At 36.3% G+C, this 72,089-nt stretch overlaps 3 protein-coding genes and 3 pseudogenes across 14 annotated transcripts; 4 read left to right on the top strand and 2 right to left on the bottom strand.

The window, feature by feature from the left end:
* Nucleotides 1-4,986: 4,986 nt before the first annotated feature.
* On the bottom strand, nt 4,987-10,921 carry LOC146884391 (uncharacterized; annotated as a pseudogene).
* A 16,736-nt stretch (nt 10,922-27,657) lies between these two features.
* On the top strand, nt 27,658-33,979 carry LOC114194543 (AUGMIN subunit 7-like). Of its 12 annotated transcripts, none has more exons than XM_085665770.1 (9): nt 27,658-27,876; nt 27,988-28,071; nt 28,152-28,204; nt 28,304-28,388; nt 28,574-28,660; nt 29,515-29,754; nt 30,310-30,467; nt 31,004-31,065; nt 33,592-33,979. In XM_085665770.1, exons 6-9 carry the CDS (start codon nt 29,660-29,662, stop codon nt 33,784-33,786), a joined length of 510 nt encoding a protein of 169 aa, XP_085521896.1. In that variant the 5' UTR covers nt 27,658-27,876; nt 27,988-28,071; nt 28,152-28,204; nt 28,304-28,388; nt 28,574-28,660; nt 29,515-29,659; the 3' UTR covers nt 33,787-33,979. The 12 variants fall into 12 exon arrangements, with proteins under 12 accessions (XP_085521896.1, XP_085521898.1, XP_085521897.1 ...); XM_085665772.1 differs by having other exon boundaries at nt 28,304-28,459; XM_085665771.1 differs by having other exon boundaries at nt 28,144-28,204.
* Nucleotides 33,980-42,813: 8,834 nt separating this feature from the next.
* On the bottom strand, nt 42,814-44,529 carry LOC146884390 (uncharacterized; annotated as a pseudogene).
* A 4,854-nt stretch (nt 44,530-49,383) lies between these two features.
* LOC146884389 (uncharacterized) lies at nt 49,384-49,926 on the top strand. Its single transcript, XM_085665966.1, has one exon. It carries the CDS (start codon nt 49,384-49,386, stop codon nt 49,924-49,926), a length of 543 nt encoding a protein of 180 aa, XP_085522092.1.
* Nucleotides 49,927-50,424: 498 nt separating this feature from the next.
* Nucleotides 50,425-51,945, top strand: LOC146884388 (uncharacterized). Its single transcript, XM_085665965.1, has one exon. The coding sequence runs from the start codon at nt 50,425-50,427 to the stop codon at nt 51,943-51,945; it is 1,521 nt and encodes a 506-aa protein (XP_085522091.1).
* An 8,467-nt stretch (nt 51,946-60,412) lies between these two features.
* LOC114194010 (serine/threonine-protein kinase-like protein At3g51990 pseudogene) lies at nt 60,413-62,256 on the top strand (annotated as a pseudogene).
* The last annotated feature ends 9,833 nt before the right edge of the window (nt 62,257-72,089 follow it).

The raw sequence follows: 72,089 nt of genomic DNA, 5'->3' as shown, positions 1-72,089 counted from the left end.
TTTGCTTTTTTCTTAATTATGTATATATTTTTTATTTTTTTTAATTATATATATTTTTTATTTTTTTTTAAATTATAAGTAATGTATTTTAAAAATTGATAGAAATTTAAATGGTGTCTTTTTAATTTTTTATAAAGCATAATAAATAATAAAATATAAAATTTAATATAATAAAGAGTAAAAATATTTAGGTTTAATTATTTTTTTGTCTCTGTTTTTGTCAAAAAATATCAAATTTCGACTAAAAAATCATAACCAAATTGAGACTAAATCAACTTGATGACCAACTTACATTTTTGGAAACAAAAATCAAAATAGTAATTAAAACAAATATTTATTAAAATATTTTTTATTTTATTTCTCATTGTCTTTTTAGGTTTTCACAAACTTGTACTCATCTTTCAACCTCATATGTTTTCTTTTGTTTTTGAAGAAAAAAAGAAGTTAGACACAAACTCATTACTTTTGCTCTCATTTATCATTTGTTATCTTCCTTCCTTAAAAAGAAGGTAAGTGTCTTGTCTCACTTGATAATGAACTATTAGTTTAATAGTTATTAATATTATTTTTTATTTCATGAACTTTGTATATTCATTTTTTAATGAATATAGAAGAAAAAATAATGTATTATGTGTTTTTTCAAACCGATTTTGTGACTTGATTATAATATATTTTTCTTTTAATAATTACGACTCTCAATTTCTCATTAGATTATGATAAATTGTTTTTTAATATTAATTTTTTTTTTAAAAGTATATTGATGAAGAATAAAATCATAGATTCATCCTTTAAAAGTGATAGAAGAGAAGTTTGTGAAGATGAAAACAAGATAGATTTTACTTCACATATTTTAAAGTATTGTACCAATGATCAAATTGTTCAGTTTGATGAGTTATTTTTTAAAGCATTATACTAATGATCCAATCTAATAATTAAATAGTTATATTATTTTGGCCCCTCCAAATTTTGTAGTCAAGATCTGCCACCGATTGTGTCATTATAGGTTTGGGTTCTTTAAAGGACTGAAGCCTATACTCATACGGTCAGGATATAGGCTTTGGTTATCCTTAAACTATTGTCTATAGTTGTGTATATATTTTTATTTTCAAACGTATCACGCATCATTATAGACTTTGTTTTTTTTACAAGTGAAACATATTAAGCGACATCAAAACGTATTTTTGCATCAGTGATAGTTCCTTGTTGCTTAGGACACGATATTATCTCAACGGACATATAAATATACTTCCTACTTTGATCCACAACACAGTGCATCCATGGAGAGATGTGGTGCTGCTACCTTAAACGAGTTAATTAGTTGGAACTTGGAATGGATCCATGCATGAATGGTTAGTAAAGTCAAAGGAATAATGTTGAAAATTTTCTCGTAATTCACGTTTTCGAGCCTCAATCCAACATTTTGATGATGGAAGTTTAGTATTGGATGTATGAAGAAGCCATTAATACGCATTTCTTGCTAACGTACAAACAAGAATCCGAGGGTTAAAATTTTTGTGCAGCTGTTTATTATAAATGTGTAGTGTACACAAACTCAATCACACGCACATCCCTTTCCTAACTGTCATACCAAAATGAAGCTTTTTCTTTAGTAATTCTCACTTGAACTCTTGTTTTATGTTAACAACAATTTTGTTAATGTTTGATTTCAAATACAGGAGGCACTTTCTTCTGGCGTAACATAGCAAACCAATACAAATATTGCATGTTTCTATAACACGTAATATATACTTGTCTTGCCTTTATTGGAGGATTTAAAATAAGCATTTCACTTCTAAGAACTTTATTTTCCAATTTATGACAACATGGTGTTAGTACCAAATATTTATATTTATTTGTTAATAAAATAAAGACCTTGTTTAACTATTTTTTTAGTGGGTTTCTAGTTCTAGCAAAAATTTCAAACTCAAACCTTTACTTAAGACATTTGAACTCTTAAAACTACGTTTGTAATTTCTCTTCCTTTGGTAGTGTCTTTAATTTTTATACTCTTAAAATTTGATCTCAATACCGTAGTGAAATTAAGAAAAACTCCAATACATCTTTGATTTTTTTTTTCATTTGAATCTTTGAAATTAATCTCATATATATCTATCTATATCTATATATATATATATATATATATATATATATATATATATAACAAAATAATTCTTTAAGAAAATATAATTAATCACTTTCAATATAGCTTCTTTCTGAACCACACGCTCAATTATTTGAAAAGATTTCTATCAGCAGCAGCACATGGTTTAGTTTTATATTTGGAAGAAGCTAAAAATATATCATTTAAAGAAAAACAAAATCGAAGTCCAAGTTAGGCCGAATTCAGAATTTCAGAAAGGCCCAAAATTAACAAAACGCATCCATATCCTAATTAGAACCAACATGAGGTACATCACGATGGCACACGAAAAACTATGCCGTTTCCAATTTGACTATGTTTTAAATGGTCAAAACTTTTGCTCGATTCTACATAACGGGGATATTAATTGATTTTCACTTGATTTAAAAGAGAATATGTTCTTAAAAAATTAAATCAAATATTTAATTTTTAAAATTGAAATTACATAAATTAAATTTATCATATATTTTTAATTCGTGGTTTTACATATAAACTCTAACATAGGTACAAGTTTTAATAGAATACTATTAATTTTTTTTTAAAATATTTGTTATTAAAAATAGGCTTACCTATATATTTATGAACTAATTCGATTTTAGTTTATTTAGACAAAATAGATGGATATGTTCACACTAATTCAATATTCAATCTTTAGGAGTAGTATTTCAAATAATACATACTTGGCTTAATTACTCGGATCATTTTGTTTCCAAAATTTTAAAATGGTACCCACTTTTAAGATTGTCTCAATTTAGTACCAAAATTCGTAATGTGCATCAATGTAGTACTTCCGTTAAGGTTTTGCAAACTCCGTAAAGTACCTTGTCACGTGTCATCCTCTGATTTTTTTTTATTTTTTTATTTTTTTTAACTTTTTGATTTTCTTAAAAAAAAATTTCTTAAAAAATTGCCACATGTCAAATCCTTAATGTGACACGTGGCATTGTCAATGACACGTGGCAAGTACCACTACGTGGCAAGGTACTTGTCAAGTGTCATTGTCTTGATTTCAATTTAGTCTCTACATGTGTCTATTTGTTTTTCAATTTAGTCTCTACATGTGTCTATTTGTTTCAATTTAGTACCTTTTATTTGTTTCAATTTAGTTTCTGTTATATTTGTTTGAATTTTGTTTAAATATTTTAAAAATAGAAAAATATTGTATCTCTTTTAAGACAAAATTTATTATTTATATAAATGTTATATTGATATTTGTTACTAAAAATGACTTATAAAATTAAGTATCGAAATTTATATTAAAATTAATGGTAAAAATCATGAATAACATATTTATATTTTGTTACATTAATATTTGTTATACTCATGAATAACAAAGTTTTGGTAAATTTGTTATTCATGACTTTTACTATTAACTTTAATATAAATTTTAATACTTAATTTTACAAGTCATTTTTAATAACAAATATAAATATAACATTTATATAAATAATAAATTTAGTCTTAAGGGAGACACAATATTTCTCTATTTTGTAAAAAATATTCGGACAAAATTGAAATAAATAGAGCGGGTACTAAATTGAAACAATTAAACATATATGGGTACTAAATTAAAATAAGTAGACATATATGAGAACTAAGTTGAAATCAAGACAATGACACTTGGCAGATACCTTGCCACGTGTCACTGACAATGCCACGTGTCACATAAAGAATTTGACACGTGACAATTTTTTTTATAAAAAAATTCAAAAAAAAAAAAAAAACCAGAGGCTGACACGTGACAAGGTACTTAACGGCGTTCGCAAAAACTTAACGGAGGGTACTACATTGATGCACATTACGAATTTGGGTACAAAATTGAGACAAACTTAAAAGTGGATACCATTTTGAAATTTGGAACCAAACTGGGTATGATCCGAGTAATTAAGTCTACATACTTTTAGTTAAAAGTTACTACATTTCAAACAATACCCAATTTTAGTTAGAGATTCTTATGTTTCAAACAATATTCACTTATTTAGCGAGAAGTGACTGTGTTTTAAACAATACTTAGTATTAGAAATCAATGTATTTTTAGTAAGACTTTGTTGTTTAACCAAGAGTGTTAAAGTCTAAAGAATACTCATATTCTATCTTGCCATGATAGCCTAGAGAAACTTGCACTACAAAAAAAGTGAACATTTGTGACGATTAAAATTACAAGTTTTAGCGGTTAAAAACCGCCACAAATGAAATTTTTAACGGTTTAAAAAATTGTCAGAATTACGCATGTCAAAAACAGTTTTTGACAAAAAAAAAAATAACCGTCGGTATTGCTATCAAAAAAGAAAAAAGAAATTTCTAGTAGTTAAAGACTGCTACAAAATTTACTTTTAATTTATGCTATTTTATTATATTTTGACGGTTAAAAACCACCATAAAATATATCATATTTTGACGGTCAAACCCTGCTACAAAATATATCATATTTTGACGGTTAAAAACTGCCACAAAATATAACGTATTTTGACAGTTAAAAACTATCACAAAATATATCTTATTTATACGGCTAAAAACCACTACAAAATATATCATATTTTGACAATTAAAAACCATAAATTGTTTTTAAAATATTTTTAAAAATTTTGATATTCTAAAAGTATTTGGTAATTGTTTTTCATTCATATGTTAACCAATATTTCATTTATCTATTTTATTTAAAAAAATTATTTACTCATTTATTACATAAAATACTATTCTCTACTTACTTATTTATTAAATTATTAAATACATGTGAAAGAATTTCCACATGGATAGGGTTAATGAAAGAAGCTTGGACAACATGCTCTTTACAAATATTTACCTGCCTAATCAAAATTATGTTCTCTTTTCTCCACAAAATGTGATCAAGATTTTTCATTAACTCTACCATTAACTACACCAAACAACACTACAAAATCCCATATACCTGTAGCCAGTAAGCAAGGAAATAGTATGTTGCAAAGCAAATTACAAATTATAAAGTGCAGAGTGAAGGATTGAAAAAATCCTAACATATGTAAGAGATATGTCAAATTAATCTAACTAAGTCTTGGAATATCATAACATATAGTTCAAACTTCATGAAAATTACTATCAAGTGATGATCCTCTACGCGATGTTGGCACTTCTTTGACACTCTCTTCATCCTGTGAAATTAAAATTTAAAATCATATCATGCTAGCATATTTAAAAAGAATACACAAGATATTAAATTATACACAAACTATAAAGCACTTACAATTACATTAGTCTCATTATCAAACATGACTCCCAACTCATGAGGAATATGCCCTTCCTTCATTTGGATGTATGCAAGCATGAAACTTTTTAATGTCTTTAAATTTTCTTCAAAAGTTGCTAACTTTTCCCTCAGACTAATAACTTCCTCTTTCAATTGAGAACTTTCAGCTGAACCAAAATTTGAGAAATTGTGCCTTGCATTACTAAATCTAGTCGTGGATTGAAATGCAACACTATGAAGACCTCCTAGTCCTAAGCAACGTACATGATCCTTTCCCAACACTTTACTAACACAATCATCAACTGAGATTTCATTAGAATTATCACTTTGACTCATTTCTTATGTCATTTTCTCCTGTAAATATAGTACACATGAATATTGATTTCTTTTGCATTTCATTCGCAAACTATAATAAAAGACAACTGCCATTATAATCCAACATACTCATTAGATCTTGAAAGAATTGTTTAAAATGAATACTTTTCGTGCAATAAGTTCTTCCAACATTAATCATTTTAGAACTTGTTTAAAGATTCAGTAAATAATTGTATAAACCTGCTTGTGATCTAACCATTGAATATTTTATCAAAAAAAGAGGTTTGTTGCATTCAAATTTATCTAATTCTCAATCATAGAATACAGTTGAAAAATTAGAATATTGTAGTAGTATATAAAAATCAAAGTGAAAATATACTGCAAAATTATACGAATTTATAAATACTTTAACTAAACTTACTGCAATAGACTTTGCCTCTTCATTGACATAAGATCCATTTCTTTTCTTATAAGTCTCAATATACAATGTAAGAGCAACTGGAGATGGCGCCCAACCAAGTGGCTCGACAGTAGATGACTGTTCCAGACTCCAGATCACAGAAGAAACCCTATAGCAGACCACCGACTTCTTCCAGGAAGCTACAGTGCTATAACTGTGGCGGGGAACATCTCAGGAGAGACTGTCCTAAACCCTCTGGCAGTTCAGGGGGAGCAGTAGCACTGGTAAGTGCTACGTTTGTGATCAAACTGGCCATTTTGCACGCTAGTGTCCTAATAAGAAACCAGCTGGAGCTGTGCTAGCTAAGAAACTAGTGGGAGATCGGCCCAGAGCACCAGGGCGTGTCTTTGCCTTGACGACCACTGAGGCAACACAGTCAGGTAACCTAGTGCAACATAGTCAGGTAACCTGGTGCAACTTTCGTGTTTGTTGTTTAATCATGAGGAAATCTTACCCTCACCTTTGTTTTCCTGGTATGTTCTCTTTTTCGAGGACGAAAAATTTTAAGGTGGGGGGAATGTAAGACCCGCGAAATTTAATTAATTAATAAATGCGGGTAGGAAGAATATTTATGGTAGTTAATTCTGATTTGTATGACATGGAAAAGTACTAGCTCAAGTGGTCGAGAGTACTTTAATTGTGTGAGAGGACTTGGATTTGAGTCTTATGTATGCTAATTGTGTGTATTTATTTGTTATTGTTTTAAATATATGTTAATCATGTAGTGGAATAATATAATACTTGAATTATATTAGTTAATAAGAAACATGAATTGGCTTGGTGGTTTAGCATTGATTTGGTATTGGCAAGGGGGGTGGGTTCAAACCTTGGAGAACTCAAATTAAACTTTATTTTTGCCAAACTTAGTTTTGGCTTGAATGTGAAGAGTTGAAGGAAAACCTAGATGCATGGGGTTGGCTGAAAAATGAACCATAAAGGAGTAATGAATGATAATAAACATTACCATTAAAACTTAAATTCGTTTTTGGTAATTACCTAGTCCTAAGGCACCTTTAAAAGGCAAAAATTAGGTTAGGAGAAGGGTTTTGCAAGGCTAAAATTGCACTCAGAAAATAGGGCACGAATTTTGTTAGAGTAGTGAGGTTTGAATGAGGTTTTTGGAGCCGGATTGAGAAGAACCAAGGGGAGTCCTTAGTGATCAAGGGAGAATTCTTCCGGTGTCAAAGCTTAAGCTGAGGAAACAAGGTTAGGGGAGCTTTTGCGCGTTAACTTTATTTTTAATTTGAATGGCATGCTAAATAGAGTAATTCATGCGTTGATTAATTTAATTCTGATTAGTATGCTGAATTTAGTATGATTATGTATGATTTGTATATTCCATTTTTAAAGTTTGTGATTCTGGGAAATTTTCAGAATTAGTCTGGTTGGTGGTGAACTGCCGCCCGACTATCTTTTCCTTGCTAGGCCAATTAGGGTTCCTACATAGGAACCACCTGCCAAAAATAGTGACACATAGTCTGTTTGACCAACTGTGACCAAGCCTTGCCCAGAGTTGACTGGTTGACCAGTCTTGACTTTTTAACAGCCCATTGAGAGACTGCCACGTGTCAGGGAAGTCTCTTTCCCTGGCTGTCTTGAGTGGTTCAGGCGAGATTATGGTGGAGGAAGCAGGAGGCGCAAGTGCAATGTGGTGGCTGCCATGGAAGCGATGTCGTCCACGACGGCGCGAGAGTGAACGGGGTCGACGCAGTTCTGACGTGAGCGCGACGAGGGCGCAGGTGCAGGCGCGAACTCGTGGTGGCTTCCATGGAGAACCCGTGGTGGTTTCCATGGCTTTGATGGAGGCGCGAGAACAACGCAACGGAGCTCGCGTTGGCTACTGCAAGACTCGCTAGTGCCGCAACAATGGTGGTTGTCGACGACGTGAATGAAAGAGCACGCTGTTCTGACGCGAGGAAGCATGGAGGAGCTCGAGTAGGTGCGATGGTGGCGCGATGTAGGCCCGAGAGTTGCAGAAGATGGAGGTGTGATGGAGACACGAGGAAGAAGACGCAGCGGCTGGAGTCACGACGGCGCGGGAGTGGCAGGTTTGAGATGTTGGAGCGCGATGGTGGCGGCGTTCCGGCGCGAGCGCGACGTGGTGGCTGCAGTCTGGCAGTAGCGCAACGGGTGGCTGCATTCTGGCGTGAGCTACAGTGGTCGGACGAGGTCGTGGCGGCAACGGAGGTGGCGGCTGCGGAATGGATTGGTGCGTAAGAGAGAGAAGAAGAAGATTAGGGTTAGGGTTTTGATTGTGTGAAAGAGAGAGAAAGAGAGAGAGTGATGAGGTGGCATGTTTTGATTGGTAATATGAGTTAGTGGAGGATTGATGATGTGGCAAACTGCGAGTGACTATTTTATTAAGTGAAGGATTGCCACGTGGCGAAATCTGATGGATTAGATCTTAAGTGACATTATGGATGCAGTTTAGTGAAAAGGAGGGGTGCAGAGCAGAAATTTAAAGTTAAATTACAAAAGGGGGTGTAAACCTGAAAACAGGGGGTGCAGCTAGCTCCAAAAATGTTTTATTTTAGAAATAGATATTCCAATTGGAAAAAGGGGTGTAAACATGAGAATTAGGGGTGCATTTAGTACCTGAACTATTTCTCTCTAAAATTCCTATTTTGGGACTTAATTTATGAATTAAAATATTCATTATTTGCACTCTTAAGGACCTAAATTAAATTATTGTTGCATTATTAAACTCAAGAATATCTAATAATATAATATGCAACAAAATAGAATTTTAAGCGCAAAAATAATATTAAATTCCCAAAATTTAATTATTGAATGTGAACCAAGGTTCGACTCATCATACCTTCCATGCGGTTTGGAAGCGGGCAACGCTTGGCAGTACGTGTCCCCCGCAAGGCGATTTTACTGCAACAGTATTGGTGTTGTTGATTCTGTAGGTGTGATCTACGAGGCTTTTGGTGATGCTTCAAAGGTGGGATTGCTGGTGTTCCTTGAATTGTGGCTCGGAATGTATCCTTTGAGTTGTGGCTTAGGATAGGGGTTAAAGCACGTGGTATTCCTTGAGTTCTAGCTCGAAATAGCATTTGTTGAGTTGTGGCTCGAAATGGCGGATGAACACGAGGAACCCTTGAGTTGTGGCTCGGGTTGGCGAGTGTTGTCGGTGTGAGTGTGCTGGTTGTGGCCAGTACGGATGGGTCCAGATAGATTGCCCTCCTCAGTAGTTGACTGACGAGTTTGGTAGTCTTGGGACGTTGTGAACTATGTTCGCATTTGGGAACTCCACCTGGCGTTACGGTGTATGATCCGTAGCAATGGTTCTCGCACGTGCTTTATCGGTTGTGGCCAATAGGTGTGACAGCAAGTCATCTTGAAGTATTCGCTAGAAGATGTAGAACACGAATAGCCTGGTTGTGGCCAGGTAGTATGAATTTAAAAGATGGAATTCATTGTGATGAATGTGTTGTCGATATATATATGTGATATATATATGTGTATGCCATTTTATATGCTTTATCCGTTAAGCTCACCCTATCTGCTTGTGATTGGCGATGATCGTGTATGCGGTACACGTGAGCAGATGATGTTGATGCAGGTGGTTCTGGTGAAGCTTAGCTGCGGAGAGAGGATAGCTTGGGAGTTTTATCTTTATTTATATTTTCTGTTATTGGAAATAAGTTGTAAACTCTTTTGAGACATTTTTTAGATTATTCCACTTTTGAAATTATGGATTTTGGTTTTATCGTTTGCATTTATAAAAGTATAAATTTTCCCGCATTTCTGGAAAATGAATTATCATAAATGCGATTTTATACTTCTATCCCTATTTTAATTATTTAAATTAGTAATATCTGATCGGGATGTTACATACAACTCTCCTCTACCCACAACACGTCCAAGGTTTACTTCTTAATAAATATGAGCATATAAGAACAATAAAACGCTCCATGAATTTTAATTAAACTCAACAATGAACAAATAATTACCATCTCGTGTTGTTTTGTAGACAAAAGCTTTGCACCACCAGTATGAGGAATTTTTTGCACTTTTCTAACTTCAATATTTCTCTTGCTTAATTTTTGAGACAAGAAAGTTATTAATTAAAATAAAAGACAAAAAAATAGTTATTCATAACAATCATTTGTGAAAACTACCTTATACTCTTCACTCAGATGATAATCAACAAATGAAGACCACTGATCTTTTTGAATACCATCAGGGACATTAGCAATTAATTGTTCTCTTGATAATGAACTATTATAAACACGGTTCCACAAATTCATCTTTTCATTTCTATACTTATTTGACATGCAAAGGAAACAATAACGTTCAACAGACCTTTCTGATGCCTGGAAATGAAATAAATTCTAAAAAAGAAAAAAGAAGTTAGTATATAAAATTGTAGAAAAAAAGAAGAAATGATGAATCTACAGACATGATAAGCAATAACAATCGAAATGAAAAAAGAACAAATGTCAATCTACATTCTAATTCGTGCAAATTGTTTCAAGGAAAGTTGTAATGGGTAAAAAGCATAAAAGAACTAAAATCAATCATAGAAATGCATTAGAGCTAAAAACAAATTCAAGAATAGCAAAGTTAACCACATATACTCAACATGTACCTTTCAAATGTTAAAACAATCATCCTTGTATGACTTTGGAACCTTTGGCCAACTATCAAAGTTAATGGGAACATTGATTGAATCTGTAGCAATACGACCACATGCTGAAGAAAGAAGTGAAGCTGCTTCTCCATAGGCTCGTAACTGTCTATCAAATGGCACAATTATATGTTCACCACGAGGCATCTCAAATACACCTAGCTTCATCAACTGATTTTTTTTTCTATATTTCCTTGTTCATCTATCAAATGGTGACATAATTAGTAAGAAATTTTAAAAAAAATATAAATTCTTATTTATAAGTAGAATAAAACTTAAAATTACCTATAAGATGTATAGTTCATACTCTACTCGACTCACGTCCTGCATATGGTTGTTGAGTAGTATCCACTAGAGGTGGAACATGTGGATGTGAGGTAGGAGCCATAGGAGGAGGAATATGTGGATGTGGAGTAGGAGCCATAAGAGGAGGAACATGTGGATGGGTCGACATAGAAGGAATATGTGGTTGTTGAGTAGGAGGTATAGGTGGAGGAATATATGGTTGTGGAGGTATAAGACACACAAGAGGAGGAACAGGTGGTTCTTGAGTAGATGCAGTTTTTTTAAGACGTTTGGTTTTAGGAGCCATGATTATTTAAACTAGAGTACAATTCTAAAGTATTGCAAATGAAGATGAACAAGAGAAATTATAATAAAGTAGCAAAGGATTTCTGTCATTTTGTTCAAACAGAGTCAATCAATATAGCTTGTTTGCAGTCTGGTTAATTTAACATGATAAAATTAAGCAACAATACACGATTCTATGAAAGAAAAATCTATTTTTCAACATATGCCATGTCATAATATTCAATCACAACCACTAATAAAAGAAAAAAGTCTCTCCATAAAGTGCCCAACCAACTTAGAAATTCATCAAATATTCATGACAAGTTAAATAAATCACCTTTCAAATTTCAATAGCATCAATTTCTACTTTTACCTTGTTCTTTCGGTAAATAAAACATCGTTTCCTATAAATTAACGAAGGTTATCTAAAACATCTTTAAAAAATGAAATTAACCAAAAACGCACACCCCAATTATCAACACGATAGCAGCACTTCCACAATAGGTGAATGAATAAAAAACAAAAGTAATCTATTTCATAGTCACTACTGTATAACGAATAGCCTAGACCCTTTCAAATTCCCAGAATTATAGTTGATTAAAATATATAATCAAAAGAAAAAAGAAAGAAAGAAAAGGTACCAATCTAAGAACCTAAACAACAAAAGAAGAGAAATATCTTACCATGATACTTTTACTAATTATTCAAACATACTTGTATCTCTTTGAAGGAAGGTTTCAACATGATTTGTAATAACAAATTCATTATCTATATCATCCCTTGCCAGTGTTATTGCCTCAGTTTCACTTGTAAATAAATTGTTCAAATCTTGCTTATGGTATGACTCACTTTCAAATATAATATCTTCACCAACTTCTCCCATATCATACAAATCCCTTGGCATCATGTGGACTACAACACTCCATCCCTTATTTACCTCATCATCAACATAATACACCATTTGTGCTTGTGAAGCTTCAATATATGGGTCATGCTCTTCAACTTCACCCGTATGAATAGATTGAGAAAATTTTACCAAAGTGAATTTCCAAGCATCCTTTCTAAATCCTCTAGAACGTGTAGTATCGGCCCACTTGCATATAAAGAGGACAACTCTAAGAAAACCATAATAGTTAAGCTCAATTATGTCTTCTAACTTCCCATAGTATGACAAATTTGCTAGCCTCAAATTTTCATCATTATTACTTGTAACACATGATGTGTTTGAAGTTAGAAAAACTCCACTATTTTGTGTTTGTAAACCTTCATCCTGCCCTACTGTTTTAAACTTGTACCCATTGATATTATATGTAGAATATCTTTTTGCAATTGGCATTGGGCCTCTTGCTAGATACTTTAATTCATCTAGAATTACATTTGTATTGTCTGGATTTGTAACCTATATCAGAAATCATATTAGTCATAAAACTAAATCATAAATTACACTATTTAAACTTACCCTTTGATGAAACCAATTTGCAAATTCTTTACTAACTATCTTTTCTAACTCTGCATTTGAAAGTCTTCAATTTCTTGTCTTTCTCTTAGTGAATATTTTGAATTCACTGCCATAAGAGAATATCATGTTAAATTGAATCCATGGAAAGTAATCACCACATACAAGATATCTAAATACTTACTCAACATAGGGTTGAACTTTTGAACAATTTAGTAACAAATATCGATGTGCTTGTATTTTCTCTAATAGTGTAAGAGTGAAAGTCGATGAACTTTCCACTAATCTGCCTATTTGAGGATAAATAATTTGAAGATTTCCCTTGAGTGAGTTTGGAATCTCAAGAATAAAATTTGTGATCCTACAATAATAAAATAACACTTCTTCCCACTTATGCCTCTGATTTGATGATGACCACTTTACCTTTAAGTACTTTAACTCAAAAGTTCAATTATTAAAACTAATTACCATGGTACCCCACCCATCATACAAAAACAAATATAGATAAGGACAAAAAAGAGGTGCATTTCCCTTGAAAAATTTATGTAATGTTAAAGTGTATGATAATATGAAAATTTGGATATGAAAATGAAAAATCTAAAATCTGGATAATATGTAATGTGAAAAATCTATAACATCAAGAAATAGTTTTAATTAAAAGTCAAGTAATAATTTTATGATAATATGAAAATGAAATGTTATAAAAAACATACTATAATAGTTAAGCTAATGTTACAAGGATTTGCAGATGAAGAAAAGCACCTACTACAGAAGCATTAATTAGCAATAATGATGTTAAAAGCTTTAGTTATGATGCAGAATCAACCCATCAACCAGTTGATAAGGGAAAACAAGGTTAGCATAATTAATTTTGCGAAAGGTAAGAATAAAGCATGATAATACATTTTTCTGTTTCATGATTAACAAACAGATAAGTGGTCCACATAAGATTACCCTTCTTTTGCTTTTCTCATTCACTACTTTAGTTTGTAACTGGCTGGGCCATGCTCAAGAAAATGATGTGAAAAGCTAGAAACTGTTATTGACTATTATGTATACAGTTTTTAATATTTTTATTAGGCAATTAAAAAGTGTTAAAGCACACTTCAAAACAAGATTATAACTTACTGACACAAGCCTCAATGTTCCTAATATTTAGAATTCTAACTTCAGAAATCCCTAATACAAGACCCAAGATAGTAAACGAAGAACATAGATAAATACCTCAACAATGTTCCAACGAGGTAACTGCTTCTTGAGCTTAATCGATTTCAATTCCAGATCAAACCTCTGCAACTTTTCCTTCCACCACGACAAAAATTTCCATTAAATCAAGAGACCTTATGCTAATGAAAATGGATAGAGAAAAGTAATAGTAGAATCAATTGGTTTAAGGTTCCAAAAATAGAGAAAGAGGAGCTAAAAGAAGAAAATATACCTTCAAAATGTGAATCTACGACAAAAAACATGAAGCTCGAATGATGTCGTTGGTTATCATCTTCAAAGGTAACCACGTTTCTGAACAGCAAAGTGAGAGAGCAACCCAATAGGGCGTCACGCGTTTAAAGTGAGACAACAAAGTGAGAGAGCAAAGTGAGACAGTTTAAAGTGAAACTGAGAGGGCTTTCACGCGTGAGTATAACGTTTGGTCTCAATATAAATTTAATTATATATTATGTTTTACTTTTTCTTCATTTATTACTTAAATGATTTTCTTTCTAGAAATCACAATAGATAGTCTCATAAAAGTAAATGAAATGAAAAGAATGATAAAATATATTTGTCAAAAATAAAGAATCTATGATTTCAAAAGCCTTTGATTGGCATGGGACTGTACCAGCGGCCATGATGTAAAGAATAATTAGTTTCCTTTAATTAATTAATTAAGCATGACTCCAACATTGCCCTCAAGAAGACGTAACTGTTGATATTGATATCTGTGTGTAAAATTTAATTTTATAAAATTAAAATAACATTAAAAATTGTGACGGTCAAATAAAACTAAGAGAAACAGTAAATATTTGTAGCATTTTATTTAACTGTCAGAAAAAAATCGCTAATATTTTTTTTTGTAGTGTTGATGAAGTGATAAGAACTAGAACTAGTCTTGGTTAATAGACAAACAAATATAAAAACATCAATTGTAACCTTTTTCTTAACTCTCAACACTCTTAGATTACATGTTCCTGAACTCTGAACCTTAAAGAAGAAGAGTCTTTTGAATTAAATTTGTGAAAATATTTTAATAGTGAGTTTGTCTACTTAAAATTGCACTTGACTTATTTAATCAAGTAAAAATACTATTAAAGTTGTGACAAATTTTAAATAGACAATTCAACCTCCTTTCTCGTGTATTATACTTATATTGTGCAAAACAAATTAAAGAATGAGATAGTTTTATCATCATCATGATATTGTAGAAATGACTTTTTATTGAATGAATAACAAAACGTTCGATGTAACTCAATACAAGGAAATAGATTGTGCCATTTTACCTTTAACTAACACACCTTTCTATTAAATACATCTATATATAATATATTGGTCCCCTAAAATTGGCTTCATTAACTAGATGTGTCAAAACTTAAAGTATAACTATGAAGAATAATAGAGGAAAACATCTCTAAATGATACATTATGAGAATAATTTGCTCCTTACGCTTGGCTAATTCATCTAGACTTAATATTTATGCACTTAATAGCTTAAAAGATATGCCTAAATAAACCAAAATAGTTAAAACTGGGAGAGGCAACACATTTGTAACGAAGGAAGCTAGCAATTGCTCCCTTAAAATGTAAAAATAATGACTTTTAAAGCCAAGAATCTTTCTTTGATCAATATCAATACATTTTTCACATAAATTATTTTCAACATTATCTCATCTAAATTGTATTGCCACAAATTAAACTCCTTGAATGGAAGTTGAAATAATACGTTTGCTCATTCTATTAATGAGTTTAATTGATGGTAGCACTTTTTCCACAATTTTTTTTCATTTGTAGTGATTTTGATTTCTTCTTAAATGTGATGTTTATTGTTGGGTCTTTTGAGAGAGGATCATCGTGAAGATACAACACTAATGAGACATGAGTTCAACCCACACATAAGGGATTGACACCACTCTTAACCCAAAACCTTAAAGCGATAGGTTTATGAATTTAATCCTTATATGGTGCTCAATTTTCTCATTTTTACTCAATGTAGGACTTAGACTCACACTTAGATTTCCAAAAATATTCTTGACTTAATATAAATTTTTTAACCATATAATTTTCTAGATGGATTTTTATCCTTAATGTTTTCATTAAATTAAACTCATTTCAATCAAAATTTGTGCCCTCTGGACAAAATTGATGATGACCAATAAAACATCATTTATTACTAAATGGAAGACTAGTATAAGTATTACATCTTGAAGCATCCCAAGATTGGGAAAGTAAAGAATGGTCCATAATAGACACGTTCACATTACGAACACTTTATTCTTTGAAGCATCATATGTTTCAACATATTTTCTTTCCAGTACTCTTTCAACTTTGCTACAAGGGGTTATATGTAGATGTCAATGTAATGACTTGGAATTCGTCTTCCAAGAATTAATTGCCAAATACTATAACTTTTTCTCAAAGATCCAAAGGTATCAAACCATCACTTGCTAAGATCAATTGTACATTTTGAAGATTTGAAGGAAAACTAGGATATTTTAGGTCAAAAGTCCTACAATCCTCTTAATCTTTATGATGCCTCATCAACCTATCATTATTTTCATTCTCAATATGACAAATTGTACTCTAACATGTCTTTTTAGACAAATAAATGTAAGATCCAGGAAAAATAAATAAATAAATGTTTATTTAATTAATGCAAGAGCAGGAACCTCTAAGCTAATTAATATGGAGAGAGAAAACAAAGAATAATACTAGCTCTAGTGGTTTAGAGTACTTGGTTATATTGAAAGGACTTGGGTTTGAATCATGTGTATGCCAATTGTGTGTTAATTTAATTGTTATTGTTCTGTATGCATATTTGTGCATGGAGAGTGATGATATAAATCAACGATGAGTTTGAATTATCATGAAACATGTATTGGTTTCGTGGTTGAGCTTATGCTTGATGGTTTGGAAGGATGTACGATTGAACCTTGGCTAGAGCAAAATCATAATATTTTATTTTTGCCTTGGTGACGAATTTGGGTAGGTAAAGAGCTAAAGTTAAGTTCTATGAACCTGGACACAGACAAAGGGATTAATTGGACTTAATTAGACATTAAGGACCAAATTAAATATTAGATTTAAATTAATTTCGTTTTTATTTTAATTAAATTAGTTTAGGGTTAGAAAAGTGAAGAGAACTTACTTATTTCCGTGTGGTTGCCAATAAGGGAGTTCAGAACCCTAAAGAGTTGAGTTAGAAGAGTGTAAAGGGCAGGGATGATTGAGGTGCCTTTCCCATCATTTTCGTTCTGAACTTCTTTGTGTTTATGGAATTTTCCAGAAACCGCTTGGTGGCGTTGAAGAACCGCCAGACGACACATGTGTTTTGTGCGTATTTTCTGGGTTTTCCCAGGAGCCACCTGGTGGCTATGAAGACCTGCCAAACAATACTTTTTATTTAGCTATTTTTTGTGTTTTAGTGGACTCTGTGATTTATATGGTTCTTGCCAAGTTTCTTATGTATTTCAGAATGGGTGATGGTGTAAAATTGATGAGGAATGTTACTGTAGTTATAAATTTGACAATGGAGTATGTGTATCAAAATGAGTGGTTCATGATATGGTTGGAAAGGGGTGCAAGCATGAGGTGCGGATTCTATCATGTGCTTTAGCCATTGTATGCGTCAATTGTTTGGGTATGTTTGTTGGACTTGTAATTTAATTTGTTGTTATGTGTAATTTGTAAAGTGGATATTGAATTGGAAAATAAATTAGGTTCGTAGATGGAGAAAAACTGGGTACTGCTCAGGTTTTATGCATTGCCTAGCGGTACGCATCCTGCCACTAGGCGACCTACTAGTGAAATGGTAGAGTTTGTATTTTAGATGCATAGGGTGGACTTTGGGTGTTCTAGGGATGCTACCTGGATTTTTGTAAAGGAGATTGATCTATTTGGCAATGGGCTTTGGGAAGGGGACAAATGCTAGACATGGGATTTTATATTGGGGCTAAACTTTGTTTAAAATGTGTTAAATGGAAGAAAATAGGGTAATACGAGTTGTGTTATTTTTATAGTGGTGTGGTAACAGTGTCCATTTGGAGCACTTTATGTTATGTGTAAATTGTGTGTTGGTTAGAAATCTAAATGCCATGCTTTACTTGGTAAAAGAGATTGTGTAACGAATTCATAATGTATATGATTGTGTTGGATTGTGATTTAGTCATGTTATTATGACTAAATAAGCATTTTTGGTCATGATGATTGCATGTGGAGTGCTTGGGTTCCTTAAAACCTGTCTTAATGTGCCAAAAAAACTAGTAGCAGTGACGCTACTGGTGTGGTCAACCTTCTGTTAAAAGTGTACCATTTATCTTAGTTTTCTTCTTTCATATTATGGTATCCAGAGCAAGAAATCTCCTTTAATGGAGTCATCGCATACCTGCGTTCTTAACCTCCTATAATCCTTCCTTTCATCCTATATTTGAGAAATTGAGTCAGTCTAATTTTCTTTTACGGCAGCAACAAGTGGAAATCCTTTCTTACTGAAGATTATCCTGCAACAAGCAGTGAAAATCCAGCGTACTGCACTTGGGAACAGAAAGATAAGGTTCTTCTATCTTGACTTTAATCGACTCTTTCTTCTTCAATCTTGTCTCGATTGATCAGTTGTGCTCATTCATATGAAGTCTGGAAACAACTTCATGAATACTTTCAAAAACAGACGCGTGTGAAAGGTGTATAGTTGCAAACAGAGCTTCACACTACATTACTTGAGCAGAAATCAATATGTGAGTTTCTTCTTCGCATTAAGTGCTTGGTTGACGCTCTCAGCACTTGCAATGATCATGTTGTACCTCGCGAACACCAAGATGCTATTCTTGAAGGATTACCAAAAGATTATGGTCATGTTATTTTGTTATCAAAAGCAAGTTTGATCCTTTTCCACTTCATGAAGTTGAGGCGTTACTTCTTGCGCATTAGTCATGGTTAGAAAAGTTTGAAAAGAATTTACTCGAATCTCTTTCGATTAACATTGCTTAAGACATATCTAGTTACAGTCCGACAAAGAATTTTTGCCCTCTAGTCTAGCATTTCAATAACAATTATTCTGCTAACAGAGGCGCTCCTAGCTATACTGGCCATTCTAATCGATCTGGTAATTTTGATCGAACAACCATGTCTATAATCACGGAAGTGTTGGTTTTAGTCGTGGCACTCCTGGCCGAGGAGGCAGCGGTAGAGGATGAGGTCATTATGCAAACTTCCAATGCCAAGTTTGCTTGAAATTTAGCCAAACTGCGGTTGTATGTCATTATCGATATGATTCTGACTATCAACCTAACTCAACTTTAAGCCTTCAAGGGCATGTGTTTCTTAACTCTTCAAACACATTAAATGTTTGACAGAATGTGTCACAAACCAAAAATTATGTTCTTAGTGCCATGCTCGTTAGCTTCGAGAATCAAAATCTGAACCTCACTACGTGGATCCTTGACTCTAGTGCTTCATTTCATGTTCCTGGAGAATCTCAAAATATTCAACAGTTGGAGTCCTTTGAAAATCCAAATCAGATATACATAGGAAATGGACAAGGTCTTTCTGTCCAGTCATCATGTTTCACAAAAATTTGTTCACCTTTGAATTCCAGTTTTCCTCTTGCTCTTAACAAATTGTTGCATGTTCCATCTGTTACCAAGAATTTGATTAGTGTTAGTAAATTTTGTAAACACAACCATGTCTTCTTTGAATTTCATCCTAATCATTGTGTTGTTAAATCACATGCCACTAATGAGGTCTTGCTTCATGGTTCCTTGGGTCCTGATATCCTCTATGTTTGTCTAGAGTTACAAACTTTCTAATCTGCTACTCAACCATCCTTCTTTGTTTACTCTATGTCTCTGAATACTGCTAACATTAAAAGTGTTGATCCAAGTTTTTCTATTGTAAATTTATGGTCATCTGAGCATGTTGCTCCTAGTTCTCAAACTTTGTGACACCTTAGATTGGGTCATCCATTTCAAATGTACTCAATATTGTTTTAAATGATTGTAATATTCTCATATCCAATAAAAAAATTGTTTGAGTTTTGTTTAGCTTGTTGTGTTGGCAAATCACATTGATTACCTTCTTCCTAATCTCAAATTGTTTATTTTGTTCCGCTTGAACTAGTCTATAGTGACCTATAAGGCCCTTCTAGTGTTGTGTCAACAAATGGTTTCTCTTATTACATAAGCTTTGTTTATGCTTTCTCTAAGTTTACTTGCATTTATTTTCTGCAAAATAAGTTTGAAACCTTTATTGTCTTTCAACAATTTAAGGACATGGTTGAACTATAGCTTAATACCAAACTGAAGAGTATTCAAACAGATTGGGGGGTGAGTTTAGACCTCTTTCTTCATACAATCAGACTCATAGTATTGTTCATAGGCTAATTTTTCCTCATACACATAATCAAAATGGTGTTGTTGAGAGAAAACATAGACATATTGTTGAGTTGGGAATGTCACAGTGACTCGACCCAGATTGAGCTAAGTTGTCAATAAAGTGTGTCAATTTATGGCTACTTCGTTGGATTCGGATTGGGTTGTTGTCAAACATATATTGTGATACTTAAAAGGCTCTATTCATCATTGTAACACCCCTACTGAAAATTACTTAATTAAATAAATAAAATAAAATATAGAAAATCAATCGACAAAATTTTATTATTTCCAAATGCGGGAAAATTCAAATTATTTTTCAACGTGCCATAATTTAAACATAACTAAATAATAATCTTTTTACAAGTTTTCAAAATCGAACATAGTGAAAGAACATCATAAAAAAACTCTAGCTCAAGAACCCCCAAGCTAGTCCTCTCTCCGTCTCCATGCATCACCAGAATCACTTGTAACATCATTTGCTCCCGCGTAACGAATCACACGATCATCCCAAACACAAACAGAAAGGGTGAGCTCAAAATAAACAATCAGTTAATTTAATAAACTTAACAATACACCCAATTATTTTATTCTAGTTAGTTCTTGGCTAAGACCTTAATCCCCAAGGATTTTCAACCTTCACAACACACCAATAGTTAGCCTCAGATTCAAGGTTTATGATGCTCACACGAACCTGCCCACTCGTGGTCCTGCCTCTACGAACCTCCCTGCTCGTAGTTTTGCTCTACGAACCTCCCCGCTCGTAGTTCTGCTCTACGGACCTACCCGTCCATAGTCCAACACACGTGATCCACCAGCTACGTACCTCCCCACACACAGCATCTCTCAAGTGTGAGCACAAAACATACGAACCTACCTCGCTCGTATCCCCACACGAGAGTAACAGGATATGAACCTCCTCGCTCATATCATCACGTGTTCACCACCATCCATGAACCTACCTGCTCATGGCACAACATCCCCTGATCCAAGTTTCACATCACAGCATGATAACGAAAACAAGAAAAGCACACTACGCTACAAGGTACATACTCAAGCTAGTTTTAGGGATTCCAATGCTTCCACGAACCTGCCCACTCGTGGTCCAACTCTAGGAATCTCCCCGCTCGTAGTCCAATTCTACGGACCTCCCCGCCCGTAGTCCAACACACGTGATCCACTAGCTACGAACCTCCGCGCTCGCAGCATCTCTCAAGTGTGAGCACGGAACATATGAACCTCTCCGCTCGTATCCCCACACGAGAGTATCAGGATATGAACCTCCCCGTACATATAATCACATGTTCATCACCAATCATGAACCTACCCGCTCATGACAACATCAAGCATATCCCAGACCAGGACCAACACAACAAGTCATGCAAAACATATCACAACGCACCCTGCCACTACATCATCGCCTAACGTAGCCTAAGCGTGACTAGGCGAAATGGCAGTACACACCGCCTGGCGGTTCCACATCACCGTCGGGCGCCACAACTTATAAGACATTCCTGTTTTCTACTATCGCTTGAAGGTTCAGTCTACACCGCCAGGCGCTACACCAGTAATGTGACACTACTGGTTTTAGGTACTCTAATTCATTTCCTAGAATTCAACCATTCAATTCTCAAACATCTAGAAATCAACATACACATTCATATATTCCAAATTACAACATCACAACACATATGCATCTTTCAAGTATAAGCACACATTCCTCTCTTTTATAATTCATATATACTTACCTCTTAAATCAATTCCAACACACACTTTACTTTCCCCTTCTCATTTTACCAACCCTTTGCATGCTTACAATTCACATACCCCACAAAAGACACAATGAAAGTTATATACTTATTCTGCATGCCCTCGCAATTCCATTACATTTAAAGTATGATTATCATGTTCCCATATTTTCCTAAAACCCGTCATGATCATGCAACACTCGGTCATAGTGATATCCTCAATAGTGGTCTTATTCACACACTTATAACATCATACATTCGAGCTAACATATATATGTTCATATATTCAACATGGCTCACCAAGCACTACTAAAAACATACTCATCAATCACACATCTATATATATTATATATACATTCGTCAATCAAGGCCATACCAGCACCTAAGCACACTTAATCATCCATTGATAATCATATTATTAGGGAATTAAAACAACCAATCATGAGTGATGTATATCTCTAGCTGCAGACATCAAATTCCAATCTCCACCGTTCAAAGTGAAGAACAACATGTTATAAATCTTTTGTTAAAATTTCACCTAAATCGGATGGTTAACGAATCCGGAAACGCAATTTTACGAAAACTGCACAAACTAGAAAAATCTGTAGCGCCTAGCTCCGAGAAAACCAAAGCTTGGCGCCTGGCGGTTCTTGCTGCGCGAAAAGTACGAAAAATAGCATTTTTCACAGTGTTCGCATCGCCTGGCGGAGTCACCATTGTCGCCAGGCGGTTCATCTCAAAAAAACCCAAGATTGGGTTATTACTCATGCGTTGCCTGGCGGCACATTCAAATCCGCTAGGCGGTTTCTAGGAATTTTTCTAGAAACTCGAAAACACCACGATTTGGGATTATGCAGGGCATCATGATCATACATTACAATACCAAAAATCATAAAGCATGTATATACGTGAAGGAACTCCCCTAACCTGCTAATCCTTGCTCAAAATGGAGGAATCAAGACTTCTGTTGTGCCACCACTAGTCCAACCTTGGCCTTCTCCCGGTACACTTGATGCTCTTATCAATTTCCACATAACACTCACCTTTAGACCCTCTTTTCCACTATCAAATTCGTTTTTCTTTACCCCTTCACGTTTTTCTCTCTTTCTTCACCCAAAAACTCTTTAATTAGACCCTTAACTAAGCCTTAATGCTTGTTAATGATAGGGGAAACGAAAATGGCTTTGAATTAGGTGTTAATGTCCATTCAAAGACCATTATTGGTTGTCTCCCAGCCCACTAAGCTACCTCCCTTGGCAGCTAGGGTTTTCTGCCTTTTCATCTCCATGCCAAAGGAAATTTTGGCAAAAAGAAAGTTATATTCATTCTTAGTAAGGTTTGAACCCACAACCACTCAATTACAAAGTCAATGCATAACCAATTCAACCAATTCATGTTTTATGATAATTTCTATAATTTTAGGATTACATTATCACTACTCAGTTCAAACATAACATTAAAATAATACACTTATTAAAACCAAAGCTTGGCGCCTGGCGGTTCTTGCTGCGCGAAAAGTACGAAAAATAGCGTTTTTCACAGTGTTCGCATCGCCTGGCGGAGTCACCATTGTCGCCAGGCGGTTCATCTCAAAAAAACCCAAGATTGGGTTATTACTCATGCGTTGCCTGGCGACACATTCAAATCCGCTAGGCGGTTTCTAGGAATTTTTCTAGAAACTCGAAAACACCACGATTTGGGATTATGCAGGGCATCATGATCATACATTACAATACCAAAAATCATAAAGCATGTATATACGTGAAGGAACTCCCCTAACCTGCTAATCCTTGCTCAAAATGGAGGAATCAAGACTTCTGTTGTGCCACCACTAGTCCAACCTTGGCCTTCTCCCGGTACACTTGATGCTCTTATCAATTTCCACATAACACTCACCTTTAGACCCTCTTTTCCACTATCAAATTCGTTTTTCTTTACCCCTTCACGTTTTTCTCTCTTTCTTCACCCAAAAACTCTTTAATTAGACCCTTAACTAAGCCTTAATGCTTGTTAATGATAGGGGAAACGAAAATGGCTTTGAATTAGGTGTTAATGTCCATTCAAAGACCATTATTGGTTGTCTCCCAGCCCACTAAGCTACCTCCCTTGGCAGCTAGGGTTTTCTGCCTTTTCATCTCCATGCCAAAGGAAATTTTGGCAAAAAGAAAGTTATATTCATTCTTAGTAAGGTTTGAACCCACAACCACTCAATTACAAAGTCAATGCATAACCAATTCAACCAATTCATGTTTTATGATAATTTCTATAATTTTAGGATTACATTATCACTACTCAGTTCAAACATAACATTAAAATAATACACTTATTAAAACCAAAGCTTGGCGCCTGGCGGTTCTTGCTGCGCGAAAAGTACGAAAAATAGCGTTTTTCACAGTGTTCGCATCGCCTGGCGGAGTCACCATTGTCGCCAGGCGGTTCATCTCAAAAAAACCCAAGATTGGGTTATTACTCATGCGTTGCCTGGCGGCACATTCAAATCCGCTAGGCGGTTTCTAGGAATTTTTCTAGAAACTCGAAAACACCACGATTTGGGATTATGCAGGGCATCATGATCATACATTACAATACCAAAAATCATAAAGCATGTATATACGTGAAGGAACTCCCCTAACCTGCTAATCCTTGCTCAAAATGGAGGAATCAAGACTTCTGTTGTGCCACCACTAGTCCAACCTTGGCCTTCTCCCGGTACACTTGATGCTCTTATCAATTTCCACATAACACTCACCTTTAGACCCTCTTTTCCACTATCAAATTCGTTTTTCTTTACCCCTTCACGTTTTTCTCTCTTTCTTCACCCAAAAACTCTTTAATTAGACCCTTAACTAAGCCTTAATGCTTGTTAATGATAGGGGAAACGAAAATGGCTTTGAATTAGGTGTTAATGTCCATTCAAAGACCATTATTGGTTGTCTCCCAGCCCACTAAGCTACCTCCCTTGGCAGCTAGGGTTTTCTGCCTTTTCATCTCCATGCCAAAGGAAATTTTGGCAAAAAGAAAGTTATAATCATTCTTAGTAAGGTTTGAACCCACAACCACTTAATTACAAAGTCAATGCATAACCAATTCAACCAATTCATGTTTTATGATAATTTCTATAATTTTAGGATTACATTATCACTACTCAGTTCAAACATAACATTAAAATAATACACTTATTAATATAGCATACAATTAGCATACATAGGACTCAAACTCAAGTCCTTTCATACAATCAAAGTATTCTTAACCACTTGAGCTAGTACTTTTTCATGTTACAACAACCCACATTAAATGCCATAAAGACTTCCACGACCCGCATTTATTAAATAATAATTTATTTAATTATTTAAATTTCTCGGGTCTTACAATCATGATTTACATATTCAAGCAACTTCTTCTTCGAAACCTTTTCTCATCAAGGCTCTATGTGATTTTGATTAGGCCTCCTCTAAAATTGATGATCAACGTTCTACATCAGGGGCAACCGTCTATTTTGATCCCAATCTCGTTTCTTGGTAGTCAAAGAAACAATCTATTGTTGCTAAGTCATCCAATGAAGCAAAATACTGTTGTTTAGCAAGTGTTACTGCTGAAATTACCTGGATCCAAATTCTTTTTGTTGAATTAATTGTTTCCTTTATAGTGCCAGTGTTATATTGTGGTAATCTGAATGCAATTGCAGTCACTCACAATCCCATTTTACATTCTCTCACTAAACACATTAAAATTGATCTTTTCTTTGTCATGGAAAAAGTCTTAACTCACCAACTTCAAGTTTATCATATACCTGCAATAGATCAACGAGCGGATGCTTGAACTAAGCCTCTTTCTCCTAGTCTATTTAACTTTGATATTGCACTCACCAATTTGGGACCTATATTTAAAAAATTAACTAATTATTATATAGAACTTAATATTAATGTACCTCCTGGTAGAGAAAATTGCATCTACTACTTTTAGGCGTGAGTGTTAATGGCTATTGATAACTTGATTGCTTACCATTGTTGCATTGAACATCTGCTTTGTTTCCTTTGATCATTAGGGATCATGACTTGGGGAAGATGATGCTCATCCTGATTTCCATTCAAATGGGGATACTTGCAATAACATAATGTTATTAACACAAACAAATAATGTTATCTTTTAAATTGTATATATAACAAATAATAAATTAATTACAAATAGAAGAGATAAAATTACTTTATGAGTAACTCTTTCTTTGGAAGTAACGACAGATAAATCAATAAAATAGAAAGATAAATTAATCAAATCTAATTATATTTTTCTGAACTTAAGTCTATTTCACATTTTTTTTTTCAGTTTATAAATACAAGCTTAAATTTCACCTGTCATGCCCAGGTTCACGATCGCCATGGTTCCAGTGGGAGGTGTTATTGTTGTGATATGGTCTTGGTTGCACGGTGTGTTTCCTAATTTAATTGGTCTTCCACTCATCATTTAATTTATTTCTTTAAACTTTATGGTAGTGCTTTACTAAAATTTAATTCTTTGTTAGCAGGGAGGAGAAGGAACTCATGAAAGATTTCACTGCATAATATAAAGAGCTCCATTTGATTGATTCATAATATAAAACAAAACAACATGAACTTTTGTTACTTAGCTAGGTTAGTTAAATGGAGTCCACATATATGAAAGAAAACCAGAAACATAGTTGATGGTAATGGAATTGAATTAATTGATTCATTAATGCTTGTTGCGGGTTTTTGATGAATGAGAGCATTAGTAAGAGAAGAATGCATGTGGAGCGTGTGCATCATGTTCGTGTTTGAAGATTCCAAATTCCAAGAACCAAAAGATTTGATGGTATAAATGACCAAATTTGAGATCTTTGATCACACTTGTTCATGTGACTCATGCATAGTTATGTTGAAAAATAAAAATGTAATAAATTAAAAATTAATAATAACTAAATAAACAATGTTAGTAAGCCTATTCATGGTAGAATTGGGTTGAATAATATGACGAAATTGGATTAGTCAGATATTAGTTAGTTGAATTATGGATTAATTTGGACAGATTATTTGGACTATAGATTTGTAGATAATATATTTTTTTTGAAAAAGTTTATTGTAATTTTGAATTAGTAAAATAAATATTCTAAACCTTTAATAATAATCACATATATGATTTTAATGATTATTTTTGTAATGATCTATAATTTATTAATAAATTTTAATAACAAGTACTATACCAAAAATAAAATTTAAAATACTTATGAATTTATGAATATTAAAACATCACTTTTGAATCAAATTGAATATCTACAAAATATTATAATCTATTGAATTCTACTATTATTATTCATTTTACTAATTTTACTTATTTAATATTATCTGTTCATCCACAAATTTATTTAAGATTTTTTCATATTAGGTGGAATGAATTTTATTTACTTAATAATAAATGTTAAATGTGTATTTACAAACTAGAACTATAATAAAAAATTATATTTAAACAACATTTATTTGTTACTCTAAATATTTATTTAATTTAAAAAATTAATGTAACAATGGTATGCAAGTGAGGCATCAGAATTTCAGAAAGAACAACACCGTCCCCTCTCGTCTCAAGAACAACACTCTCATTCTCCTCTGTCTTTCTACTCCTTCACAGCCAGCCACCAGCCACCGTCCACCGCGAAACTCGACGGCGACGAACGCAACGCAGCCACCAAAGCACGACGGCGTCCAGTCGACGGCGATTCCGACGAAGGGCGACCACCACGAACAGGTTCGTTCCTAATCCGCCATTTCCATCCCTAATTTGCGATTTCTAGCCCTAATTTGCAAATTCCTTAACCCTAATTTCGAAATGCCTATCTGAAATTTCGATTTCCCCCAGTTGAAGTTGTTGCCGTGATTGATTGGCGTTGGCTGCTGCTGTAACTGCTGTTGATAGCTGCTGCCGTAATCGGCTTCTTTGGAGGTATTTCTTTCTCTGATTGATTGCTGTTTGTGGATTGCCGTGGATAGCTGCTCCCTGATTTTTCCATGATAGTATAATAGTTTGAGCTGTTTGTTGCTGGGCTGCCGTAATTGCTGTTTGTGTTGCTGTTTAGGTACACATTTTGTTACTGGTCTGCCGTAATTATTGCTTGTGTTGCTGTTTGAGTACACATTTGTGTTTTTACTGAGTTATGACATTCGGTTTGTGTTAGGATTTGGTGAACTTGGGGTGGTTAGTAACTTATAATGGATGAGTCAATTACTAATCCTCCTCCAAATGTTGATGATTGTGTTCAGGCATGTAAAACACTTTGTTATGCTTTTATTTTACTGATGCTTTCCTGGACTGCACACACTGGATAATGGTGGTGAGGCAGTGAGCTTTTTGATTGTATTTTTCTTCACTGGACAGCACTGGATCATGGATCACTGTCTATGTTATATATGCAGCCATAAATTATGATGAAATATGTTGCCTGCAGGTTGAACAAACAGCTGTCAGAAAACAATCTGCGGCTGATGTGTAGTTTTTAGTTAACTATGTTACAATTTGATTCTTTCTGAACCAGGTATGTTTTGCGGCTGATGCACGGTGTTGTTTCTGCATAGCATGGTCATTTTCAACTGCCTTTTATAATGAACCAATTCATGGTTTTGTAGGACCTCAGAATATTTTTTCAGTCAAACACACAACATTAATGCATAATTTGGTAAAAAGTTTTAGCATGTTTCAGCATTGATATCAATTGCATTTGTAGTAATTACTGTGTTCATTAGAGTCTGCTTTCATATGATGTTGGTGATCTTAATTCACATCAGATCTTATGAAGATTTTTCAATGAAACATTATTGTGTTAATTTTCATAGTGCTTTATTTTCGTATATGATATTATTCATGGGGATCTGACTAACCATAGTGACTTATTTCTTTTAATTATACTTTTTTATCATCCACAATACTCGAATTAAGGACTTTATTTATAGAATTTTTTGCCTCCAGTACCCTGATTTGGGCCTCCAGAATGGACTCTGGAAAAAAAAAGTCAAAGCTGGTGGGCCAGCCTGCGGGACGGGTTGCATATTCAACCCTTTTATGCTTGGTGGGCCACCCGGTCCAGCCTGTTTTAGGTGGGCCAAAATCGGGTCGGGCTTAAACGTGCCGGGATGACCCGTTTTACTATCCCTAGTTTTTTTGCATTGACTACTGTCAATTTTCAAACTTTTGCGTCTGAATTGGTCATAGAATTTGATTTTCTTTTCCGGATCGTTCTGGAGCTTTTTATTCTTCTAGGGGTGGCATTTGAAATGGTTTTAAAATGCAATCACTTTGTGGTTCTATTAGTATTCAGATCTATGAACTGATGTGACTGATGCTGAGTTTGTCACATAAATTGACGTAATTTTGTCTCGCTTTTTATGTTAGTGTATTCTGAGAGGAGCACAAGGACCTGCTCCGTACTAAGGAGGAAGTGTGAGAATAAGATGAAAAAAGTTACTGCAGAAGATGGCGCCGAGGCAAATGGAAGAGATTTGGAAGAAATTGGCAGACCTAAATTATCCTAGAGCGAATGCTCCTGCACAGTCGCTCCTATTTGCTGGCATGGAGCGTTATGCCCTTCTGGAGTGGCTCTTCTTTCGGGATCCTATTTTTTGTTTTGCTTCTGTGAGTCCATTTATCTGTTATGTATTTGAGGAAGTTTTTCTGCCCGAAAACAAGTTGGTAGAAACTGGAGTTGCTGGGTCTTAGACTGAGTACTTGTCATTTATACAACCGTCATTATGACTTTACATGGGTTTACTTATGCTATATTGGAACCCCGTTGCATATTGACACAAAAGTTAGGCGTAGTAGCGTGTCTCGTATGCGTGGTTTTAAATGATTAGTTGTGGGTTCTAATATGCATTTACTGTGCTTGTGGACTTAGTGCACATTCTTAAATAAGTTTTGGGAAATTTTAGGCTGGCTGTCTAAATCCATTCAGAGGTGCAAATAGTTTCCCACTCCCCGTTTTTTTTCCAGGCTCTACATGTATTGCTTGAAAGGGTTCTGATTAGCTAATAGCTACGCATTCACACCATCTACCTAGCACAAATGAAGTTAAAAAACAAAACCTTTACCTTTCTGTATGTCCAATACTACTATTTCTATTTTCTGCCCTCTTCCTGCAATACTTAACCCTAGCGATTCCAACATTGTCTGGTTTTTGCCTACGTGCAGCACTGCTAAGTACATTTTAAGTATTCCTGTCAATGTTAAGAAGAAATGTTTTGGTACTTATGCTTACAACAGGCTTTTAGGTGATAAGTCACCCTTTTCTCAACAAAACTTACAAGGGGATAGTCTTGATGGTGATGAAGAGACAAGTCGAATTCAGTGTAAGTCTTCTTATTTTTGTGTTTTTAAATTTCCAATGGCTAGTTCACAACCTAGTATCCTAGCTTTCTTTGTGACTAGGTTTGTGATTTGTGCAGACTTCAGCATTTATATGTATAGAAGAAAAAAGATGTTTGTGTTGTGTTATCAAGGTTGTGCTGTTTGGTTTGTTATAGTGTGCCACCCTAAGTCAACCATCTTTGAATGGTGTAGTTTTCTAGTTCTATTCTGTGTATAACCTGCAAAAGAACAATTTCATATCCTTTTTATGCTAATTGGAGCTTTGTTATTCCACATTTTGTAAAATATTTTTAATTTGTTCTTTCATGTTTCTATATAAACCTCTGGTGAAACAATCAATTTTTTTTTAATCTAGAAGTAGTAGCATTTGAGTGTAAATTTAATTAATTTTTTCATTCATCTTCATCATGCACAATGTATCTCTTTTTAGTAGGTGGATTATTTTTTAAATAAATATTTGTACACTTTTTGATTGTTTCTTATAGTAACTTTGTTTCTCATGAATTGCAATTTGCAGATTTAGCAGAGATTGCCAAGTTTTTGGGTATTACGACAACTGTAGATACAGAAGCCATTCAGGTTAGTCATTTTGATTTCTTGCTTACTATTTTACTGAATTTGTTGCTATAAGAAGTGTAAAAGACTCGCCAAATTTGGGCTTTACTTAGTCTCAAAATTAATTTGTAAGTTTAAGATTGCTCAAGTTTTATATGGTAGGACTACATTGACCATATTTCTAGTTGATGTGGGATATCAATCATTTCTGGTGGTTGTACACTACGTAAGGTAGACATTTTTGAGACTTTGGCAAATAACTTTAAGAGGATGTAATTAAGATAGTTTAAGGGTGACTACAATTTTAAGCGAGCTTATAAAAAGACAGACTGCTGAGTGCATGTGTTTGGACATTTTAAATTCCATATTTTCTGTTTTGAGCCTTTGGAGTTTTTGAATAGTTTTGGTATTCTATTTTTGTTAGAGATTTAGTATTGTTTAGTGATATCATATGATCAAATAGTGTATTTAAGTAGGGAGCAACCTTCGTCTTGTTGTGAGGTAGCTTCGGGATTGAGTTAAACTCAAAATTAAATTCGAAGATGGTATTGGATCCTATTCTAGTAGTTGTTGTTGGGCATATGGCCACCCATTATCACGATGTTACCAACCACTAATAAACGTTTTAAGTCTATAAACTTCATGGTTGAAATGTGAAGCCCTCAGTGTGAGGATGTGTGTGGATATCCCATACTAATTAGGTATTCGGCTAAAATAATGTAAATAAGTAAGAGGAAATGCTTACCTCACAAGCAAATTATAAGAATTTTTCTATATCTTCTTTTACGTTGTATTCTTTCACATATATACACAATTTGTAGTATGGTCCTGCTCTTATTGCTCATAATACTGTACTTATTGATCTTTTCTTAGTTGTTCTCCGATCTTTCAAGCTATATTCTTCTGTGTCATTTGTGTACCTTCTGAATTGTTTTGGCGATGACCCTGTTTTGGGTTATTGCTTATAGTTCTTTGTTTGAAATGCAATGTATGATCGCAATATGGTAAAGATTATTAGTATACTTGAGCTTTACATTATTCTTGGGAAAAAGTTGCTATGATAGTGTTTTTGAATTATATTTATATGTACCGATTATAGTGCTACCTGTTCACTACTGTTTGAAAGAGTTGCCTAGATTAGCAGATGTTGTATCAGGGAATTTTAATTCTTGTGACTACCTTGATGCATTCATGAACAGATTTTAGTTATCTTTGTGGACCATATCTATATATTTTAAGTCAAGGCTTAAAGCAGAAAGGGTTATAGGAAATTAGCTGAACTGGAACTACCAGTTAATGTGCTAAAGCATAGCAATTGGTTGGTCTGGTTGTGTCTAATTCTCTTTGTAAATAACATGTACTATTAATCATTAATAGCTAATCCATTAAAACTTCTCTAAAAATCTTATCTAATCCTAATTGTTTTATAAAAGGGAAAGTATTTTTGTGTATTGGTAAAGAAAGGAGGTTACTGATAGGCTTGCCAGTGGTCTATTTTTCTCCTATAAGTTATATCCACTGGTCTATTATATTTTGAATATATGGAGAAGAGTGAATATTTAATATTTTATGTCCTAATGTGATTTGCTATGCATTACAGTAATATTCATACATCAATGAGGATCGAACTCAAGACATTGTTGCAAGACTATGATACCATTATTACGAAAAGGTTAACACAAAATTCTCTAACAAACATCCCTCCTGTAGAAATTGGCACAAACATCCTTCTTGTAGAGATTGCCACCTGACAACATGGTGAATTTGGAACTCGAGACATTGGAATCGTTGCAAGGCTATGATACTATTGCTACGTAAAGTTAGCCCGTTCATTATGGACACAAAATTCCTTAACAATTCAACCTCCTTAAGGCTCACCCGAGTAAAGTTTCCCAATTTATGAAACGTGGTAAACCTATTGTGTGGGCAATATTGTACATAGTATTCATTATTGAGAATAATTTTGTTCATATATACAGAGTTTAATATTTTTAGTAATGTTTTTAACAAATATGTTTGTCAAAGTTTACCTTACAATCTTGTTCTTTCACACAAAATAACATGATGTTTAAACTAGTAAATTTATCTAGTTGTTGATCTTTTAATTCTTTCGATGCTACACTGATTGTTATATGATTTGATGGAGTCTGTAATGATTTTGAAGCAATGTGAAATTTTATAATTATGAGAAACATTTTCAATCCAACCTTTTTTTTTAATATTTGACCTGTAGAAGTTAAAGTGTTGGAACAGATTCTTAGCACACACTTTACTGTTTGATAAAACTTGTTGAAAACTTGTATTAGAAAAATGTGATTTCTAATAAATTTTAACTCAAATGTTGAAAATAGTTGTATTAGAAAATGTGTTGCTAATATTTCTGCATACAAGTTATCCATTAGTGTTTATACTATTGGTTTACACTGAACATTGCATAAATTTTCATGTTGGTATGTTTTTGTCAAGTGAGAGAATTGAGCTGTTAAATGACCTATGTTCTGAAAAAATACTTGCCTTCACCGACTTTATTTATGTGATTATTTGAAACAGTTTTTGGGCAACCTACGGAATCTTCGAGATTCACATGCAGCTCTTGCTTTTGGTTCTTCTGAGACATCTGATGGGCCTTCCTCTGTTACACGAATAATATCTGAATGTGAATCTGCATTGACAGTCTTAAATCGCGATCTTGGAATTCTCTCTGCTTCCATTGCTCGTGAACAGGGAGAGAAGATGAACATTTGATGAAACATGAAAAACTGGTTACTAATCCTTATTCTTTTGATTTTGCGAACTTGTGCATAATGTTCATATTGTTGACATGACATTGTTGCATTATCCAGACATATTTAGAAATTGCATGTAAGCCAGGCTTAGACTTGACCTTGTAAACAAAGAAGAGAATACTTAATACACAAATCATTAAAAAAATTAGTCACGGTGCTCAGGTAATATATAAAACTATTAAGTGATGTAAAATATAAATAAACTAAATGGAATAGTAATTATCATGTTTATAGAATCTCAGCGACGGGTAGGATCTTTCTTACTGCACTCCAATGATTACTACCTACATCGTCATACTACTAAGAAGATTAAAATACCTTTATTTGTTGTTGCTGCCGCAAAAGCTATTGATGTCATTGTGTCTTCTTCGTTGTACTTCTTTTGCATCCGTGCTGCCATTGTACCTTTGCTGCTAAGCTCTGTGACGATGATAACGATATTAGCGGGTTGCCGCCTAAGATCTTTAGGAAGTCTGGAATCTCTATAAGGGATACGCTAGATGACATAAACAGAGGAAGATGTTGGGTTTTTGTGGAGATTATCTAACGAAACAGTGTTTTTCTCTTTTGAATTGTTTAATTCGTAATATTTCTGGAATGTTCAATCCGACAAGGAAAGATAGATGGATGTTTATGTAAGGTTTGTTTAAGAAAACATCTTTATGTTTAAAAAAGTTATTTTGTACATTTAGTATCTTCTTTGTCTTTTTCTTTTTACTCAATGTGATCCTAGTGTTTATTAAAAGAAATCAGTATGGTTTTTAGATTATCGTTAATAGAGGATAATGATTTAGTGTTATGACATGAACATGTGGGCAGAGTAATATGTCGTGGTCAGACTTTCAACATGCGTGTCTTGTCGCTGTATGGGAAGGTGAAAGACATGTTCGCAGTGTTGAAGGACTCGAGCAACCCTTATAATGATGTGAGGACTTTAATGTTAGAGATGATTATGGAGAAGCAAATATTTTCAGTAAACGAATTTAGAGAATCTCTTGTAGTGTACGTGGAAAACTAAGAAATATATAAAGAAAAGATAGTATAATATTAAGTGTGTATAAAATGTTATAAGAGGTATATTATATATATATATATATATATATATATATATATATATATATATATATATAAATAAAGTTAACTCTATAAATTATAAGTAAATAGGTCTAAAATAGGCGTCTATTCTAACATTCTCTCAAGTTCACAATGTTATGATTGAATATATAGAGAGTTTGTCAAATAAAAAATGAAAATGTAAAATAGAGTGTGACTTGGTAAATATATTTAAAATCAATAGAATCAAATGAACAAAGGGTAAAGATATAATGTCAGGTTGAAGATGACCACGAGTAAAATGACAATCTGTTTCAATATGCTTTGTTTGCTTATGAAAAACAGAGTTGTGAGTAATATGAATAACATTTTTATTGTCACAATGTATAGTTGTAGCATCCTTCAAACATACACTCATATCTACAAGTAACCAACGTAGCCAAATAATCTCACAAGTAGTCAAAGTCATGGTGCGATACTCAACTTCTATGGACGATCAAGATGTAATATCTTGTTTCTTACTCTTTCATGATATAAGTGAATCACTAAGAAAAAATACACCATCAGTAGCGGATTTTTAATCATTAGGATCATCATTTCAATCCATATTACGATAGGCATGCAACTCTAAAGTCGACATAGAAGAAAGAAAAAGAGACTGAAATTGAGTCCCTCGAAGATACCTAAGAATAGAAGAACAACACTAACAACTTGTGCAATGTCTGGACAAGTCACAATAAGATAAATTAGACTCCTTATAATAGTTTGATATAAAGTAGAATCAGTCAAAAGAATACCATCTGATGGGGTATGTCATACACTTGTCTCAAAAGGAGTTTCAACAATCTTATACTTGGACTGAGATAGAAGATAACCTTTGGAAGAAGTGTAAAATACGTCCTACATTAGTTTTCCTAACAAATAATGCAGAATCATGTTGACTAGCAACAAAATGAAGAGATACAATTACTGTAGGAAACTTTTGAAACCAAGCACGAGATGATTGTTTAAGACCATAGATGACCTTTTGAAGTTTGCAAACTTCACCAGATTTGTGAGAATCATTCGACGGTGAAATCACGTAGACTTCCTCATGTAGATCCCCATTCAAAAAGGCATTCTTCACATCCATTTGAAAAATCTTCCATTGAAAAATATAAGTAACATCAATCAAGGTACGAACAATAGTCATCTATGCCACAAGAGCAAATGTTTTCCTCATAATCCATGCCATACTCTTGGGTATATCCTTTAGCAACAAGTCTAGCTTTATACCTTTCAACTGAGCCATCTGATTTTTTCTTGATTTTGTATACCCGTCAAGATCCAATAGGACATTTTCATGGTGGCAATGGAACCAGATCCCATGTTTGAGTCTGATGTAGAGCAATAAGTTCCTCAACCATAACATTCTACCAAAGTGGATCACAAACAACCTCGTTATAGGATGAAGGTCCATGAAGAAGATGAATAGAGGCAATAAAAGCAACAAATGAACAAAAATAAGAGGAATAAACAAAATCTGGTAGTTAGGTAATCAATAGGTACAACCTCTGATGCGATGTATGTAATTGGTGCTAAGACAAGTTATGGAGTTGGTACAGAAGTAAGTGTAGTCAGTGGTGGATCTTGACTAATAATTTTGGGGGAGCCAAAATAATATATTCAAAATTCAAAATTTATATATTTAATTATTGTCACTAATACAATAAAAATAAAAATGAATAACTGATTTAGTATGATTGTACCTACAAAAGAAATCACACATATACAAAGGATTGTCCTTCGTTCTTTCAGATTTTTGAACCTATCAATAATTGAATTAAAACAAAAATTTTCAACTATTTATTTTTCAATCTAAATATAAACACGTTCCAAATAATTAATATAAAACATGTTCCTCTAATTGAACAATATGATCATTTGTATCATAATTTAGGATACGTTAAGATACGGTATTGAATTTGAATTGTTTTCATCGCCACAGATAACTTTCTTTTTATCACTTTTAAAAAATAATTTCATTCTTTTATTCTGCATCAATATATCTATGTCTTTTTTAAGTTTAAGATTAAAAAATAATTTATCATAATTTAATTAAAAAAAAATTAAGTCACTAAAAAAAATAATGACAATCAAGTTCCAAATAAAAGATAGTTATGGAAAAACATATAGAACAATCATTTTTTTCTCTCATAATCATAAAAAATGAATATAAGACTCATATGATAAAAAATAATGTTAACTATTAAACAATATTTCATTATCAAGTGACATAAAAAATTTGCTTTTTTTTCCTTCACAAATGAAAAAAAAAACAAATGAGAAATGAAAGCAAAATTAATAAATTTGTATTTAACTGTTTTTTTTTTCAAAACAAAAATAAAAGATGTGAGAGTGTGAGATCATAATAAATTATGAAAAACTTAAAAATACAATAAAAAAATAAAAAAAAAATATCTTAATAAATATTTTTATTCTTCATTATATTTAATTTTATGTTTTATTATTTATTAATATTAAATGTTATATTTAAAATAAATAAAAAAATACTAAATTAAACTTTTATCAAATTTTACTATATATTATATATAATTTGAAAAATTAAAAAAAAATCAAAATAATTAATATATATATATATATATATATATATATATATAATATAATATAATATAAAGAAAATTAAAAATTGAGGGGGGGCCATGGCCCACCCCTGCTCCAATAAAGCTCTGCCATTGAGTGTAGTGTCATTAATATCAAAATGATCAATTTTAATGACATTGAATGTAGTTAAATAATGTGAGCTAGCTAGAATAGAAAATAAAAAATTAAATATGCTCTAAAAACACAACATGATGTGAGACATACAATTTTTGACTAACTGGATCAAAGCAAAGATATCCCTTTTGACTAAGACCATATCTCAAAAAGACACAAAAAGCAGACTTAGCTAATAATTTAGTACGCTCAACATGTGGTTTTAGAACAAAACATGTACATTCAAAACACAAAGAAGAGTAATCATGTGCATGACCATACAATTTTTCAAAAGGAAACAAACCATAATTATGTTAGTCGGGATCCGATTCACAACATGAGTTGTTGTAAGAATAGCTTCACCCCGAAAGAAACTTGAAACATCGACAAATAACAATAATGATCTTGTAGTCTTAACAAGATGACAATATTTTCTTTCAGCAATGCCATTTTGTTGAGTAGTGTCAATGCAAAAGGTTTGTTATAGGAATAGCTTCACCCCCCAAGTCACAACGAAAAGTTTTTATGGTAGTAGAGTGTTAGGTCTTTACACGAGCATTAAAAATTGTGAGAAAATCAAACCGACATTTCATAACCTATATCCAAGTGAAACGAGTTAAATCATCAATGAAAGAGACATAATTTCTACACCTCTTTTGGTGGATATAGGAGAACGTCCCCACACATTAGAATGCCAAGATTAAAAAGAGCAAGGGAAGAATAAATACTTTTATTAAAAGGTAAAGCAAAAAAAGTTGCCAGTTTACAACCACTACAATAAGAAATATCATGATAGTCCAAAGTACCAAAGACTCCTATAGACGTTAAAAACTTTAAACGAGATGTAGAAACATGTCCCAAACAAGAATGCCATAAACACAAGGTGAAGAAGAAGAAGAAGACAAATGAAACAAAGATAAATGCACACTAGAGGCTGCAACTATTGACTCCTTAAATTGATTCAAGACATAGAGTTCACCTTGCCTACGACCTATCTCAATCACCTTCTGAGTTGTGCGGTCTTGTACAAAACATTCAGATGGAGTGAAATACACATTATATCCAAAATCACAAATTTTCCCAACAGAAGTAAGATCCATAGCAAGACCATGTATGTAGTAAACATCAGACAAAGACCAAGATGGTGTGACAATGTTACCAATACTCATTGTTAGCAGTTGCGATTGATAAAGGGCTTTTGTGTCGCACAAGCCTCATCAAATAAAACTAAGTTTCCCCCTTAAAAAATGTAGAATAAAGGTTAACCTAGGTCAGTCCAAGGAACACAATTTCAATGAGTTCATTGATTCATTTTTTTTTCATCATAAAGGTTGGGGGAATGCATTAAAGCAAAATTAAATGCAAAATTAAAATGCATCAAGAATAAAGTGTGGAACCAAGAACAAGTAAAATGTAAAAGAGAAAGGTATAACATAAATTCAAATTGAACATGAAATGAGAACAATATTGGATAACTAATTAAAATGTAGTGAAATGAAATTTAAAGCAAGTTCTAAAAGTAGTTAAGTAACTAAACTATAACAATTGTAAAAGTGAAATTGCATTATCTAAAAAGCTATAGCACAACTAGAATGAATATTACAATGGACACTAAAACTAATTGAACATGAATTAACTTGTAAAAGCAAGAGTTAACACAAAGTCCAGTAAGCATGAATTAGAAGAAATTAGAAACAACACTAAGCAACCTGAACTAAAATTGAAAAGCAATGCAGAAACATAAATTTGAACAAGAATTAGCACTAGCAGTAGAGAGGATTCAACAAAATTACAGAACCTAATTTAAGAGTAGAATGAACCATTCACATTGAAGAGTAAGCCATAAACAAAGAAGCTCCAAACTTTAGAAACTTGAAAATCCTAAAAAATAAAAAATTAAATTGCAATGTGACGTGAATGGAAATGCATAAAGACCAAAAGAATGAGAGTAATCAACCGTAGTCCATTGCAAAGAAAACATGAAAGTGAGTATCCATATCCATGGAGCTCCACTGATTACAAAGTACCCAAAACGAAAAATAGAGAAAAAAAACGTGAAAATTGTCTCCTTTATGGTTGATGCCCTTTTTCCCTAAAGAATAAAAGCTTACCTAATTTTTTCTCCTTTTAGGCCCTTCCTCTTCAGCCCACAATGCAAGAAAGAGAAAGAAAATAAACCCTAGCAAATTACAAACTTATCCCTAAAAACAAGAAAAACTAAAAATGGCAGCCAATTCTGTAAACGTATGCTAACTTCCAAATTGAACTGCATCTCGTCAAGAGCTCCAAAAAATGTGTTCTACCACTTCAATTAAAGCTCTTTGAATGTAGAATCCAACACAAGAAGAATTAACTCCTTTGGATACCTATACACAAAGTTATGATCAAGAGAATAAGCCAAGGTCAATGTTGAAAAATCAACGTTTTTTTGGGTAGCGCCGGATGCCAGTTTGGCTACGCCAGGCGATACCATGTCAGGGATAACAGGTCGGGCACGAATCAATGGCGTTGGGTGGTCTTAAAAGTTCCTAAAATTCATAAATCTAAGCTAAGATTGAAAGTTAAAAGAAACAAAGATGTTAAAGGAGTGTTATAAGCTTTAATATGAAGGTATAGAAGTTGAGTTAGCAGCAATTGACATGGATGAGTTAGGTGATAACGAAACAAAAGAAGGAAAATATGACATATGATTAATGGTATCTGAGCCAATGATCCATTTGTCAAGAGATATATTTGGTGATGATGTACCTTGAGATTGCAAGGCTTTGTTGGCCTACAACTTGGAAGCAAGTCTAATTTCTTCTACTAATAATTCATTAACAACATCTTCAATAAAAGACAGAGGGCTACGTTGCAAAATGGAACCACGTAAACTCTCAAAATCACCACGCAAGGCCATAAAATTGAACCAAACGTTGTGACTCCTGACGAGTAATATATGGTGCATAAACACTCAATTCTACCGCTAAGTCAAGGCAAGTTGATCCCATAGGGTTGTCATGACAAAATAAAAGTCCTGAATGTTCATGTCATTTGACTTTGGTTCACTAATATTTGTCTCAAGTTGATATTGTTTGGCAAAATTAGATTGTGTATACAATCGAGATATCACATACCTCCTTTACAGTATCATATTTTGCCAATTGAGCGCCAATTGAGTATATGACATAATTATTGACCCAAGAGACAATTTTAGAGTTATCAACTTCTCATACCTCTAAAGGGGTAGCATAATCATCGATTTTGATGTCAATCAGTTTTGCGTTAACACTTGAAATATAACACCATAAGGACTTTCTACGTAGAATTTTTTTTATAACATAACTCCAATAGAATAATTTTTACCATCCAATTGCACACAAATAGAATGAAGAGAATCATCTTTACAATTTGCCTTAACAAATCAAATACAAACAAAAATGTGAACCACATGGTGGAAGCAACAAACAAAACTGAATACAAACCTAATATCAGAGGATTGCAAATACCTTAAAATGACATAAAGAACATGGTGCAAAACCTAAAAAAAGACTCAAAGTAGAAAATAAACTTGCGATAGGTGAAACCACAAAAATTGCAAAAGAGGCTTAAGGCTTAGGACTTGAGGTTCAGGAAAAAGGAACTTATTGAAAGAATTCATTCTCAATCATAAAATTTGTGAAAAAGGCTTGGGATTTAAGAAAGAGGAACTACTGCAAGAATCCCTTCTTAATGATGGATCATTTGGGGCTCATGATACCATGTAGAAAACAAAGAAATATATGAAGAAGGGGATTGTATATTATTGAGTGTGTATAAAATGTTACAAGAGGTGTGTTGTATATACACACAAAATTAACCCTATAAACCATAAGTAAATGAGCCTAAAACATGGGCCTATGCTAATCGTGTTCTCTATCTCTGAATTTGTATCATCATCATCATCATAAGATCATTGTCTAGGTCTTCATGGAGTTAAAGGCAAGGCAGAGTGGGTTGGCCCGTTTATAAAATTAAATATTCTCCTTTTTCAATCCCCACACCATTCATCATGCTTTTTCTGTAAGTTCTTATTATTATTATTATTATTGTTGTTGTTGTTGTTGTTGTTATTGTTGTTATTATTATTTTTATTATTATTATTATTATTATTATTATTTATTATTATGTATAATCATTGAATATAAGATAATGATTTTAGTTCTCAAAAATGGAATATCTTTTTATGCATTTTTATGTTAACAAATTTGTATCTATCTTGTTGTAAGGTAACATGTAGCTATTGTACTTTAGTTATAATCTTCGTTGCTATTGTTTCTTGTCTTTGATTAATTAGACTAATTGAAATTATTTCAATAGGAAATGAATATCAATTATTATGGAAAAATAAAAACGTTTTTATTTAGCTAATCTCAAATGTGGGCCAACCTGTGAGCCCGCAGGCCAACCCGTAGGGTAGGAAGAGCCATGAAAATAAAGTCGTTTTGAACTATGGGGTGGGCCAGCTTGACCCTCACTTTACAGGCCAAAATGTAGGGCAGGCCAAAACGGGTTGGGTTGACCCACTTTGCCATCTCTATCATTGTCATCATAAAAGTAATATTGTGTTATAGATTAAATATTTCATTGATAAGTGTCGGTAAAGTATTATAAAGTATCAGACACGAATACATTATCCAAATACAAGTATCAATCCATCATAGATGACAACAATCTAATGCTAACGACTCCAAACCCACTGTCTTTTGAAGTTTCCTGTGGACTATGAGATCGAGGCCCACTACAAGTTGGGCTATGAGCTGGGCTTGGGCATGTTTGGCGTCGCGTTCCTTACGATGAGAAAATAAAAATATTAAAACTCATAATAGCACATAGGGAAGTTTTAAGAGTTGATAACCATAAGTGAACAACAAACGCCAACTAAATAAGCATGAATGCTAAGCATAAATTTTATGAATAAGATATCATAGCAAGGATTAAAGGCCACGGTTATCAAATCGAGATTTGTATCGTGAATCATTTTTGTGATTTTTTTAAAATCGTGAATCGAATCTTATTATGAATCGTAAGATACATGATAAAATAAAATATAATACATTTAAGTAAAAATAAGTGATATGAAAAAAAATTAAAAATATTCAATCCATGAGAAGATACTATTTCCTATATTTAAATGTTACATCTTAATTTTATTCTTTCATTCATCATCTCCAATATCAATGTCACTTGGATCATCTTCCTCATCTAATATAACATTTTGTGGCAATTCATCTTCATATTCATCCTTTTTCTCAACTTCTTGAATCATTCCTTCAATTTCATTATCATTTGCTTTTGTGGTAGATTTTCCCTTTTTGTTTAAGTTTCTTGGACCCCTTTTCCTTTTCTTGCTTGGAGCTCCCTCATCAAGAGTAAAAGATTCATGTATATCCATCCATGAAACATCGTTTGGTAGATAATGATCCTCTTTTTTAGTAATTCACTCTTCTCTAACCTTTTGTCTCATCTCAAGTTGAAGATTATATTTAACAAAGACAAGAGCATTTAATCTTTGTTGTTCCAAGCGATTTCTTCTTTTGGTATGAACTTGATCAAATATGCTCCAGTTTCTTTCACAACCAGTAGCACTACATGTGAGACTTAAAATCCTCATTGCTAGATTTTGCAACTCTTTACCCCCAACACCATAACTTTCCCATCAAAGAATGTAATGTCAAATAAAAAACTAACATTTATAATTGTGAAATTATTCTTTTAATAAAATCTTGAAAAATAAATAAATTTTATACCAGGTTGCTTCTTATCCCTAGTGTCAATTTTCACCCTTCTTCCAACTAACCCTTTGGATTCCTTAAATCTGTCAAGTTGTTGATCAAGTTGAATCTAATACTTCTATCTGGGATCATTTTTTCTATGGTCTCATACAAACCATATGAAACCTCTTCATCCGGATTGAAGTTTTTTTCATAATGAAATCTGATATAAAAATAAAAAGTAAGTATTAAAATCTATCATTATGAAATTGTAATATAAGAAAGTATAGTGTTATAGTTACTTACTTAGGATTAAGGTAGTAAGCAACAACATGAAGAGGTGTATGTAACTGCTAATTCCAACCAGTATCAATTATACACCTCTTTATAACGAGATTCTTCAATCTTGAAATTTGCAACTATTTGCTCTTTAGCTCTATCCATAGTTTCATAAATATATGGCATTGTAGGTTTTGAGTCTCCATCCACAAGCCTTAGTGTTTTCACAAGTGGAGTGACACACTACAAGCAATATTGGATAGATTTCCAAAATCTATCATCAGATAAAATAATGCTCACTACTTGCTTACCTTCAGTCTCACTAGCATTTTTCTATTGTGCTATACATTGAAGGGTTAGAAAATCAGTTGCAAATCTTGTGACTACTAGTCGAGCTAATTCTTTTCCTTTAGAAAATTTTCTATATAAATTTAGGACTTATGTGTGTCTATAAATGAAATTTATGACTTTTTTTTGACATTTTTCTCCAAACTAGATTGAATATTGTCAACTGCTTTTTTAAGATAAGATACTCTGACTTCATGATAAGTTGGAGGCTTTAAACCCTTTCAATATTCCCCGATAGATTTCAACATTTGGGTAAATAAGGAGTTTCTTACCAAATTAAATGGCAAAGCATTCCCATATATGTAGTTGCAAATATCTTGAATCACTAACTCTCTATCTTTAAACATTTCATTTATGGTTTTCTGTTTTCTAACTCTTTGTTTCCCCTTCTTACTCCATTTGTTTTCTACCTGATTTGCTTCTTTGATTTTTTCTTTATCTTCTAACAACTTCAAAAACATTTCTCTAACGTTATTAGGAACAAATGTACAAGCAATGACATTCACCTTTGTTCCAACAAGATGATGTTTCATTCTTGCAACACCACCCCAACAAGTATGAACAATATTTGCGCTTGACTAAAAGTCTATGAGGAGGAACACTCTCACAATGATTCCGTGTAATATCTATTTCTTTCTTTCTCTTTCTTTGACTCATACTCTTTACTTCTACAAATACGAATAAATTCAAACTGATCTTTCTTCCTAAAAAAACAAAATATAAACAATATAATTAACATTCTGGATAAAAAAAAAATAACAGTCAAAATATAATTCTAAAGTTAAAGTCAAAATATCATTCTGGATAAAGTTGAAGAAAGTTCACGTGACATGATCATGGATAAAAATATGAATTTTTATTTCACGTGACATGATCATAAAGATTCATTCTGGATAAAATATGAAGTTTTATTTCTAACGAAAAGTAAACATATATGAAATCTAGAAGTAAACTAAAAGCAAAGAAAGATCACATGAACATTTAAGAAAAAGGTAAGATAAAAATTTGAGGTGATGTGCAGTTACTTTTACAATAAATTAAATATTATTAAAATTCAAAATCTAGATACTTTATCAAAAAGCAAGATATTAAAATAGTGTTGAAATATATTCATAATGAAAACATTTGAGCCATTTTAGAGGCGGGACATGCAAACTTGTTCTCGTCTTAACTCCAAGTTGTTTTCTTTTTCACGATGTTTTCTTCTTCAGGATGGTTCTTTACAATTGCTTTCTTGGATGGTGCTAGTAGCTTCTCGGGCAGTTAGGTTTTCTGCTTCTTCTTTCCTCTTTCACTTTTTGCTTCTTCTCCACCTTCTTATGCATCTCATATTTATTTCCCTTCTTAATTTATAAGAAAATATCCATCCTATGTGACTCTTCATTTTGTTGGTTTATTTCATTTTCGATGTGTATTGTATGCAGCGTGAAGCATGTGATGTGTGTAGCGTGTAGACAATGTGTCGTTCGTGAGAAGTGTATTTTGGGGAAATGTGAGCGTGGGCAGAATCAGGTGAAACGAAATTGAATCGGGAATCATACGATTCATCTGATTCATCTCATGATTCAAGTGAGAAAACAATTCATCTACTGATACGTATCGTGGGACCAAAAATTTGAACAGTATCGCCATACGAATTGTACGATTCATACAATTCTAACTACCATGTTAAAGACTACTAGCCTCTTGTTTTATGAGATAAACTAGTATATAAATTAACACATGTAACTTTTTTCATCGTTTGCTCTCTGCACTGAAGCAAATTTTGTAGTGTGCTCATTCATATCTAATTTTCATCTTTGGAATCTAGTACTGTTTTGACATTTGTTAACACCATTGAAATTTTAAGGTCAACCACTCTGCGCTATTATTTAGGATTGATAATTATAATGTTAGCCAACACATGGATAACTACACACTAAATTTGATATTTTTTACTCAAATTTAAGAATATACACTTTCATCTGCAGGACAGAAAATCAAAAGTGAAATGAGTGTTTTAATTTTTCATGTTCTTTGTTTGGTAAGATAGAGATGAAAGGAAGACAAATTTAGGAAAACCTAAACATCTCAACTCAATGTAGAAAGTCGAACATGCTTTATTCTAAGATGAGATTCACTGCAAATGTAATGTTCTCACCCTCTCTATTGCAATGGAGCCACAAAAAGAAGCCATTGACACCTCCTCACTTCCTCCTCCAGCATCCTCTTGATATTCTTTTTTTCATAGCATTAGGAAAATTTACAAAAGTGGGATAACTTGAAACGTAATTTACAAATCTGGGCCAGTTGACTGAAAATTTACATGGTAGGGGTGAAGTCGTTCAGACATTACACGACATACCAAGCGAAGTCGTTATGACTAGCAATGTTTTTTTCACAAAACTTTAAAAAGTTCAAACCATTATCAGTGGTAACGACTTCTATGTTAGCAATGGAGGAAAGTCGCTAGCACTCTTAACGATTTCTCTGTGATGTCGTTGCACGTGCTAACGACTTCATTTATGTTATATTTATTTTTTAATATTAGTTAAATTTTATTATTTTATATTAGTTAATATTAGTTAATTGTTTTAATATTACTTAATTGTCGAATACGTTTTAGTTTTTGCTTATTTATCCATTAATAATAAATGTGCGATATTTTTTTTACATAATTAGAAAAAGGAAGATGAAAAATTTAATTAGATAAATGGAAAATGATAATCAAAATGTGAAATTCATCTTATAAGAAAATGTAAAAGTAGACTTAGGAAAAACTACTAACGATAAGGACAATTTCCCATGTGTCATTTTTACAATATGAACATTTAGTTCATTTATTTGGATCTGGTTGATCCATGTCATTGTGGATATGAGTAGTTGAAGGTCTTCCAAGTGCCCTACAACACGTGTGTGGGTTTGGAATGAAATCAGGTCCGGTGTATGTGGACCAATAATCTTTATTTTTAACCGGATGAAACTAGAGTTCATAAGCCTTGTTGACAGTGCTAAGGCTATAAATAGAATGGATGTATTTGGTTAAATGTAAATGGGAGAAACAACAAACAATTATCACATGATGACAAGGTAGTCGAAGAGTTTGGAAATGACCACAATCACACCACCAATAATTTAATTTAACAATGAAAGACATAGGTTGACAATGATCATCATGTGGAGAAAATATCTCTTGAACCTCAAATTCAGAATTTTGTCTTAAGTGTCTGCACACTTGACATAAGCCTGCTTGTTGTTGACTTTTTCTAATAATAATAGTTATGTATTCTGGATATTGATGTCCTGCTTATAACATCGAACTTGCCTTTAGGCCTCGCTCAACAAACCACGAAGAAATTCTTTCAAATGTTGCCTTAATTAGAGCACAAATGGGTAATGTATGATTGATTGTGGTGTTACATGCTCCCACAACAATTGAAAAAGCTAGATTAGAGCCTCCTTTGTCTCACCTTCCACTATCGCAAAGGCCAAAGGAAAAATGTTACGAGACCCACCTTGAGCTAGTGTTGTGAGAAATGTACCATGATATCTTCCTGTGAGAAATGTCCCATCAACTTGTACAATTGGCTTGCAACAATTAAACCCTTGGATGCATGGGCTAAAAGCCCAAAATACACATTCCAAATTATAACATGAAAGGTCAGCTTGACCATCAACACAATGGGAGAATCGATGTATTGAACTATTGTGCTTGGATTAGTTTCCTGAACAACTTCATACCAACTTGAAAGTTCATTGTACGAGTCTTCCCAATATCCAAATGCCTTAGCAAGCGCCTTCTATTTAGCATTCCAAGCTTTTTGATACAGAATTGAATATCCAAAATGATTTGAAATTTCAACTATCAAACTTTTGATTGGTATCGATGGGTTTGTCTTCACAGAGTGAAACACAATGGAAGCAATTTGGTTTGATTCAAGATTCATATGATCTGGAGATAAATTTGTAGACAAGCACATATGTGGTGAGTCAATCTTCCTTATTTCCCATTTCAAACTGTGTTTACTATAAGCAGCCTGTAACTACCATTGGCAAACTTTCTTATAGTTGATACAATGACATATATAGTAATCATATTTGCTATCAATAACCATAAATTTGTAACCGTTATTGATATGGTACTTTTTGATAAATGACACTGTCGACTTCTTTGAGTCAAATGACATACCTTGGGTTAGTTCTTGTTGACTGACTGAAGTGGAAGAGTGCACATTCTTACTTGGGTTGGCAGACTTTTAATGCCAGACACATCTGCAGCTAGGGTCGACGTCATCTACCTTTTGAAACTAGCTGACTTGAATGCTGCGGCAAATTATAGTTGGGATTCTGCAATTTTGGCTTGTTTGTATCGAGACCTAGACCACGACATTCACCTAAGCCAATATTGGCCAACACATCATCAACAGTGGATTGTTTTGCAATCTAGAATGGCCAACATAATCATGTCATTCAAGGTGTACCATTCATAAAAAATGGCCATTTGCATGATAGTTCATCCTATATGCAATGGTTCATTAACCACATTATCCACTACATATCTCCAGCTATACGTACAATCTTTCGACGATGAGACTAGCTTTACTTCACTATCATTTATTTATCATCACTTTTTATTCATGTCAATAACTGTACCCCTGGCTGAGCCGATCTTTACTCGGTCTAATCAGTCAAACTTTTCGCAACGCGTCAGCTAGAAGGCTCGCTCTTGACCTGTTTGCCACGTCGAGAAACCGAAATACTTGATATATTCGGGAAAGCTGACCACTACCTCCTAAATCCTTGGTAACTTACCCTCCACGATGTTCAGGGAAACTGGACCACGACCAGGGGTGACAAGGATATAAAAAGGGGAAAAGGGGGCCCAGGAAAGGGATAAGAAACCAGTGGAGAAAACACAGACTCTGTTCAAGGAGGACTCGAGGCAATCCGATAAGGTCTCCTTCTCCCCCCGAGAACAGATTGGCGCCCACCGTGGGGTCTGGTAAAACTGATTCCCAGGCCCTATTCCTTACGTATCCACCATGGTGAGAAGTCCAAATACTAGCGAAGATCCTCCAAATCATTCGCCACTCAATAACGCATCACCCCCAACCGTAGCGGAGCTTTTACAGCAGATCAATGAATTAATGCGTGAAAATGAGCGAATACGACAACGAGCAGATGAAGCACATCATCGGGCCAATGAGGTCCAAGAGGAGCACGCCACAGCCCGTCAAGCAGCCGAAGATGACAGACGCAGAATAGAGGACACCTTGCGCGAGCAAGACATCGCACAATGATCCAACGGAAACCTTTTACGCCGCCTCCAGGTCCGAGAGGATCGGATACGAGGTCGACGTCTGGCCGAGATAACGGACGAGGAGAACCATCCTTTTTCTCCTGCCATTATGTTCGAGCAGGTTCCACATCAGTACATCATGCCCAAATTACCCCCTTACACAGGCACCTCAGACCCCGAGGCACACTTGAAGGCTTTTGGAGCCCAGATGCTGATCTCCGGAGGAAGTGATGCCATAAAATGCAAAGTTTTTGTAGGCACACTAGCCCATGGAGCACTCAAATGGTTCGAAGGGATCCCTAAAGCCACCATCACATCCTTTCAGGTTTTCGCGCGACTATTCATTGAGCGATTCGCAGCGAACAGAGCAAAACCGCCACGAATTGTAGACCTCTTTGACATAAGACAAGGATCAGATGAACCCCTCCGAGAGTATATAAACCGCTTTTGTGACGCCAGCACGAACATCTCTAATCCAGACGAAGAAATTCTGGTGGACGCCTTTCTCAAAGGTCTACGCGCCAACACATTTAGTGATTCTCTAGTCAGAAATCCGGTCGTCTCATTAGCTAAAATTAGGGCCAGGGCATCTATTCACATAGAGGCCGATGAGGTGATGCGCGACAAGCGACGTTTGGAACGTAGATCGTAGGGCGATGCCAAGACGAAAGCCCCTCGGAAAAGGTACGACGATATCGACAAGGTCAGACAACTGGATTGGAGGTATACACCTTACGTCGCCCAAACTTCCATTGTCAATCGAACAGGGCGAAGTAACAACTTTCGTTCTTAGCTACGACTCAAATCCGCCAAAATCGACGTTCTGAAAGACGTCGATGTCAATGTACATCTCCATTTTCCCGAACCAACCACAAGAACGTTGGGCCGTGATCAGAAAACCTGGTGCGAATTCCATCAAGCCTGGGGCCACGACACAGAACGATGCTTTACGTTGACGGAACAGCTGCTACGGCTAAAAGATAAGGGACACCTCGATAAATACCTCCGACCACCACAAAAAGACAAGCAAGCATCCCAAACCCAAACTCCTCAAAAAATCCTTGTCCTAGGTGATTTGTTGACAATCGCAGGGAGATTTTCTAGAGGCGGCACTACATCAGCAAGCAGGAAGCGATATTGCAGGAGTATAATGACGACGACTATGATACCCGCTCGATCCCCAACACCAGAAATCACATTCTCTGATGTCGACCGGTCAGACATCGTTCCCCATGAAGATGACCCTGTGGTCATATCCATAATCGCGATGGAAAGAAGGGTCCACCGCGTCCTAGTAGACCAGGGCAGCTCAGTCGACGTTATGTTCTGGTCAGCCTTCCAAGGCCTCAATATACCGTTGGATCAACTAAGACCATTTGATGGCATGCTGGTAGGTTTTTCCGGCGATCCTGTAGCAGTGAGGGGATACGTTGATCTACGCACCACATTTGTTGCCGACGAGAACGAGGATGCTTCAAAAACCATCACCATACGCTTCATAGTCGTCCAATCACCTTCATCTTACAATGTCTTGCTAGGGCGACCGTCGCTTAATCGACTCGAAGCTATCATCTCCACCAGCCATCTCAAAGTCAAGTTCCCGACTACCGAGGGCAAGATCGTCACCTTAAAGGTGGACCAGGCCACCGCCAGGAAATGTTACAAGAATAGTCTCAAGATGCGGCGATCTACTTACACTATCGCCGTCTCCTCCGAGGCAGTACTTCCCGTCGCCGAATCGCAAGGATCCTGGAAAGAGCACAGACCCCAGCCAGTGGGGAGAACCAAGCAAATTGAAATTGGCAAAGGGCACGTCGTCAAGATCGGAGATGACCTAGACGCCGACACTGAGCAGAAGCTCCTGGACGTCATCCGGAGCAATTCGGCCTCCTTCGCCTGGCAACCTAGCAACATGGTCGGGATAGACCCAGATTTTATGAGCCACAAGCAAAACGTGAATCTCACGGCAAAACCTAAAATGCAACGCAGAAGAAAGATGTCGCCAGAAAAACTTAAAGCCGTCCGAACAGAAACTGCGAAGCTCCTGTCAGTGGGTCACATACGTGAAATCCAATACCCTGAGTGGTTAGCCAATGTCGTCCTGGTTAAGAAGAGTAACGGAAAATGGTGCATGTGTGTAGATTTTACGGATCTCAACAATGCCTGTCCAAAGGATTCGTACCCTCTTCCAAACATCGACACGTTAGTGGACTACGCTTCCGGCCGAGGTATGCTCAGCTTTTTAGACGCATACTCCGGCTACAACCAGATAGCCATGCACCCCGCAGACGTGGACAAAACGGCTTTCATAGGCGAGGCTTCCAATTATTGCTATAAGGTAATGCCTTTCGGTTTAAAAAACGCTGGAGCCACTTACCAGAGGCTGATGGACAAAATTTTGAGCCCTCTGATCGGACGCAATGTTCAAGTATACGTGGATGATATGGTCGTTACCTCCACGCAACCAACTGATCACTCTGCCGACCTATCCGAGCTCTTTACAACCATCAACAAATACGGTTTGAAGCTCAATCCAGACAAATGTGTATTTGGTGTGAGAGCAGGAAAGTTTCTCGGTTTCTTGCTGACGAAAAGAGGGATCGAGGCAAACCCAGATAAGTGCGCGGCTATAATAAACATGAGGAGTCCACGCAATATCAAGGAGGTCTAAGGGCTCACAAGACGCATGGCTTCCTTATCGCGGTTCCTACCCCGATGAGGAGATCGAGGTCACCCATACTTTCGTTGTTTACGAAAAAATGTAGGCTTCCAGTGGGATGATAAATGTGAAGAAGCTTTCCAACAGATGAAGGCCTACCTGGCCTCCCCACCCGTCCTGCGCCGACCTATACAAGGGATCCCATTAAAATTATACTTCACCATAACCGACCTGGAACTCAGTACAGTGCTTGTTCAGCAACAAGAAAACGAACAAAAGCCGATATACTTCACCAGCAAAACGTTAAGAGGGGTAGAGGCACGGTATCAAGGAATCGAAAAGGCAGCTTTAGCGATCGTGTTCACATCGCGAAGGTTACGACATTATTTCCAGGCCCATTCTATTATTATCATGACCGATCAGCCGTTGAAACAGATATTACAAAAGCCCGATATCTCCGAGCGCCTGGTGAAATGGGCAATAGAGCTCTCCCAATATAACATCAACTACGAACCTCGAGGACCCATTAAAGCGCAGATCCTCGTCGACTTTGTAGCTGAGCTAACGTCGACGACCGGACGAATGGACACCCTAGAATCCAAATGCCTGTGGACTCTCTCAATCGATGGTGCGTCCAGCACAAAAGGCAGTGGAGCAGGGGTCATCCTAGAGGACCCAGAAGGCAACATGATAAAACAAGCGCTAAAGTTTGCTTTCTGAACTAGTAACAACCAGGCCGAATACGAGGCCCTTATCGCCGGAATGCTCCTGGCCAAGGAACTCGGGGTGTCACAGCTACTAGCAAAGACCGATTCCAAGCTTATCACAGGTCAGGTGTCTGAAGAGTACCAAGCACGGGACCCTCAATTGGCGTGCTACCTGAAGTTCGTGCATCATCTTAGTTCGTTCTTCTCATCCTTCAAACTCATACACGTTCCACGAGAACAAAATAGTCGCACCGACCTTTTGGCAAAACTAGCAAGTAACTCCCGACCTGAACATCATAAGTCAGTAATACGAGAGACTCTGATTACTCCACGCGTAAACTCGAGCGAACCCGCTGTTGACGCTACAACCCACATAAATTCTACTGAAGTGGCCTCATCTGAAGCATCATCATCCTGGACGATGCCATACATCACATATCTAGCCAACGAGCAACTCCCCCAAAACCCAGAGGAAGCGAGCATCATCAAGAAAAACGCTGCAAGGTACACCCTAATAGATGGGCGGTTATTCAGATTTGCTTTTTCGCGACCTCTGCTCGCTTGCGTCGACAAAAAAGATTATACACGAATCATGTCTGACCTTCATGAGGGCATTTGCGGCAGTCATATTGGAGGTCGCGCATTGAGTACAAAAATAATCCGAGCAGGTTACTTTTGGCCCACACTCCAAAGGGACTGTCTGGAACATACGAGAAAGTGCAATCAGTGCCAAATACACTCAGATTGGCACCATACTGCGCCAGAACAATTACATTTGATCTCATCTCCCTGGTCGTTCCATACATGGGGAATCGACGTCCTCGGACCATTTCCCGTGGCACAACGACAAGTTAAATTCCTAATAGTAGCGATCGAATATTTTAATAAGAGAATAGAAGTCGAAGCGGTGGCGCAGATCTCGGCGCTTCGGATCAAAAAATTCGTGTGGCAAAATATCATATGTCGCTTCGGAGTGCCTCGACGACTAGTATCTGACAATGGAACCCAATTCAATAGCACATTGTTCTGGGAGGTGTGCAGAGAATGGGGAATCCAACAATCCTTCTCCTCTGTGGAGCACCCACAAACCAATGGACAAGCAGAAGCTGCAAACAAAATTATCTTAAGGGTCATTCGAAGGAAGGTATGTTCTTCCAGAAGTAATTGGCCGAAATTATTGCCTGGCATACTGTTATCCTATCACACCACACCTCAAACCACAACTCGAGAGTCTCCATTTTGTCTGGTTTATGGAGCAGATGCAATGTTGCCCATAGAAATCTCCCAACCGAGCTGAAGAGTGCAAGTTTTCAACGCAGCCTCATCGGACAAAGACCTCCGAATCAATCTTGACAAGTTAGAAGAGGTTCGCGATCAAGCACGGATCAACAGTGAGGCAGTGAGAAGAAAAATTGAAGCCCAGTATAAAACGAAGATCAAGCCTCGAGCATTTCTACAAGGCGGCTTAGTGCTCCGGAGAGCTCACCCACTACAACTCGAGCATAAACTTTCCCCAAAATGGACAGGACCGTTCAGGATCAAACAAGCCCTCGGAAAGGGCGCTTATCATCTCGAAACGTTGGACGGAGCTCGTATACCACGCACATGGAACGCTAGGAATTTACGTTTCTTTTTCAGTTGAAATTCATGTATTCTCACCGACACTCTTTTTCCCTTTTTACTAGGAACAAAGGGTTTTTTAACGAGGTCGACAGACAAATCAAATAAATTTAGTTCCTAAAATTTTGTATTCGACAAAATCCCCTAAGCTCAGCTTGGGGTCGGATTTAAATCCGTTTTTCGACAAAATCCCCTAAGCTCGGCTCGGGGTCGGACTTAAATCCGTATTCGACAAAATCCCCTAAGCTCGGCTCGGGGTCGGATTTAAATCCGTATTCGACAAAATCCCCTACGGCTCGAGGTCAGATTTAAATCCGTATTCGACAAAATCCCCTGAGCTCGGCTCGGGGTCGGATTTAAATCCGTATTCGACAAAACCCCCTAAGCTCGGCTCGGGGTCGGACTTAAATCCGTATTCGAACTCTCGCTCGGTCCGATTCGATGGATTCACGCGCGGTTTTTAATCCACACTAAGGGTTAGCAAGTTCCGCATTAAAGGTTATCAAGCCTGAGGGTTACCAACCTAGCTCAACAACGGAGCCCGACATCAAAATCATCAAGACGCAAGTAAAATTCTCAAAAACGGAGCTCGACATCAAAATCATCAAGACGCAAATAGAATTCTCAAAACAGGTACGATAATACTTTAAAAATAGCGTATTCTTTCCTACTAGCTATATGATGAAACATAGGCACTAGGAACATTGTCAAGGTTTACAAAATATTAGATAAAGAGCATGTTCTAAAAGATTTACTCCTCCACCAAGCGACCGTCGCGGACGATCTTGCTAGCATCAGCCGCCGAGACATCCGCTGAAGGACACAGCAGTCATACCTGCTCCAGTGCGGCTTCAAAACCCACTCCGTACGTAGCAGCAGCTTCGTTCGCCAGTTTCTCCTCCAGGGCCAGCTAAGACTTCTCCTTCTCGACAAACTCTTCCTTCACTCGCTGCAACTCGACCTCTAGCTCTTCTATCCTCTCCCCCCGCTCTTTCAACTTTGCCTTGAGTCCCTGCAAACCTTCCATCTCACTGGAAAGTCGAGCCACCTCCTCCTTCGCAGTGTTTAACTGTGCTTTAAACAGAGCTAACTCCGCAGCTCGATCCTTTTCCACAACACTCGCACGACTTAGCTTGTCACACAGAGCAGCCACCGAAACCTCAGTCTTATGGAGGAACCCGTCTATGTCTTCTTGAAGTACGTCGACCTCTTGATTCAAGAGACAGTGCAGATCACCATCGAAAACGTTATGTGCTCGGCTATGTGCTCTATTGTTAAACTAAGAATCCCAAAAGCTGTAGCATACACTACTCGACCCCTCCTGCAGCAGCGGACCTTTTGAGGACAAAGTACGCTCGGACCGAACAGAGACCCCAGCAGTCTCGTCTACCACCGCTTCTGCTCGGCTCAGGGGGCGTCGCCTTTTAAGGTTTGGACCAGATTGAGTAGCCTCTTCATCGGATACCACTGTCACGCCCTCTTGAGCAAGAGGAATCGCCTGTGCAAGTGAAGTCTGAGAAGAACTTCTCAGGGCCCTGAATCGTTTGGCTAGATCCTGTTTTGACATTCCCATTCTGCAATCTGCAAAAAGCCACAAACCACGTCAAAAACAAAAATAAAATCCATACTGATGAGTATCTCGCAAACATATACCGATGTAACGCTTTAGACTAGTCGGTTGAAACTCCAGCTCCAGGAGCTGCTTGGTGTCAAAGACAGCCTTTAACTGCTCTAACATGAGGCAGTACTATTTCTCTACCGATGTAAGATCGGATAGCTGTCGTGCACTCGTGTTATTTGGATTTTGTGTCCAATAAAGCAGGAAGCCCTCCAATAAATCCGCCTTGTGTGGGGGAGCTCTTATCTTCAAAAAGCCACCTTTAAAACCTTTGTATGATGATTGAAATAAATTCAGTAACCCTCTACCCCCAACGCTACTCAATGACGACCACATATGCTTATGAGGTTTCTTCATCTCAAAGAAATATAAAAAGGCGTTAAACGTCAGAACCACGCCAAAATGTGTGCACAACACATAAAATGCCCAGACAAAGGCCTAACTATTTGGGTGAAGTTGAGCTGGAGCAACGTTCAGCACTGTTAACAACTCCTTTTCAAAGAAACTCAAGGGCAAGCGCAAACCCACTTTTGAAAACAAGGTCGAATAGAAAAAGCAGAAGGGGCCTGAAGGATCAGTGGAAGCGTTAGCGTAGACGGGCTCATCCAACTCACATCGAGCTACCAAGACGTCCTGCTCGTTACTCTGACATAGTTGCTAGCCTCGGCGATACTGAGTTATGAAGTGATCCGAGGTGAAGCACGAACATTCTCGCCGAAGAGCTAGGGGCGCCCATGGATAGAAATCGTCATAGGAAGTGGTCATCGCTCCAATCAAAAATCCCGTCAAACACTTGAAGCCAAAAGAAATCTTACTCTACCCAATATCGCAGTTAATACCAGTATCAAGAGAGCATTCCCCTCTCATCAACAACGACGAAAAAGAAAACTGCAAAATCACCAAAACAGGAAAAATCGCTAAAGCCCATCATCTATGAAAAGACCTACAAACGAAAACACGAAACACTACAAAAATTCCAACGAAACTATCCCCTTTTTTTCCAAAAGCAAAACCCTAGTCGAAACAACATTCCCAAAAGCGAAACCTAGTCGAAGCCACACTACCATAGTACCCAATCGAAACCTCTAACGATTCTCATATCATGATGGAACGAAGAGAGAAAGGAATAAAAGAGCATACCTAATCAAAGTCGTTTAACCAAAACAAAAGAGGCGAGAGAATGCAGAAAATGAAACTTGAAGGAGATGAAAAGGCACCAACGAAGAAAATGGGAAGAAAGAGCATTTGAAAACCTCTTATACAGAGTCATAAATGCGGACAAGACAAAGCGGCGGTTACAGATTGCAAAACAGAAAAACCCCCATCAAACATAGGACACGTGGCATCCCGTCAGTCAATCACAGTCAAAATTTTGAAAATCACGCGCCAGGGAAGTTGTAACGACTCTCTCATCCACAACAGTTGGGATTCAAGGTCGGAGGGTTAATGTACCCCTGGCTGAGCCGATCTTTACTCGGTCTAATCAGCCGAACTTTTCGCAACGCGTCAACTAGAAGGCTCGCTCTTGACCTGTCTGCCACATCGAGAAATCGAAATACTCGGTATATTCGGGAAAGCTGACCACTACCTCCTAAATCCTTGGTAACTTACCCTCCACGATGTTTAGGGAAACTGGACCACGACCAGGGGCGACAAGGATATAAAAAGGGGAAAAGGGGGCCTAGGAAAGGGATAAGAAACGAGTGGAGAAAACATAGACTCTGTTCAAGGAGGACTCGAGGCAATCCGATAAGGTCTCCTTCTCCCCCCGAGAACAATAACCATACTACTTATGTTAACAGTATGATACTCCACAAGAACCTTCTCAGCCTCCTTCACAATCCTACCAGCCTCCTTCACAATCCTACCCAGCCCATGTCGGGTATTCTGCGGATTTTGTACATCATACGCATTAATTCTATCTCAGTCAAGATATGGTGTTGGACCATCACACATGTTTGGCACGTCAACTATGGTCTCACCATCTACATATAATCTATGACCATTATCATCAATGCCTTTCTATTCTCCACCAGTCCAACAACACCTTTTTACAGATCCCCTTTCCTCAAATACAACAGGACGAAGATGACAATAAAGACGAGATGAAGAACACGAACAACAACCTCCATGTGGCACTGGAGGTCACAAATGTATTTAAATATTAGATTTCAACTTTAATGTAAAACTTTTTTATATATTAATTTTAAGATATTTTTATTGCTTTTTTAAATTAATTTTCTAATTTTGTAATAAAAAAAGGCGCCTGTATATAAAAAAAATAAAGTTAATATATATATATATATATATATATATATATATATATATATATATATATATAGGAATCAGGTTTTAAGAAGTCGTTTTGAATCACGACAAGTTCTATTAAGTCGTTACCACTCGTAACGGTTTGCACTTTTAAAAATTTTGTGAAAAAAAAAGTTGGTAGTCATAACGTCTTCCCCATCATATTAATTTTCAATCAACTAAGATTTATAAATTACATTTCAAACTGACCCACTTTTGTAAATTTGCCTCTTTGTTTTGTAAGACAGAGACAAAAGGAAGATAAATTTAAGAAAACGTGAACCTCTCAACTCAATGCAATGTCGAACCTGCTTTATTCTAAGATGAGATTGAGCGTAGTGCAAAAGCAATGTTGTCACCCTCTCTATTGCAATTGAGCCACAAAAGAAGCCACTGCCACCTCCTCACTTCCTCCTCCAGCATCCTATTGATATTCTTTTTTTCATAGCATTATCAACCCAAACAAATTATCGAAAAATTAAATGCATACATACACAAAGAGATATAGAGCAGTATTGTTCTTCGATACGAACCTCAGGGAGAGAATATTAGGGTTTCGGCGAAAAACCTGATCAAATGAAACTCTTGAAAACTGAAAAACGAGACAGAGTGGAAGATGGAATAAAAAGCAGAGGAACAGAAAATGGCGTTTTGGAGCGCATAAAGAAACCCACAAATTGGAGCAAACATTGAAAATCATAGGCTTTCTTCAAGCGGATCTGAGACGAAACCCTAATAGTGTAGAGAAATGAAATTATGTAATAGTTTCAGAAGGTTTGGAAACATACATAAAAATATATTTATAAATACTTTTTGTAGATTTTTATTTCACGAAAATTTGCAACAAAAATCAACAGATAATACTATTAATTAATTATGTACAAATAAATTCTTACTAAATTTTTGGAAACTTTTTGCAAGAAAATAATTCTAAAAAAAATCATGAATATTTTTCATGAAAAGTATTTTATAATAAAATTTGTAAATAGTTTTAATAAACAATTTTTTAAAATTTGCCAGTAATATATATTCTATATAGTAATATAAATTAATTAATATTTTTATTTAAAATAAATTAACAAATAAAATAATAAAGTTATTAATTTATATAACAATAAACTATATTTTTGATAATTTATTAAATTATTGATAGCTTATAAAATTTGCATAATATATTTATTTTTTAAATTTAAATAGTGATAAATAAATCAGTGTGGTAATAGTTATTGCATATTATTTATTCACTAATGGAATTTGTATTCTTTAGCTAAGGATTTGTGTTAAATTGTTTTCATAATTAAATAAATTTGAATTTTGTGAAGAAACAATGATAAAATGATGTATCTCAAAACAAATCCTAATATAATATTTATAAAAAAAAAAAAAAGTCTTAGCTTAAGTTCTTACCTTCTTAATCCATATGAATTTTAATTTGGGCTTGCATGCTTAAAAGAGACACCGTCTTCTTCTTGTATCCTCCTAACCATAATTCTGATAGTTGGTCCCTTAGTTAGAAATATTTCTCATGCAAATTTGGCAAGCTGTCCAAATAATTGATGCTGATGTGTGAGCTAGTGTTTGTACTTTGGTGATACTCTAGTTTTATAGTGATATTCTTAGAAGTACTAAATCTCAATACAAATATATAATCTTGGAGTAGAAATGAGTTGACTTGATTTTTTTTTTTTTATAGATAACTTAAGTGTAACTACTTATGCTTCTAATCTTGAAATTGTTCATTTTGTTAGAGACATGATTTTAAGGAAAGATCTTGAAATTTGGAATTTATTCACATGATCAAATCTGGCGAATACCCCAATTCTTTTCCGAACAAAAAATAATTCTACTAGGTACCTATCATTCATCAATCTTTGATTTTTGTCATGTTTAGTTGTACCATACGATCCCCCACTTTTAGACAAGTTATTTTATGTGGATTCTATATGTTTATTTTTCTCTGGCACTTTTTTTTCTCTTAATTCCTTCTCTTCTACATTCTTTTCCCACTCATATCATATGCTTAGATTTTACCTTCATTCCAAGAATAAATAAGCACTGCAGTTTGCACGCGTCTTGAATGCACTGACATTAAAAAACATTTTCAAAAATGAAAAGAGACGTTGAAATCATTTATCAATTGAAGACATTCTATTATTAACGAACAAAATATTATTATGATCCAATTCCATCTAAACATTGCAGTATGGGATCAGAGAATTGTTTAAATGTTCTCAGATCACTTACTATTTTCACATGGTCCTTCACTTCAAGCTTTCAACCATTTATTTATTTCGATTTAATTCAATCACCCAAATAAATAATTCTATCTATCTATGTATGTGTTAAATGTTTCTCGCTTCACAGTTACATCCTCTCGTTTCTAATTTCTCACTCACAACGCAACACAATGCGCTACCTCACTTGCAACGCCGAGACAGCAATAGCCATATGCCATCCTCACTCCCCCAAGAAGAACAAAAAGCCCGCAAGCCCAACACAGGCCCAAACCGTGCCACACTTCGCCTACTCCGACATCGTCGCCGCCACCAACGCCTTCTCCGCTGGCAACTTCTTAGGCAAAGGCAGCCACGGCAGCGTCTACAAAGCCATCCTCCACGGCGGCGCGCTCATCGCCGCCGTCAAAAAAACCAAACCTTCTAAGGAGATAGAAATTCTCTCCAACCTCAAAAGCCGACGCTTGGTCAACCTAATTGGCTTCTGCAACGACCGAACTAACTGCAACAATAACAAACTCATTGTTGTGGAGTACATGCCCAACGGTTCGCTCCACGACCTCCTCCACTCCACCAAAACGGTTGGGCCTCCCGGTTGGACCGCACGTGTCCGGTTCGCGGTTCAAGTCGCGAAAGCGGTTCGCTTTTTGCACTCGTCTGAACCGCCCGTTATTCACCGTGATATTAAATCGTCCAACGTGTTAATCGACCAGAAGTGGAAAGCGCGACTCGGTGACTTCGGACTCGCGTTTCGAGGATACGTGGCGGATTCTCGCGTGCCGCCAGCGGGAACGTTAGGGTACCTCGACCCGTGCTATCTTGCGCCGGGGGACTTGAGTACCAAGAGCGATGTCTTCAGTTTTGGAATCTTGCTGCTGGAGATAGCGAGTGGGAGGCACGCGATTGACGTGAGGCACAGTCCGCCGTCGGTGTTGGACTGGGCGGTGCCGTTGGTCCGCCGTGGCCACTTTCGGGAGATTTGCGACCCGCGGATCGGGGCCCCGCCGGACATGGCAGCGTTCCGGAGGATGATGGTGCTAGCCTCGAGGTGCGTGACATCAACGGCGGAGAGACGGCCGACGATTGCGGAGGTGGTGGAGTGTCTGACGGCGGTAAAGAAGAATTTTGACGAGTCGCTGATGTGGATGAGAATGAAACGGAGCGTGGTGAAGGCGCGTGGCGATTGGTTCCCTTATAGGGACAGGAGTGAGGAATCTGTGAGAATAGACAAAGGTGGGAGTAGAAACTGTAGACGGAATGGGAAGGTATCTAGTGTGTTGGGTGTAGAGTATGATAATGGAGCCGCGAATCGTGCGGTTAGGTGTAAATCCGTTGGTTCTGTTTTTTTCAGGGAAATGAAAATTAACTCGGTTATGGAACGGTTCCCTAACCAATTTGGGTTCGGGTATAGGAAGGTAAGGCTAAAGAGATCGAGGTCTGTGGGGCTTTTGGAACATTATGGTAATGAATCGAATACGTGTCATGAGAGGCATAACGATACTCATAATAATGATTATGATAGAGTGAGTTCCACAGAGATGGAAGTTTCCAAGTTGGGTATTGTGGATAAGAATTTGGACTAGAGAATGCAAGAGAAAGCGTTGGTTTATTATTATTGACATGGAGTTGAGGAGAATCGAAGTAACTGAGTAGCATATATTGCTTTTGTGATTGAGTTCTTACACACATGCATGTGAGAATCTTTTCATATATAGGATGCCAATTAACGTGCAAAGGGAAAAGTGAAGAATGGGAGTGAAGAGGGTTACCACTAACACTAACTCTTTAGCATCTTACCTATCATATTATATAATAATATTCTTGATTTTTGATTCTACCCATGTTTTTCATTTCCTTACTTTGAAAATGTGTTCCTTTTCAAATAGTTATAGACCAAGAAATACAGTAACTCCCTTTATTAATCCAGCAAGAACATAATGAATACATCCTTATGACATCAACATCTCAATATAATCCAACCAGAACACTTAAATACTGTATTTACTGATGATATATGCACACATATATAGTGAGGGGCATGAAAGATGCGAGTGACGTAGATGAGGCAACAGAAAGAAGATGACGACCACAAAATGAAAGAGAAACAGTGGATCATGTCTACCAATGACAGGCAACAAGTGTAGAGAGCATTTAAAGCTAGATTGATTGTCTTGTGGGAAAATATAACAGCCAAAAAATCGTGGTTGTTATGCAGTAACTGTACAGAGTCGTGAGTGTTTGGATGATATCTCTTGTTCCCTCTCCTATAGGGCTGTTATTTAGTGCTGCCTGCATTCAATGCATTTTGGATCCTTATCAACTGTCCCAACACAGGATAACAGCTTTTTTCTTTTTATTATTTATTCAGATTTCTATCTATTAGTGTCCAAATCGGTCATGTTTCAATTATTACAGCAGGTTTTGGTTTGCATTTACCAACATTTGTCTTAGGTTGTCTAACTATATATCTCTGCTATGTATTAATTACTGAACAAGATTTTTGTGAAAAGGTCCATAAATACTTAGCACTATACAATCCTTTACACTTGATATGAAAAGGTTGGTAAAATGCCTATCGCAAAAACAATCCGGTCTTAGATTGTTGAAACAAACGAGAAATACACCTAAAATTTGAATTTTAGCGGTAGATTCATCTTATTTTTAGTGGATATGTGATACCTAAATATCCTCACCTCAAAGGAAAAAAGTGAAGTTTGTATACACATTTATATATTTTAAATTTATTTTATCTTTTAGTTAATTTAGAATTTTTAATATCTTTAAATAATTTTGATATCATCTTAAATAAGTCTAATTTAATCTATAAGATAAATTTTTAAAATGAAGTTTAAATTCACTTATTTATTATAATTTCATCTTATCTCTAATCAATTTGAAATTTTCAATAAAAGTAATAACTTAAAACACAAAAGAATTATTATTGTAGTTTATTTAAAATAATTATAGAAAAATCTTTAAAATTGTTTTGTCCGAAAAGTAACCGACTCGGAACAAATAAAATGAAAGAACAATCTTTCCTCATCTTTCCCGCAAAGGTGTTCTTTTATAACCTTTCCCAATGTGTTTTTTTTTCTATTTTTTGAGTTGGTCACCTTTTTCATTCTAGTCCTTCGAGTATTTTCCCAATATATAAGGGATGTGGTCCTCTCCTTTCGAACGCTTTTTATCTATTACCTTGCTCTTACTTGTTGGGTTCTTCGCTCATTGTCTCTTAATTCTTTAGGTGGAATCCATGAATATGGCACACCAAAGACCCCAACCTTGAGCCACATATTTTAGTTGGACGTGCTGAGGTTAATCCATAACTTGATCATATTTATAACATACCAATGATCTAAGCCTTAAGCCTTTGACTTTAGCTAGAGGCACTAAGGCTTCTATTTCAAAAAATTTAAAATAATTCAAAATTTAAAATACACCATTTCACGTCCTTTCCTAGCACACCATTTCCTTTCCTATCCACGTGGCTATCAGACACCTATCTTGTTCGTAGGTATTTTGATAATATGATAGATAATTATCTCCTAAACATATATAAGAAGAACCTGAGGAAGAACATTTGCTATTCAAATGATTTATGACAAGGTCAAAGATGAAAACATGTCTCCTTGAAGCCCATAATGTTCCATGAAGGAGGAAATTTACATGAAGATCATGAGCACATTTGTAAAATAGTTATTAGAACAAATAATTTATGTTTCTATGTTTTTAGATTTTGGGTTTTCTTCTAGAAATTAGTTTATGTTTTTTGTGTTTTTGAGCTTGGGCTTTCTTTTAGAGTTTCTAAGTTTTCTTAAACTTATATGCTTATAAACAGAGGTACAAAAAACTAATGTAAACATTTTTAGTCATATATTGAATTTTATTTCATTAAAGAGAAGATTCTCTTTGTTCTTGGCTTAGGCCTTAGGTTCTTATCAAAGATTAACATCTTTGTGGCGAATCTTCACTTGATTTATCAATCCGCTAAATTTTGGCGTCCTACAACCCTATCTTATTTTGCGTTCTTCTTTGGTTTATTTTAATTTTGCCTTCGGAAGATTCAAATTCAGAAACAATCATACTCTTTCCTTGGTAGGATTGTATCATTTGGTACTTAGAGCAAGGTTGTAGTTTGAATTTCCCCTTCTATCTTATTTTTCTGCTAAAACTAAAAACTTTGAATGTATGTGTTCTGTGATTTGTTTTAAAATTCTGTTTGTTTCATTATTCTTAGAATTTTGTAAGGAATAAAACAACTAAGATCTTATCCAATTTTGTTCAATTTTTAATTTGTCGTGTTTTTCGTGTTCTTCTTTTAAATTGTGTATTTCTACATTTGATTCATGAAAATTATTTGTTGTTGTGTTTTGGCGGTCTACAAGTGCAATTACATTGATTGACATGAGTTTGGGGGTTTAAAGGACAATTTGTTTAGTTTGGTTATGTGTTGAATTGTAAAATTAAAAAAGAAAAGAAAGAATAATGGACTAAAGTCAAAAGGAAACAAATATATGTTGAAAGAAAATAAAAATAAAAAGAAGTAAGGATCCAAGAAAAAAAAGGAGTTCAACACAAATTTTTTTTGAACCTTTATTTGTGGTTTATTGATATATTTAATTGTAGTCAGTTTTTTTGTTAGAGTCTCTGCCTTGTCCTTTAACTTTTTTTGGTAGTCTTATTATTTTCTAATTTTATTATTTTGTGTCTTTAAAATTCCTTGAAGTTTTGTCTAGAGTTTTGTATTTTCTTTGACCTCTTGAGTCAAGATTTAGATCTTGCAACATTGTTCACATTGTTTGTTCATTCTTGGCTTAAGGTACCAGAGTTCTTTGCCAAGCGCTAAAGGGAATTGAGTGGTGAAAGGCAAGATAGTACCTTCGAGAAAAAGCCTACAAGTGTGAAACATGAGGGGAATTTTTAAGTGAAAAGTGAGGTTCTAAATATATTATTATTATTATTATTATTATTATTATTATTATTTTACTAACCTTTCTTGTAGGATCTAGCAATACTGAGCAATTCCTCATTAGCCAGCAAAGACATTCTTCTAAAAGTGCTTTTATATATGAGTTTACCTATCCTAATCCACACAAAGATTCATTGGTTAAAGAATGTGAAAGTGTTAGGAGAAGGACACCCAATACTACAATTTTGCAAAATACACAGGAACAGTGGTAGTCATGAGAAGTGTAAGACCCGTAGAATTTAATTAATTAAATAAATAATTAATTAATAAATACGGGAGGGGTAATAATTATGACATTAAATTTTGGTTGGTATGACGTGGAAAGGTGCTAGCTCATATGGTTGAGAGCACTTTGATTGTGCGAGAGGACTTGGGTTTGAGTCCTATGTATGCTAACTTTTGATGTTAAGATTTTGTTATTTAAATTTATGAAAATATGTTCTTGTATGTTATGATACTTGAATTGTGATGAGTAGCATGAAACATGATTGGTTGAAATGGTGATGCACTTGAGTGGTAACAAAGGGGTCATGGGTTCAAACCTTGGAAAGGCTAAATGGAAATTTTGTGTGTTTTTATTTTTGCTAATGGTGACTTTGGAGGGAAATGGGAAAGGTTAACAGAGGCAAGGGGAAGCAGTACGGCCAAGGGGGGGCTGCATTTCCATTCATGGTGAGAGATGAGGGTTATGAAATGGTAAATGCAATTAAATTCGTTTTAAGATTTTTAAGTAACCTAAAATACTAGTTTAAAAGGAAAAAGTTGGAGTTTAGGCAAGGTTTTGGCAAGGCTGAACCTAGACTTAGAAAAAGACAGAGGCAAGGGTGAGTGAGAGGGGCTGACGTGAGGGAGTGAAGGCAGAATTGAGGGACACCAAGAGTGGCCATTGGTGATCAAGGGAGAGCTTCATCAATTGCTCTAATTTAAGCTAAGGAACCAGGTTAGGGGAGCTTTACGCGTTAACTTTAATTTTAATTTGATTGGCATGCTAAATAGGGTAATTTCATACGTCGATCAATTTAATTATGATTGATATTCTGAATTTGGTATGATTTTGTATGAATTGTTGGATCCCAATTAAAGTGGTGATTCGGGAATATTTCCAGAAATTGTCTGGTCGGCGATGGACTGCCGCCAGATGATTCTTTCCTCTGTTAGGCAATTTAGGGTTCCTAAAGAGGAACCACATGCTAAATATAATCTGTTTGACCAACGATGATGAAACCTTGCCCAGAATTGACTGGTTGACCAGTTGACTCTGTGACTGTCCACTAAGAAGCGGACACGTGGCAGTGCGTTTACTCTTCCCAGAACTAGGGTTCTTCCTCCTTTCTCCACAGTGGTTTCTGTCGCGGGTACCTTCGTCTTCACGATGGTGCTTCTGATTCTCGCAACTAATGGAGGCGCAGATTCCACTGCAGATCTGTGTTGGTGAAACTGAACGGAATAGATAGTGGTTTCCATGGTTGACGTCGCGAGGAAGAGGGTGAGGCGCGATCACAGGTGCGGATGAGAGTTGGCGCGGGTGTTGCCGGTGGTTGTGGCCGCGGTCCTGGCGAGTTGCGGGCTCGATATAAGCAGGCCGCGAGCTCTGGTGGGGTTGCCATGGTGGTGGCAGCGAGATGAACGAGGAAGGAGACTAGACAGAGGCGCGATGAAGGAGATGGTGGCTGGTTCATGGGGGCACGGGAGTTTCAAGTCCGAGCTTGATGCGTGACGGAGATGGACAAGTGCAGCGATGGTGGCGCGATGGTGTCGTGATGGTGGCCGAGAGTTGCAGAAGATGGAGGTGCGATGGAGACACGAGGAAGACGACGCTGCGGCTGGAGTCATGGCGGCGCGGGAGTAGCAGGTTCAAGATGTTGGAGCGTGACGGTGGTGGCGTTCCGGCGCGAGCGTGATGTGGTGGCAGCAGTCCAGTGGGAGCGCGACGGGTGGCTGCATTCCGGCGTGAGCTACGGTGGTCGGACAGGTAGTGGCGGTAACGGAGGTGGCGGCTGCGGAATGGATTGGAGATGGAAGGAGAGAAAGAGTTAGGGTTAGGGTTTTGGTTGTTTGAAGGAGAGAGAGAGAGTGATGATGTGGCATGTTTTGATTGGTAATATGAGTTAGTGGAGGATTGATGATGTGGCAAACTGCGAGTGGCTATTTTATTAAGTGAAGGATTGCCATGTGGCGAAATCTGATGGATTAGATCTTAAGTGACATTAGGGGTGCTGCTTAGTAAAAAGGAAGGGTGCAAAGCAGAAATTTAAAGTTAAATTACAGAAGGGGGTGTAAACCCGAAACCAGGGGGTGCGGCTAGCTCTAGAAATATTTTATTTTAATAATAGATATTCCATTTGAAAAAAAAAGGGTGTAAACATGAGAATTGGGGGTACATTTAGTACTTGGACTATTTCTCTCCAAAATTCCTATTTTGGGACTTAATTTATGAATTAAAAGATTCATTATTTACACCCTTAAGGACCTAAATTAAATTACACTTGCATTATTAAACTCAAGGATATCTAATAACGAATTTTATGCAACTAATATCAAATTTGTAAGCGCAAAAATAATATTAAATTCCCCAACAGTTAATTATTGAATGTGAGCCAAGGTTCGACTCATCATAACTTCCAAGCGGTCTGGAAGCTGTGGCGCCTAGCGGTACGTGTCCCCCGCTAGGCGATTTGGCTGCTGTAAGTCCTAGTTGTTGGACTTCGTAGGATGTTCTACAAGGTTTCTGGTAGTGCTTCAGAGGTAAGGTTGCTGGAGTTCCTTGAGTTGTGGCTCGGAACGTATCCCTTGAGTTGTGGCTCGGGATAGGGGTTAAGCACGTGGTATTCCTTGAGTTGTGGCTCGGAATAGCATCTCTTGAGTTGTGGCTCGGGATGGCGGACGAACACGAGGAACCCTTGAGTTGTGGCTCGGGTTGGCGAGTGTGGCCGGTATGAGTGTGCTGGTTGTGGCCAGTACGGATGGGTCCAGATAGATTGCCCTCCTCAGTTGTTGGCTGACGAGTTTGGTAGTCTTGGGACGATACGAACTTTGTTCGTATGTGGGAACTCTACCTGGCGTTGCGGTGTATGATCCGTAGCATGTATTCCCGCACGTGCTCTGTCGGTTGTGGCCGATAGGTATGGCAGCAAGTCACCTTGAAGTAATTAGCAGACGAAGTAGAACACGAATAAACGTATTGGAGATTGAATTGAGAGAATAAAAAATATAGGGCAATGTGGGCAGTTAATTTAAAGTGATGATATGTTTATGATTACTGATTTATATATATGTGTAATAGCTTTGTATTTATATATAAGTGCTTTATCTGCTAAGCTCACCCTATCTGCGTGTGTGTGGCGATGATCGTGTACGCGGTACACGGGAGCAGATGCTGATGATGCAGGTGGCTCAGGTGCAGCTTAGGCGCGGAGAGGGGATTGATCTGGGGAAACTTTTTACTTGTATTACGTTGTTTTGAAATAATTGTAAACCCGGATGGGTAACTTAATAACATTGGGTTTTAATTTATGTGATGAACGTTCTAAGTTTTTATCAGCAATTAAATAAAGCTTTAAATTTTCCTGCGTTTTGGGAAAATGAGGTATTATTAATTATGTTGTCTTATTTATTCCAATAATTTATTTATAAATTAGTAATATCCTGACGGGATGTTACATTTGGTATCAGAGCAATGGTTTTCAAAATGATTTTGGGGTCTATGGGGAGTGAGCATGCCGTGTTACGTTGCGTGACTAATTTTTCTGTGTTATTAGTTTATTTTTGGATATGAAATCCTAATATGGGCTCTGTGTGTGTGGCTCAGCTATAATATGTGGCGTGCACGAGCTATGGCTAACAGGAGGAGGAGGAACACCGCTGGAGCTGATGACATAGCTCAGGCGATCCATCGTATGGTGGACGCGATGCAGCCCATAGCGGCGCCACCCAGAGCTGTAGTGGCACCTACTCGGCCAGTAGCCATGGAGGATTTCATGAAACACCGGCCGACCAAGTTCTCTGGCAAGGCCACTCCTGACGAGGCAGATGCTTGGATGCGGGAGTGTGAGAAGATCTGTAGAGTGCTGGGATGCACAGATGAGCAGAGGTTGCTGTTCGTCACGTTTCTTCTGGTGGCAGACGCAGAGTATTGGTGGCAGGGGATGCAGCAGTTGATGCAGACCCGTGGGGAGCAGGTGACGTGGGCTGCCTTCAGGACGAGGTTCCTGGAGAAATACTTTCCCGACAGTGCGAGGCATGAACGGGAGGCAGAGTTCCTTACTCTTCAGCAAGGGACTATGACTGTGGCGGCATATATAGAGAGGTTTGAATACCTGGCTCGTTTCTACACTCCAGATGTTACTGAGGAGTGGAGGTGTAGGAGGTTCGAGGGCGGATTGAAACATGAGATACGCCGCTTCATTGTGCCGCTCCGGATTAGAGAGTTTCCAATTTTGGTCGAGCAGGCCAAAACCGTGGAGCAGTTGGAGACTGGATCGAGTAGTGGGGGGAAACAGCAGAGGACCACCTCAGATGCCAGACCTCAGAGGAAACCTTACAGCAGACCGCCGACTACCGGAGGAAGATTGCGGTGTTTTAACTGTGGCGGGGAACACTTGAGGAGGGATTGTACTAAACCTGCTAGCAGTACCGGTGGAGGCAGTAGTACTGGTAGGTGCTACGCATGCCAGCAGACAGGGCACTTTGCACGTCAGTGTCCTAACAGAAGACAAGCTGGTGGTGCGCCAGCTACGAGGCCAGTAGGAGATCGGCCCAGAGCACCGGGGCGTGTGTTCGCCTTGACGACCACAGAGGCGAAACAGTCAGGTAATCTTTTGCAGTTTCTATGTTTGTTGTGTGACCACGAGGTGGTGGTGTTGTTCGACTCAGGAGCCACTCATTCGTTTGTGTCTAATGAATGTGTGAGGAGGCTCGGGCTTACGATGCGAGAGCTGGGGTGCGAGCTATTAGTTGCGACGCCAGCATCTGGAGAGGTATCCACCACTTCTATGTGCGTGAGGTGCCCTATGGAGGTGGCAGGCCGCAGGTTCAGGTTGAACCTCATTTGTTTGCCGATGGAGGGTCTAGACGTGATTCTGGGCATGGATTGGTTGTCGAGTAATCATGTCGTCATTGACTGCGGACAGCGTCAGATAGTGTTTCCTGAGACAGTGGGGCTAGAACTTATCTCGTCTAACCAGGCGGTGAGGGAGATTGAGGCTGGAGCTACATGTTACATGATTGTGGCTCAGGCAGAGAAGATGAGCACGGCCGAGAAGATCAGCAGGATTCCGGTAGTAGATGAATATGCAGATGTATTTCCGGATGAGATTCCAGAACTACCGCCTAGCAGGGATGTAGATTTCTCCATTGATCTCATCCCTGGCGCTGGGCCAGTTTCTATGGCACCGTACAGAACGGCGCCTGCTGAGTTGGCTGAACTAAAGAAACAGATTGAGGATCTGCTTGAGAAGAAGTTCATCCGACCGAGTGCATCACCGTGGGGAGCACCAGTTCTGTTAGTGAAAAAGAAAGATGGTAGCTCCCGGTTGTGTGTTGATTATCGGCAGCTGAATAAGCTAACGATAAAGAATAAGTACCCGTTGCCGAGGATTGATGATCTGTTGGATCAGTTGAGGGGAGCTGCGGTGTTCTCAAAAATAGACCTGAGATCGGGGTATCATCAGATCCTTGTCAGGCCAGAGGATGTCCAGAAGACAGCTTTTCGATCACGGTATGGTCACTACGAGTATGTAGTGATGCCATTTGGGGTAACCAATGCGCCGGCTATATTCATGGATTACATGAATAGGATTTTCAGGCCGTATCTGGACCAGTTTGTAGTAGTGTTTATTGATGATATACTGATCTACTCCGAGAGCAGGGAAGAACACGCAGAACATCTGAGAGTAGTATTGGGGATTCTCAGAGGGCACCAGCTATATGGGAAATTGTCGAAATGTGAATTCTGGTTGGAAGAGGTACAATTCCTGGGCCATGTGATCTCAGCCCAAGGAATAGCCGTTGATCCGGCAAAGATAGAGACTGTGGTGAAGTGGGAGAGGCCTCAAACAGTTTCAGAGGTGCGGAGTTTTCTGGGTTTGGCAGGGTATTACCGACGGTTTGTGGAGGGTTTCTCCAAGATGGTGAGTCCTCTTACACAGCTTACGAGAAAGGACCAGCCTTTCTCGTGGACGGACGAGTGTGAAGCTTGCTTCGAGGATATGAAGAGGAGACTGACCACCGCACCGATATTGGCAATCCCTGACACGAATAAAACATTTGAGGTGTACTGTGATGCCTCGTATCAGGGGTTAGGCTGTGTGTTGATGCAGGATAAACGGCCTGTAGCTTATGCATCGAGACAGTTGAAGGTGCATGAGAAGAATTACCCGACACACGACTTGGAGTTAGCGGCAGTCGTGTTTGCCCTCAAAACATGGAGACATTACCTGTACGGAGCGCAGTTCCAGGTATTCAGCGATCATAAAAGCTTGAAATACTTGTTTGATCAGAAAGAGCTGAATATGAGACAGAGGCGTTGGATGGAGTACTTAAAGGACTACGATTTTGAGCTATTGTACCATCCTGGTAAAGCTAATGTCGTAGCGGATGCCTTGAGTAGGAAGAGAATTCATGTATCGGCTATGATGATTAGGGAGTGGGAGCTGATAGAACAGTTGAGGGACATGAATTTGGGGTTGGATATGGAGCCTGGA

Source organism: Vigna unguiculata, chromosome 8 (assembly GCF_037176805.1).
Source record: "Vigna unguiculata cultivar grain cowpea cultivar isolate G323 ecotype 2 chromosome 8, ASM3717680v1, whole genome shotgun sequence".
Lineage (NCBI taxonomy): Eukaryota > Viridiplantae > Streptophyta > Magnoliopsida > Fabales > Fabaceae > Vigna > Vigna unguiculata.
The sequence above is the reverse complement of the archived record's forward strand: the minus strand, read 5'-3'. Positions and strand labels throughout refer to the sequence as shown.

What these genes read in the sequence shown, in the direction of transcription:
- LOC146884389 (XM_085665966.1), top strand. Translation starts at nt 49,384, where the DNA reads ATGTTCGAGCAGGTTCCACATCAGTACATCATGCCCAAATTACCCCCT.
- LOC114194543 (XM_028084852.2), top strand. Translation starts at nt 29,660, where the DNA reads ATGCTCCTGCACAGTCGCTCCTATTTGCTGGCATGGAGCGTTATGCCC. An exon ending in CTATTTTTTGTTTTGCTTCT is followed by an intron (nt 29,755 to 30,309) that starts GTGAGTCCATTT and finishes GCCTACGTGCAG; the next exon opens with CACTGCTAAGTACATTTTAA. An exon ending in AGAGACAAGTCGAATTCAGT is followed by an intron (nt 30,468 to 31,003) that starts GTAAGTCTTCTT and finishes TGCAATTTGCAG; the next exon opens with ATTTAGCAGAGATTGCCAAG.
- LOC146884388 (XM_085665965.1), top strand. Translation starts at nt 50,425, where the DNA reads ATGACGACGACTATGATACCCGCTCGATCCCCAACACCAGAAATCACA.